Source organism: Nicotiana tabacum, chromosome 11 (assembly GCF_000715075.1).
Source record: "Nicotiana tabacum cultivar K326 chromosome 11, ASM71507v2, whole genome shotgun sequence".
In the NCBI taxonomy this organism is placed as follows: domain Eukaryota; kingdom Viridiplantae; phylum Streptophyta; class Magnoliopsida; order Solanales; family Solanaceae; genus Nicotiana; species Nicotiana tabacum.
This window is the reverse complement of record NC_134090.1, coordinates 21,667,930-21,740,018: the sequence shown is the minus strand read 5'-3', so window position 1 is coordinate 21,740,018 and position 72,089 is coordinate 21,667,930. Positions and strand designations below refer to the sequence as shown.

The 72,089-nt window shown below is 42.0% G+C and overlaps 2 protein-coding genes across 4 annotated transcripts; both read right to left on the bottom strand.

Moving 5' to 3' along the window:
* Positions 1 to 32,460: 32,460 nt before the first annotated feature.
* LOC107773957 (uncharacterized) lies at positions 32,461 to 36,986 on the bottom strand. Of its 3 annotated transcripts, none has more exons than XM_075224897.1 (5): positions 36,791 to 36,986; positions 35,108 to 35,369; positions 34,801 to 35,012; positions 33,977 to 34,250; positions 32,461 to 33,107 (listed from the first exon to the last, which is right to left on the bottom strand). In XM_075224897.1, the coding sequence occupies exons 2-5, from the start codon at positions 35,357 to 35,359 to the stop codon at positions 32,793 to 32,795; spliced, it is 1,053 nt and encodes a 350-aa protein (XP_075080998.1). In that variant the 5' UTR covers positions 35,360 to 35,369; positions 36,791 to 36,986; the 3' UTR covers positions 32,461 to 32,792. The 3 variants fall into 3 exon arrangements, with proteins under 3 accessions (XP_075080998.1, XP_075081000.1, XP_075080999.1); XM_075224899.1 differs by having other exon boundaries at positions 35,165 to 35,369; positions 36,791 to 36,942; XM_075224898.1 differs by having other exon boundaries at positions 35,108 to 35,361; positions 36,791 to 36,924.
* Positions 36,987 to 55,051: 18,065 nt separating this feature from the next.
* LOC107794314 (uncharacterized) lies at positions 55,052 to 56,233 on the bottom strand. The gene has a single exon (XM_016616800.2). It carries the CDS (start codon positions 56,024 to 56,026, stop codon positions 55,289 to 55,291), a length of 738 nt encoding a protein of 245 aa, XP_016472286.1. The 5' UTR covers positions 56,027 to 56,233; the 3' UTR covers positions 55,052 to 55,288.
* Between the last annotated feature and the right edge of the window lie 15,856 nt (positions 56,234 to 72,089).

Genomic DNA, 72,089 nt, shown 5'->3' with positions numbered 1-72,089 from the left:
CATAGTAATCCACAAAGGATCCGATCTCGTGCCCCGCACAATTATCGATCAGGATATGAATGTTGGGTAACGGAAAATTGTCCTTGGGACTTGCTTTGTTGAGGTTGCAGTAGTCGATGCACACCCTGATTTTTCCATCCTTCTTTGGGACTGGTACCACATTGGCCAACCACTCGGGATATCGAGTGACCCGAATGACCTTCGTCTGCAACTGCTTAATCACCTCTTCTTTGATCTTTACACTCATTTCTGTTTTAAATTTCCTTAGTTTTTGCTTGATCGGAGGGTATGCCGGGTCAATGGGCAATTTGTGAACCACTAAATTGGTGCTTAATCCAGGCATATCGTCATATGACCATGCAAAAACATCCTTGAATTCCATGAGGGTTGTGATCAATTCTTCCCTGACCTTCGGCTCAATGTGGATGCTGATTTTGGTTTCTTGGACGTTATCAGCGTCTCCTAGATTTACAGCCTCAGTGTCATTTAGGTTAGGCTTGGGTTTTTCTTCAAATTGGCATAGATCTCGGTTTATCTCTTCGAAGGCTTCACCTTCATCACATTCAGATTCATCCTCACAAACGACCTCTTGCATTATTGAGTCAGATTCAGATTGATTTATTAGACTAGGTCGAAGATCCGCTGTGCATGCCATGTCATTAGAACCAGTAAAAAGAGAACTGTTCAGAAAGGAAAAGAACAAAACAAAATTAAAATAGGCAAAAGGAGAGAACTTTATTAAATTTGCGGGATAAAAGGGTTCACACTTTTACAAAACAAAAGTAAAATTTGGAGTACACCCTGAAATAATCCGGACAAAACAAAACACACAAAACATAAATCAAAGCCTACTACCAAGACTCCCCTCGGACAGGAAGAGGAGTAACTGTCCAATTGTTGGTCTTGGCCTCAGCCCCACAAACTGTATCTCTGTTCTGCTGGAACCTTCTCCAGCTTCTACCATACTGACATCAGCGAATAGCCTCTCAAAACTCTGATTCAGGTCCCTATCCATACCAATCAACGGTCCTAGGATCTTCGGGACTGTCAACCCCTTGGCACTTGCTTTGACAAAAGACCTTGAGAGACGTGGCACCGGCTTAGGCAGAAACCAAACCCTTTTCTTCATTTCTCGCGCTTGCTTCCTATCTGCTGCGGTTGGTTTGAACCCCAATCCGAAAGTTTCCAGATTTTTAGGCAAGGTGATAGGTTGGACAATCCCCTGAAGCTTGACTCCTAGGCCCTTTCCCGGAACGAATCCATTACCCAGCATTTCTGAGACCATCATGATTGTCGCGGCAGCTACCCTAGGGTGCGGGATGATTTCTCCTTCAGAAATTTTGTCGGCCGACCCTGTATCAAAAATCTGGTAGACCCAAGGACCTTTGTCATCAGCGGTCTCTATGAAAGGTACAATGGCTCCGCCCGTGGTGCATGTTGTATCCTCGCCGTGTACACGACTTCTTGTCTCTCCCACTCGAACTTCACCATCTGATGTAGGGTGGAGGGCACCGCTTTGGCTGCATGAATCCATGGTCGTCCCAACAGCAGGTTATAAGATACTGTGGCGTCTAACACCTGGAATTCCATGGTAAACAGGACTGGACCAATAGTCAGTTCAAGTACAACATCCCCCACAGTGGCTGTTCCATTTCCGTCAAACCCTCGGACACAGATACTGTTCTTGTGGATCCTTCCGTGGTCGATTTTTAACTGGTTCAGGGTAGATAGTGGACAAATATTGGCACTTGAGCCGTTATCCACCAATACTCGAGTTACCACCGAGTCTTCACATTTGACGGCTAGGTATAGAGCTTTATTATGCTCCGTACCTTCCATCGGCAAGTCATCATCTGAGAATGTCACCCTGTTCACCTCGAAAATCTTGTTGGCAATGGTTTCCAGGTGGTTTACAGAAATCTCATTGGGTACATGAGCTTCGTTCAATATCTTCATCAAAGCCCGTCGATGCTCCTCAGAATGGATCAGTAATGACAACAACGAGATCTGGGCCGGTGTTTTTCTCAGCTGTTCGACCACGGAGTAGTCCTGCACTTTCATCTTCCTCAGGAACTCCTCAGCCTCTTCTTCGGACACAGGTTTCTTGGTTGCAACTGGGTTGGTTCTTCTTAGCTCCACCGGAGCAAAACATCGACCTGATCGAGTCAGCCCTTGCGCTTCACAACTAACTTCTTCCACCTGTTTTCCTTTATACATCACCACCGCCTTTTCATATTTCCAAGGCACAGCCTTGCTATCAATCATCGGCAGCTGGACTACAGGCTTTATGGTGACCGGTTCTCTACATACCCCTTTCAACACGACTGCAGGTGTGGGAGGAATCCCTGATATTACCAACTTGTTTGGCTTGGGTTTGCTTGTTATGGCGGACGGGCTCTTTCCCAATATCACTACTGGCTTGACGCCTTCTCCCTGCGACTGTACCCTCGTTCCTCCACTGGTTGAGACTTCTTTCGGGGCGGCCTGGATCATCATCACTGTTTGTGAGGGTTTTCTCAACTCTCCTCCCTCATATACCAACTCAATCATGTGAGTCTCGTGGTGCGCTGGTAGTGGGTTCTGGTTGATGTTAGGAGCCTCCGGTGTCTGGACCTCGATCTTATTGGTGTCAATAAGATCCTGTATGGCATGCCTCAATTTCCAACACTTCTCGGTATCGTGCCCGAGCATCCCTGAGCAGTATTCACAACTTATCGATCGATCCAAATTCTGAGGTGGGGGATTTGGTTCTCGAGTCTGGACAGGACTAACCAAACCCAATTGCCTCAGCTTGTGGAACAAAGCGGTGTAGGTTTCTCCCAACTCCGTGAAAGTTCTCTGTTTCCGCAACCTGTCATTCCTAGCATCTGGATTTCCCCGAAAGCCTGCCCCTGAAGGGTTTCTATACGCCCTCGGTGGAGGGTAGGTGTTTTGTGGTGGTGCATATATGTTCTGGGGAGCCGGCGCGCGCCATTGCGGGCGAACCGGAGGCTGAGTGTATGCTTGGGCCTGGTGTACGGAACAATGTGGTTCTCGAGGTGGATAGAAATTTTGTGGTGGGTTGTATGGGTAGTTTGACCTGTGAGGACTGGGTTGGTTGTAGTGTGGCCGGCCAGCCCTGGACCAACTGCCTGCCTCGATCGTGGCAACCTCTTCTTTCTTTCTTCTCAGCGCACCTCCCGTGCCGCTTTGAATAGCCTGGGTTGTGGCCTTGAGTGCCGAATAGTTCAAGATTTTGTCAGACCTCAGACCTTCTTCTATCATGACCCCTATCTTGACCACCTCGTTGAAAGATTTTCCAACTGTTGTCACCAAGTGGCCAAAGTAGGTTGGATCCAATGTTTGTAAGAAATAGTCCACCATCTCTCCCTCTCTCATAGGAGGATCGACTCTAGCTGCTTGTTCTCTCCAACGGAATCCGAACTCGCGAAATCTTTCCCCGGGCTTCTTCCCAGTTCTCAATAATGTGAGACGGTCAGGGACTATCTCGAGATTGTACTGGAAATGACCTGCAAAAGCCTGCGCCAGATCATCCCACGTATACCACCTGCTAGAATCCTACCTGGTATACAATTCTAGTGCAGATCCGCTCAGACTTTGGCCGAAATAAGCTATCAGCAGCTCATCCTTGCCGCCTGCCCCTCTCATTTTGCTACAGAATCCCCGCAAATGTGCCATGGGATCACCGTGCCCTTCATATAAATCAAACTTAGGCATCTTGAACCCAGCCGGGAGTTGGACGTCTGGGCAAAGATCTTTGTATGCTATGCTGACCCGGTTGCCCAAACCGTGCAGGTTCCTGAAGGACTGCTCCAGGCTTTTGAACTTTCTCAATACCTCATCCTGTTCAGGGGCCTTGACCGGCTTCTCAATCTCTGCCGGCACTTCCAAGTGTGGACTGTAAGCCTGTGGCTCGGGAGCGTGAAACGTAGGCTCGGAGGGATAGTATTATGTATCGTGAGCCTGAAACAATGGCTCACTGGTCGTTCTTTGCAAAGGGGCTGATGTTGGTCCCACAAAAATGGGAATATTGGGTATTGGGAGAGGTTGATGGGGTGGTGGAGCTTGGGAATCATGAGGGCTTCTTTCTTGATGATAAAGGGGATTTGGGCGGCTTGTGGAAGGGCCGGAGTGAGGATATTCTGGCATGTGTCCCAGTGTTTCAGGGCTCTTTTGTGTTTTGGCTATGGCTAGCTGCATTGCATTCATCTCTAGTCCCATCCTTTCAATCTTTTCCATCGCTTCTTTTAACAACTGGCTCATCGGCCTCTCTTCCTCATTACTATTCTCTGAAGTAGTCATGCTTGTTGCTATCGGTCCTTTGGATCTGGTTTGATAGGAGTGTGTTGCCAGAGTTCTTTAACAACTAACTTGTCTGGATCAGACAACAACAAACTTTGTTAGCGTTAGAGTTTAACAGATTTGATCATAACACATAAAGGATGCCATGCTCCTAGGCAGTTAACCGTTTCTACATGCTTTGCTTCGAACAACATGCGTCATCCCGGCTTGCTCATTTGTCCTTTTACTGTTATTTTTGTTTTTTTCTTTTCTTTATTTATTAAAGTGGTCGAATCTTATGGGGATTGCCTATGTATCACGTCCCCGCGCGAATCAGACCAGGCGTAGTTCTGCCATGAGGCTAACATTTTCATTTATAAAAAGATGAACAAACATTACACTTGAAAACTTTGTAAGAAAATGTCTTGAAATACTCACATTTAAGTCGAAATAAAAAGATACAATTCTTAACATCTCACAACGTGCCCCACTTTCCACTTGTGTTGTAAATTATTAGATCTTTTGCTCAAGGCGGGGCTTGACCTGGATGACCTACCAACGTACGATACATCCTTTCTAACTCCACTGCTAGATGACGGGAAAAAGTGGGTGCATGCTCTGTAAACCTTTCATAATCCATTCCTTGGCAGTTTACATAACTTTGAGAGGTGTAGACCGCCAGGTCGTGGATCTGTGCTCTGAAATATTGGAGATGTTGGCCTTGATTCTGCAATTGCTGCTGGCGAGTGGTGGCTATATCTCTAATACGGTCTTCACGATCTAGGGCTGACTCTAGTAGAGCTCGGAGTCTGGCCTGCTCTAGTCTCGCCTGCGCTCTTTCTTTGTCAATGTCTGCTTGTTGATGCTCTCTGTACCTTCTTGCCTCTTCTAGTTGTGCACGAAGTTGGTCTTCTGATCGTATCCAATGGTCTTTTTCCTTCTTGAATTGTGCCCTGTCTTTCTCGGATTGCCTATTTTGGCGTTCCTTATCAGATCTAGCTTCTTCGTTTAATTGTTGGATCCTTTCTTTTGCTTTGCTCAACGCCCTTTCATTTGCAGCAAGAACGGAATCATAATCTTGCATTCTTTCAAAAAGATTGGCGATGGTTTTTTGATCCTTCCAATTCCTCATTGGCGTTTCAGAAGCCTTTTTCATTCTCAGAAATCGAGCATGAAGACTTTCATTCTCACAGGCTAGACTTTTCTTCTCGCCTTCAGCTTCTTGTGCTTGCAAATCTTTCTCACGACTGAGGTTCCTCAGATTTTCCTTTAGGGCATGGATAGTTGCTTTGTACCCCTTTTCTTTTTCTCCCCAGATCAACCGCTCTTGGATTTTATCATTAAAGCTTTGAATATGGGGTCTTTTGGTTGGCCTTCTTAGCTCAGGTTCTGGTACATCATCCACGCGAGATCGTTTCTCGAACCACCTTGCATATCCAGGATTTATCTCACCCTTTGATGTGTCTGGGACTTGAGTATCACTTTTTAAGTATCGACATCCATTCCACATCTGCTGGAGCAGAGCCTCAGGAATAGTGGCCTCTGGGTGCAATTCGATTTCTTGCGTACTCAAATCTTCATCATCAAGAACTACTTGATATCTCCCTAGTTGTCTTAGGACTCTCAATGGCGCATACGGCTGGATGCTTCTCAATCCCAATAGTAGAAGATAACTATTTGAGGTTGACATGTGTATCACTTCCCTCATCGGGAGCCATCCCAAAGTCCATTCAATTTGATTTGCCGTTAAAGCCCTTAGATGAGATACCCATGCTTCTGTCCCTTCTGGAACCTGATAATTTTTTACTCTTTCCTCATAACCCTCGATGCAATTATCGTTGCTTGGCCCATACTGTATGATCTTGGGCTGTTGTTGGAGATGTTCCATCACCCACATTTGCAACAAAATTTTGCATCCTTCGAAGACTTTCGCTCCTGCTTTACATAAGTTAAAGCCCGATAAATGTCTGAGAGAATGATGGGGACAAGGGTGTGGTTTTCTTTGGTGGTGAGGATTTGCACAACCTTTGTGGTGCGAATATCGATTGTTCGCTCTTTGTTTGGGAAGACCATGATTTCTAGAAAAGCCACCATGAAGGCGAAGCGACGGTGAACCTGCCATGCGTCTTTGTCTTGCTTGTTAGTAAGGCCTTTCTCATGAATTTCGAACCCATCTAACTTTCCGAACCTTGAATACAAAAAGTTGAAAGAACAACATCCATTGATGACATTGCTTTTCCTGATTCGACTGCTGATGTTCAGAAGACCGAAGAATCGATGTACCGAGGGAGCCTTTGTGAATATCAAGCTTTGATTCCTTAAACTTCCGTCAAAACCAACATATCCAGCTATCTCCTCTAATGTAGGAGTGAGCTCGAAGTCAGAGAAACGAAAGACTTTGTGAACAGGGTCCCAAAAAGTTACTAATGCCGCAATCAGATCATCACGGGGTTTAACTTTCATAATATCCGGGAGATTTTCCAAATGCTTGATGACCCACTTTTGACCATCTTCGCCTAATTCACACCACCACATTTGAAGCTGGAATAGAAACTCTTCTGTATTTGTGGATGAGGGGTTTTGTGTGGTGCTCATTTTGTATCTGAAATTTAATTTAATAAAGTCAAGACTCATTTTGAAAATATACTCTAATCATTTTCAGTTAAAACTATTTTCAAGATTTAGAACTATTTTGGGAATTTTTCAAACTATTTTCAAGATTAAATACCTTTCAAGATTAAATACCTTTATTTCAAGATTTGAAACTATATTTTATTTTATTTTTTTATTTTTATTTTTTATTTTTTTTTATTTTTTTTTAAAAAACACAACCCATTTTATTCCTCAGTTCTCACCATGATTTCATTTAAGCCGGTCAACAAGCATGTTCGAGGCAAATGAATGCACAGGTAGCAAATAGGATGCATCAGGACGGTCTTTTTATTTCGGGTTCACCTGTCCTAGACAGACTCAACCCCTGTGTTGAGTCTCCAAGGTCGGATGTACATGATGCAAATAGACGTTCCTACTAGGGATCCGGTACATGGCTGAGTTATTCTAGGTAAAAACCTGAGGCATATTGTTCTAAACCTGGCTTACCCAAACGGATAGTTTGAGCCGAAGTGGGGGCAACGTACCGGGAGCACGAAAGTCTACCCGGCCTAGTTACTTGTCCCAACTTCGTCTTATTTGGTATGACTTTAACAGAAAGGTGGGTCACGCGCACGTGTACACCATAAATTTAGAAGACTCAGAAAGAAGAAGGGTTTCGCAACAGTTTTATATACACAATTCAGATAATATTAAAGCGGTAAAAGCATCATTTAGCACACTAAGTATGTAAAAATCAGATAAAAATAAAGCCAACTATAACAGTTACTTTAAGCTCGAATTCTTGAACCCTGAACCAGTGGTTCTGGGTAACAAAACTCCCCAGCAGAGTCGCCAGAGCTGTCACACCTCCTTTTTCCGCACCCGCGAGGGCGTAGGGGGTTTTTCCAATTAAAGGACAATCGAAACGGGATTGGTTTATTTATTTCAGAGTCGCCACTTGGGAGATTTAGGGTGTCCCAAGTCACCAATTTTAATCCCGAATCGAGGAAAAGAATGACTCTATATTACAGTCTGCGTACCAGAAATCCGAATAAGGAATTCTGTTAACCCGGGAGAAGGTGTTAGGCATTCCCGAGTTCCGTGGTTCTAGCACGGTCGCTCAACTGTTATATTCGGCTTATTTATCTGATTTTAAATATAATTATGAACCATGTGAAAATTTTATCTTTTAACCTCTTTTGTCATTATCATTATTTTTACGAGAATTGCAACGTCGTGAAAACATATCTCGAACCATGTTACATCAATGTACCCGTGGTTATCGATATATCTCGACTCGGTTGAGATTTGGATTTGGGTCACATAAATGTGCACCCGAATTAAGGAAAATAAATTGTTAAAGGCGCGCCTAAAGCAACTAGCGTCTTGTTATTTTGGGGAAAGTCGTAAAAATTCGTTAAACGGCACATCCCGAATTCTAAATACTTTAATATATACATGCATCTAGAGGGCCCCGCAGCTTTGTACATTTTGTTTGTCGAGGCTCGTCTCGTTCTATTTTTAAAAGGAATTTGCGACGTCATGGACATGCATCTCGAACCACGTCACAATCAATGTACCCGTGATTAGAAACACATTTCGAATCCGTCGAGATTAGGATTTGGGTCACATAAATGCACACCCGAATTTAAGAAGGTAAAATTATTAAATACGCGCTTAAAGAGGCTATCGCGTTATTATTCCGGGAGGGTCGTGAGATTTGCTAAACGACCCACCTTAGGGACTGAATGCTTCAACATATATATATTTAACAAGGTCCCCGCAATTTGTGTGTTTTTCTTTATTTTTTGTCGAGGCTCATCTCATCCTTATTTTAAAAGGATATCCTATAGCAACTACGTTTCTTGTTGCGTTTGCCTCTACTAATTGAAAACAGTAGATAGCCCCAGTTAATCACATGCTTGCAAGTTATCTATACAGAATTCCGAGTGCTTGCACAAAATCAGAAGCACGACCACGTACGCAGCCGACCGAGCAAAAATTAAGAGCCCAAATCCAGCCCATGCGTGATGGACCAGACCTGGGCCATTGTTTGTTCGATGCAGGCCTGCTTGGTCTGTTTCGACCCGGGCTCGACCTTCGTGAGGTTGAGATTGCAGTCTCCGTGTTCTTTGTCTTAAAACATGGTTTACCAGTTATATGAAGCAGTTTATCAGAAAGGAAAGAACTTAACTAATAGAGTACGATTTTCATGCTTGGCCTACATTAAAGGACATACTACAAAGTAAAACTAAGTCTGAGATACAACCTATTTCATTGGGAATATTTTCACCTATCAGCATACATATATAAACTATCATTCAGCTAATCTATATTGATATACACTGGGCATACAGACTACTTCTATTGTCAACACAGGAATGAAAATTATTATACAGTACATGATATCTAATGTAACAATCTATGTATGAAAGTTAACTTCACGTCTTTTCTTTTTGTATTCATGCTCAATTTTCCAATTACATTTGACAGTGTATTGGTTGTGTACCTAGTATAGAGGACAAAAGAAGAAAGGAATGATCAGTTGGGCAGTATGCAACAAACAAAGCAATAGCAGATACACAGCAACAACACAGCAACAAACCAACAACCACAAGTGTTTTCCACAGTCCACAGACAACCAGCAACAGTTTCCAGAACAAAGAAAACCAACAGATGGTCGAGCACCAAACAAGTAATCCCAGAAAAGAGTAGTGAAACAACAGAAATAACAGAGTATTCGATGCAGCAACACCAGCAGTTCAACAATCACAAGCAGCTCAATCAGGGCAAACAACAGAACTTGGTCAAGACAGCTTGACCAATATGAATTCTTCTGTAGTTTTCAGACAGTGTTTGGTTACAGTGTTTCTGGAAATTTCCTTATATTTTTTCAGTTTTCTTCAACTCACAAGACCTCTCTCAAGACTAAAATTTCCAGCCACTTTTAAGTTCTGAAATGGCCTATTTATAAGCCAAACAACCAGTGTAGTCAAGCTGCCTGGATCCTGCCAATTTGCAGACTGCCCATACCTATTAAATCCCACGCCTAAGCATCTTTTTGATGCCAGCCATTTGTTCCCCACGCTTGGCCTTATTCTTTAATCAAGAATTATGGGTTCATTTGAGTATTCATTTTCAACCCCCATACTCTTGTGTCTTGTTCCCCATTTGCATTAGTTTAATCCTAAATTAGTACCCTACTTGTCAGCTCAGTTAAACTAAGCTTTTTCCTGTTTTTCTCGAACCCCAGACTACCCTTGTTAACCTTGATTATTACTACCCTAAACCCCTTACAGCATCAGGGCATTTTGAACTTCTGAAAGTTCTATTCAAGACTGCCCTAGCCTGATTCTTTTAATTTGTTTACAATGCAGTTACAAGCTAGTAGTCACAACTAATGTCAAGCATCCAATTAACAATTAACAGGTTCATTCACTTACGTGAAGTTGTACGAATTAGAATATTTGAACATTCAGTCGTAGGAAGTTAATCGACGACATTTATCAAGTCGACTATACTAATTATAACAGGTAACAATCAGTCGTTCATATAAACCACTACATACAGGGACCTGAAGGGCTTCAGACAACTTTGGTCAATCACTGGGAACCTATATAAGTTATTTATGCGACGACTATCCTAATCGGACATGTTTATCATAGGATACGTTCAAATCACACATAGAAAACAATCGACCAAATAAAAGGTCTTTGACAGAGATGGAAGAAATCCGAATGAAAAAAAATAACAAAAATAACAAACAAACACAACGAAACATGCTGACAACTTAATTAGCAGTTGAATAAAACAAAAAGGAAAAGAAAAACTTACCGAGAAATGTCAAAACAAAATTGATCCAAATCTGACTCAACTCTGACCCTTTGAGGCCGAACAAACTTTAATCAGGGTGTTCTCACATGAGAACACCTTGATTAAGGTCTATTAGACCTCAAACCCCCGTTAAGGCTAGCCGGATTCCCCAGGTTCATGTGTTCTAAGGTCTGGATTTTCAGATCTGGTTTTTTAGAAGTTGTGGTTAGATTCGGACCAAACCAAGCTTGGTTTGGTCACGAGGGGGGTCAGGGGAGTGTCTGGTATGAAGATGGTGAGGTTTGGTATAGGTCCGGGTTCGACTCGAATCTTCAAATGAAGATTCGAGATGAAGGAAGGGGATTCGAGGCTAGGGGGTAATAGATCCATGTTCAGGAGAGTGAGGGGGTCCTAGGGTGTTCAGGAGGTGGTCACCGGCGTTCATGCCGCCGGGTTCTGGTGAAGGGGAAACTAGGGCGGCTGCTAGGGTTTCGGGGGGTTTCAGGGCTTGGTGAGGAAGGAGATGAGTGAAGGGGGGTTTCGACTAGGGGGCGTGGGGTGTGATAGAAAGCTTATATATGGTCTAGGGGTTTAGATCTAAGCCGTTGGATCAGATGATCTCAACGGCTTGGATCTGATGGTGAGGGGTGAGACGAGGTCGTTTGGTATTAAAACGGGGTCGTTTGGGTTTAAGTGATGGATTGGGTTGGACCGGCTAAACAGGTCGGGTCACGGGTGCGGATGTGGACCGTTGGATCAAGAGGCTTAGACGGATCAGATCGACTTGCCTGAAACGGCGTCGTTTGAATTGGTGCTTGGGCAGGCCGGATTTGGACTGGACTTGAGTGCCGATTTTCGGCCTATTTCTTTTCATTCTTGGGCCCAAACCGATTTTCAACTCTTTTCTTTTTTTTCTTTTTTTCTAATTTTAAAACAAAAAAATGAAAAATAACAAATAAATAGTAAAACAAACGAAATTAAAACAATCAACAATGTAACACTTCAACACCATTATCACACCAAATTAAAATGTTCAAGTAAGTTAAATCACAACCTAGAACGAACAATGCACATATATTTTTGAATTTTCTTTTAACTACTGAATTACGGTTTGATTACTATGACAGACATACCTTGTGTTTTGACTGATAAGATCAAAAAATGCAAAAAAAAAAATGGGATGAACCACAAATGACTAGCAGTACATGTCATGAAAAAATTGGAATATTTGTACAACGAGGTCACTGGTCACTATTTTTGTTTTCTTTTGGAGTGCTTGTCCGTGAAGCAAAAATCACGTGCTTACAGGGATCCCACCAAAGATAACAATACATCGGCTAAGCCTCGACCCCAGGTTCAAACCGATGAAACAAAAGAGAAGGCCCCAGTCCGAGGTAAAACATGCATTCATAAAGGAGAGGTAACTAAACTTCTCAAAATAGGGTCCATTAGGGAGGTAAAATACCCCGAATGTAGCCAATGTAGTCGTAGTCCCTAAAAAGGGAATAAACTTAAAATGTGTGTGGATTACAAGGATTTGAACAAGGCATTCCCTAAAGACTCTTTTCCACTGCCTAATATCGGTCGCATGATCGATGCCACAGCTGGCCAATGAGATCCTTACCTTTCTCGATGCCTACTTCGGGTATAATCAAATTCAGATGAACCCGGAGGACCAGGAAAATACCTCGTTTATCACCAAGTATGGAACTTATTATTACAATTTAATGCCCTTCGGGATAAAAAATGCAGGAGCTACTTACCAATGCCTAGTAAATAAGATGTTCGAATAACAAATAGGTAAGTCAATGGAAGTTTACATTGATGACATATTGGTTAAGTCCCTGCGCACAGAGGACCATTTGGCTCATTTGTAGGCAACGTTCTAGATTTTTAGGAAATATAACATGAAACTCAACCTCGAGAAATGTGCTTTCGGAGTTGGCTCAGGGAAATTCCTGGGCTTCATGGTGTCAAATAAAGGGATCGAGATCAATCCCGAAAAAATCAAGGCCATCAAAAACATCACCATCGTGGACAGTGTAAAAGCCATGCAAAGGCTAACCAGACGGATAGCTGCCTTGGCCGATTCATTTCGAGGTCGTCAGATCGAATCCACAGGTTCTTCTCCTTACTTAAAAAGAAAAATAATTTCGCATGGACCCCGGAATGTCAACACGCATTGGAGGAATTGAAGCGATACTTATCGAGCCCACCTCTGCTCCACACTCCGAAGGCAGATGAGAAGCTGTACTTATACTTAGCAGTGTCTGAAGTAGCGGTAAGTGGTGTACTAGTTCGAGAAGAGCAATGTCACGACCCAAATTTCCCATCCTTGGGAGTCGTGATGGCGCCTACTAATGTGAGCTAGGCAAGCCAAACCTTTAGTCTAATTACTTCATTAACCAATTATTTCTTTTTAACAAATATAAGACGATAACGTAGTAATAGCGGAAATTCAAATTTCAAGCGGAAGACAACAATAAGATTTATGAAAACTGCATCTATTACAAATACTTAAGCCTTAACTACCCAAAACCTGGTGTCATAGTGTCACAGACTGTCTAAGATTGCTACATACATGGTCTGAAGAAATAACAGTATACAGTTTCTGAATAAAAGGAAAATGAAATAGGAAATAGGGACAGAGGGAGACGCCAGGACCTGCGGACGCCTGCAGGTGTACCTTGGGTCTCCGGATGGATTGAAGGAAGCCTCCAAGCTACTGTCCAAAAGCTGCTCCGGGATCTGCACATAGTGCAGAGTGTAGTATCAACACAACCGACCCTATGTGCTGGTAAGTGTCTAGCCTAACCTCGGCGAAGTAGTGACGAGGCTAGGACCAGACTACCAAATAAACCTGTGCAGTTATATATAATATATAGCGGAAAGTAAAGCAGAATAACCATTTAAATATGGGAGGGGGAAACATGCTTTGGGGAATAACAGGTAAAAACAAAATGTCAAAAGAATTATAAGGTACCAAAGTCCAACTACTAACAAGGATAAGGAAAACAAAGGCAGATTTCACTTTCATTTCACATCTCTTGCATGCGTGCACCCGATCCCCATTTCTCATATCTTGTGGCAGGTGTGCCACCCGCTCCTATTTCATGTATCTCGTGGCAGGCATGCCACCTGATCCCATTTCACTTATCTCGTGGTAGGCGTACCACCCGCTCCAATTTCATTTATCTTGTGGTAGGCATACCACCCGCTCCCTTTTCATTTATCTTGTGGTAGGCGTACCACCCGCTTCCATTTCATTATATCTTGTGGTAGGCGTACCACCCGCTCCCATTTCATTATATCTTGTTTCATTATATCTTGTGGTAGGCGTACCACCCGCTCCCATTTCATTATATCTTATGGTAGGCGTACCACCCGCTCCATTTCATTATATCTTGTGGTAGGCGTACCACCCGCTCCCATTTCATTACATCTTGTAGTAGGCGTACCACCCACTCCCATTTACAAGCCAACAATAATCAGAAGGATTCCCGGCAAGAGAACAAGAGCAATATAACAACTTCCTGACAAGGGAACAATGATATTTCAACAACATCCCGGCAAGGGAACAATAATATCAAACAAACATCCCGGCAAGGGATCATTAATATCAAACAAACATCCCGGCAAGGGAACAATGGAGATAATAACATATGAAGCGTAATAAACCACAACAGAGTCATAACAAATATAATACAAGACTCACGAGCATGCTTGACCCCAACTTATAGATACTCGTCACTATGCCTATACGTCGTACTCCACAACTAACATATAGCAAATAAGACACAACTCCTAATCCCTCAAGCTAAGGTTAGACCAAACACTTACCTCGATGCCACGAACATAATTCATGATTCAATTATAACTTTACCCCTTGATTTCACCACCAATTTGCTCGTATCTAGTCACAGGTTACTTAATTACATCAATAAACGCTAAATGAATCAACCCTAATGCATTAAAATGAGTTTTCTAAAGTTTTACTCAAAAAGTCAAAATCTCCCCCGGTCCCACATGGTCAAAACCCGAGGTTCGAACCAAAACCCAATTACCCATTCACCCACGAACCCAAATATATAATTTGTTTTAAAATCGGACCTCAAATCGAGGTCCAAATCCCTTATTTTTGAAAAACCTAGGTTCTACCCAAAACACGCAATTTCCCCCATGAAAATCATTGATTTTGAGTTGAAATCATGTTAAAAGATGTTAATGATTGAAGGAAATGAGTTAAAATTAACTTACAATCGATTTGGAAGAAGAGTTGTTCTTGGAAAATCGCATAAAGGAGTTTATGTTTTGAAAATATGTGAAAAATGGGTTTAAAATCGTCTAAATATAAAGTTGCAGGTCGCAGGTATGGGAAATGGGAACAGGGGTTCGCAATTGCAAACCCCGACCTCTGCTAACTTGGGAATTGCAAAACAGGGTTTGCATTTGCGAACCCTTCAGAAATGCTGGACTTTCGCATTTGCAAAAATAGTGTCGCATTTACGACTTCGCATTTGCGATACATAGGTCGCATTTGCGATCACTGGCCCATTGGCAAATCTTCGCATTTGCGAGCCAAGGCAGGCCTGGGCTGGTTTCGCATTTGCGATCCAGGCTTCGCAAATGCGAAGCCTGCAGGCCTGGGCACACCAGCTAAAATTCTGCAATTTTTCTAAGTTCCAAATGCACCCCGTGGCCTATCCAAAACTCACCCGAGCCCTCGGGACTGCAAACCAAATATACACACAACCTCAAAAACATCCCTCGGACTTATTCGTGTATTCGTATCACCAAAATAACATCAGAAACATCGAATTAAACCTCAATATCAATGAAATTTATCAAAACTTTTTAAACATCAAATTTTGCATTTAAGGTCCGAATCACGTCAAACGGATTCCGTTTCTTACCAAACTTCACTGAATCATCTTAAATCATATATAAGACCTGTACCAGGCGCCGAAACCAAAATACGGTCCCAATACCAACATGTTCTAATCAAAATTCATTTCCAAACTTTATAAACAATTTCAGAAAACAAGTTTCTTCAAAAATTCATTTCTCGGGCTTGGGACCTCAGAATTCGATTCCGGGCAAACGCCCAAGTCCCATATTTTCCTACGGACCCTCCGAGACCGTCCAATCACAGGTCCGGCTCCGTTTATCCAAAATATTGATCGTAGTCAAATTAATTCATTTTATAGTCAAAATTTATCATTTTTCACAGATTTTCACATTTAGGCTTTCCGGCTATGTGCCCGGACTACACACGCAAATCGAGGTGATGCTAAAAGAGGTGTTTAAGGCCTCAGAACGCAGAATTCATTTTAAAACAAGTGATGACCTTTTGAGTCATCACATTCTCCACCTCTAAAATAATTGTTCGTCCTCGAATGGACAGAAGAAAGAAGTACCCGAGTCGGGGAAAAGATGGGGATAATGGCTCCGCATATTGGACTCGAACTCCCAGGTCGATGCCTCAGGAGGGTGACCTCTCACTGCACACGAACAAAAGGAAAACTCTTCGATCTCAACTAACGAACCTGCCGGTCTAGAATAGCTACCTGCTCCTCCTCATAAGACAGGTCCTTGTCCAACTGGACAATGCTGAAATCTAACACGTGGGATGGATCACCGTGATATTTCCGAAGCATGGACACATGAAACACTGGATGCATGGCTGATAAGCTCGACGGCAATGCAAGTTTATGAGCCACCTCTCCCACTCGATAAAGAATCTCAAACAGGCCAATGAACCTAGGGCTAAGCTTGCCCTTCTTCCCAAATCTCATCACGTCATTCATAGGCGACACTCGAAGCAATACTCGTTCACCGACCATGAATGCTAAATCACAAACTTTGTTATCGGTATAACTCTTTTGCCTAGACTGAGTAGTACGAAGCCTATCCTGAATGATCCTGACCTTGTCCAAAGCATCCTGAACTAGATCCGTACCCAATAACCGAGCCTTTCTCGGCTCAAACCATCCAACCGGAGGCCGACACCGCCCACCATACAAAGCCTCATAAGGAGCCATCTGGATACTCGATTGGTAGTTATTGTTGTAGGAAAACTCTGTTAAAGGAAAAAACTAATCACACGAGCCTCCAAAGTCAATGACACAAGCTCGGAGCATATCCTCCAAGATCTGAATGGTCCGCTCGGACTGCCCATCCATCTGAGGATGAAATGTTTTGCTCAAATCAACCAGCGTGCCCAACTCTCGCTGAACTGCTCTCCAGAAACGTGAGGTAAACTGCGTACCTCGGTCCGAAATGATAGACTCGGGCATACTATAAAGACGAACAATCTCCCAAATATAGATCTCAGCTAACCTCTCGAAAGAATAGGAGACTGCCATAGGAATGAAATGCGCTAACTTGGTCAGCCTATTAATAATGACCCATACTGCGTCGAACTTCCTCCGAGTCTGCGGGAGTCCAACAACGAAATCTATAGTGATCCACTCCCACTTCCACTCGGGAAGCTCAATCCTCTGAAATAAACCACCAGGCCTCTGATGCTCGTACTTAACCTACTGACAATTCAAACACCCAGACACATATGCAACGATATCCTTCTTTATTCTCCGCCACCAATAATGCTGCCTCAAATCCTGACACATCTTTGTGGCGCCCGGATGAATAGAGTACCGGGAACTATGGGCCTCCTTTAAAATCAACTCTCGGAGCCCATCCACATTAGGCACACAAATTCAACCCTACAATCTCAAAACTCTATCATCACCAAAGGTAACCTACTTGGCACTTCCGTGCTGCATCGTGACTCTGAGGACACATAAATGGGGATCATCATACTGCCGATCTCGGATATGCTCTAATAAAGAAGAACGAGCAACTGTGCAAGCTAACTTACGGCTGGGCTCAAAAACATCCAACCTTATGAACTGACTGGTCAGAGCCTGAACATCCAAAGCAAGCGGTCTCTCACCGACCGAAATATAAGCAAGACTGCCCATACTGGCTAACTTCCTACTCAAAGCATCAGCCACCACATTGGCCTTTCCCGGATGATATAAGATGGTGATATCATAGTCTTTCAACAACTCCAACCACCTTCTCTGCCTCAAATTCAACTCTTTTTGCTTGAACAAATACTGTAGACTCTTGTGATCCGTGAACACCTTACATGCCACGCCGTACCGATAATGCCTCCAAATCTTCAACGCGTGAACAATGGCTGCCAACTCCAAATCATGAACCGGATAGTTCTTCTCATAAATCTTCAACTTCCGCGAAGCATAGGCAATGACCTTGCCATCCTGCATCAATACCGCACCAAGTCCAATACGAGATGCATCACAATAAACTATATAAGGCCCTGAACCCGTGGGCAAAACCAACATCGGTGCCGCAGTCAGAGCCGTCTTGAGCTTCTGAAAGCTCACCTCACACTCATCCGACCATCTGAACTGGGCACCCTTCTGGGTCAACCTAGTCATCGGGGCTGTGATAGATGAAAACCCCTCCACGAACCGACGATAGTAGCCTGCCAATCCCAAGAAACTCCGAATCTCTGTAGCTGATGCTTGTCTAGGCCAGTTCTTAAATGCCTCGATCTTCTTCGGATCAACCTGAATACCCTCTACTAATACAACATGACCCAGGAATGCAATTGAACTTAACCATAACTCACACTTCGAAAACTTGGCTTACAACTGACTATCCCTAAGAGTCTGAAGAACCAATCTAAGATGCTGCTCGTGCTCTTCCCGGCTATGGGAATAGATCAAAATATCATCAATGAAGACTATCACGAACGAATCCAAGTAAGGCCTGAACACTCGGTTTATCAAATCCATAAAAGCTGCTGGGGCATTTGTCAACCCGAATGATATCACCAAGAACTCATAATGCCCGTACCGAGTGCGAAAAGTTGTCTTAGGGACATCGGATGTCCTAATCCTCAGCTAATGGTAGCCAGATCTCAAGTCAATCTTCGAAAATACCTTGGCACCCTGAAGCTGATCAAACAAATCATCAATCCTCGGCAATGGATACTTATTCTTGATTGTAACCTTATTCAACTACCGATAATCAATACACATTCTTATCGATCCGTCCTTCTTCTTAACCAACAACACCGGCACACCCCAAGGCGAAACACTGGGTCTAATAAAACCATTCTCAAGCAAGTCTTGCAACTGCTCCTTCAACTCTTTCAACTCGGGCGGGGCCATACGATACGGTGGGATAGAAATGGGCTGAGTGCCCAGAGCCAAATCAATGCAATAATCAATATCCATATCGGGTGGCATACCCGACATGTCTGAAGGAAATACCTCAGGAAACTCATGAACAATGGGCATAGAATCAATAGAAGGAACCTCAGCACTAGAATCACAAACATATGCCAAATAGGCTAAACACCCCTTCTCGACCATACGCCGAGCCTTCACATAAGAGATAACACTACGGGTAGAATGACTAGGAGTCCCTCTCCACTCTAAAAGAGGTAAACCCGGTAAGGCTAAGCTCATAGTCTTGGCATGACAGTCCAAGATAGCGTGGTAAGGTGATAACCAGTCCATCCCTAATGTTTCAAAATCGACCACGTCAAGAAGCAACCAATCTACACGAGTCTCAAGACCCCCAATCACGACTATACAAGAGCGATGGACTCGATCTACCACAATAGAATCACCCACCGGTATAGACACATAAACAAGATCACTCAAAGAATCACTAGGCATAACCAGATACGGTGCAAAATAGGATTACACATACGAGTATGTAGACCCTGGATCAAATAAAACTGATGCATCTCTATCACAAACCAGAACCGTACCTGTGATAACTGCATCGGAAGCCTCAGCCTCAGGCCTGGCTGGAAGAGCATAACACCGGGGCTGGGCCCCACCACCCTGAACTACATCTCTGGGCTGGCGTACTGTTGGCTGGCCTCCACCTCTAGCGGCCTGAGCTCCACCTCTAATATCTCTACCTCTACCTCTAGCACCTTTACCCCCACCTCTAGCTGGTTGGGCGGGCGGGCTGTGGAACACCTGGTGCCTGAACCATGGCACGGGAACCCTGATGCTGAGAGCTACTCAATGCTCGAGGGCAATACCTAACAATGTGCCTCGTGTCACCACAAGTAAAACAAGCCCTCAGCTGCTGGGCCTGACGACCCTGGAAACTCTGAAGTGGCGGTGCACTGATAGGACCTGGGGATGCACTGTAGGACTATTAATCAAAATACTACATCTGAGAACCACGGCCACCTGAAGCACCGTGAAAAACCTGAAGTGCTGACTGAAAAGGCCTAGGAGGATGGCCCTACCATATGAATCCCTACCTCTAGATGTGGTACCACTGAATATACCTGAATGACGAGGCCTCTTGTCCGACCTATGACCACCTCCCTGTGACAGAACCATCTCAACTCTCCGGGCCATATTGGCCGCCTCCTGGAAAGATATCTCACTCCCAGTCTCCCTAGCCATCTGAAGACGAATCGGCTGAATAAGTCCATCAATGAACCTTCTCACCCTCTCTCTTTCTCGGTGGAAAGTATGATAAGAGTATGACGATCCAAGTCGATGAATCTGGTCTCATACTGGGTAACAGTCATAAAACCCTACTGGAGGCACTCACTGCCTCCGATAGGTCTCTCTCTGAGTGATGGGGAGAAACTTCTCCAGAAATAGATGCGTAAACTGCTCCCAAGTCAAAGTTGGTGATCCGGCTGGTCTAGCCAAATAGAAATCCCTCCACCAAGTATTGGCGGATCCAGACAAGCAAAAACTGGAAAAATTGACCCCATTGGTCTCAACTATCCCCATGTTCCTAAGAACCTCATGACAGCTGTCTAGATAATCCTGGGGATCCTCAGTAGATGCACCGCTGAAAGTAGTAGTGAAGAGCTTGGTGAACCTATCCAACCTCCACAAAGCATCGGTAGACATAGTTGCTCCATCGCCGGTCTAAGCTACCACACCCCGCTGAACTGCTCCAACTAGATGAATCGCTGGAGTCTGAAATTGGGGAGCTACCTGCTCCGGAGTGTGAGTAGCAGGAGTCTAGGCTCCTCCTCCATCCTGAGAGACGACTGGTGCTATAGGAAGAAATCCTGCTCGAGTGACATTCTCCATGAGGCCCACCAGATGGACCAGAGCATCTTGAAGAACTGGGGTAGCAATAAACCCCTCTGGGACCTGAGCTGGGCCCACCGGAACTACTGGGGCCGAAACTTCATCATCAAAGTCAACCTGAAACTCCACCACTGGTGCTGATGCTTGGGGCTGAGCTCTGCCCCTACCTCGGCCTCTAGCACGGCCTCGGCCTCGCCCTCTGCCCCTCGTGGGAGCTGCTGCTGGGGGCTCGGGCTGCTGGTCAGTGGATGAGGAAGCGCAGGTTCTCGCCATCTACGAAAGAACAGAGTGGAAATTCAATTAGAATTGAAAAAACCAAACTGCACGATAGGAAAGAATAAATGTGAAGTTTTTCCTAACTCTGTAGCCTCTGGGGATAAATACAGACGTCTCCGTACCGATCCCTCAGACTCTACTAAGCTTGTTTGTGAACTGTGAGACCCATGTAACCTAGAGCTCTAATACCAACTTGTCATGACCCGGATTTCCTACCCTTGGGAATCGTGATGGCGCCTACTAATGTGAGCTAGGCAAGCCAAACCTTTAGTCTAATTACTTCATTAACCAATTATTATTTTTAACAAATATAAGACGATAACGTAGTAATAGCAAAAATTCAAATTTTAAGCGGAAGACAACAATAAGATTTATGAAAACTGCATATATTACAAACACTTAAGCCTTAGCCACCCAAAACCTAGTGTCACAGACTCTCTAAGATTGCTACATACAAGGTCTGAAGAACTAACAGTACACTGTTTATGAATAAAAGGAAAATGAAATAGGAAATAGGGACAGAGGGAGACGCCAGGGCCTGCGGACGCTTGCAGGTCTACCTTGGGTCTCCGGATGGATTGAACGAAGCCTCCAAGCTACTGTGCAAAAGTTGCTCCGGGATCTGCACATAGTGAAGAGTGTAGTATCAGCACAACCGACCCCATGTGCTGGTAAGTGTCTAGCCTAACTTCGGCGAAGTAGTGACGAGGCTAGGACCAGACTACCAAATAAACCTGTGCAGTTATATATAATATACAACGAAAAGTAAAGCAGAATAACCAATTAAAAATGGGAGGGGGAAACATGCTTCGGGGAATAACAGGTAAAAACAGAATGTCAAAAGAATTATAGGGAACCAAAGTCCAACTACTAACATGGATAAGGAAACAAAGGCAGATTTCACTTTCATTTTATATCTTGTTGCAGGCGTGCACCCGATCCTATTTCTCATATCTAGTGGCAGGCATGCCACCCGCTCCCATTTCACGTATCTCATGGGAGGCGTGCCACCCGGTCCCATTTCACTTATCTCGTGGTAGGAGTACCACCCCCTCCCATTTCATTTATCTTGTGGTAGGCGTTCCAGCCGCTCCTTTTTCATTTATCTTGTGGTAGGCGTACCACCTACTCCCATTTCATTATATCTTGTGGTAGGCGTACCACCCACACCCATTTCATTATATTTTGTGGTAGGCATATCATCCGCTCCAATTTTATTATATCTTGTGGTAGGCGTACCACCCACTCCCATTTCATTATATCTTGTGGTAGGCATACCACCCGCTCCCATTTCATAATATCTTATCATAGGCGTACCACCCGCTCCCATTTCAATATATCTTGTGGTAGGCATACCCCCGCTCCCATTAACAAGCCAACAATAATCACAAGGATTCCGGCAATGGAACAAGAGCAATATAACAACTTCCCGGCAAGGGAACAATGATATTTCGACAACATCCCGGCAAGGGAACAATAATATCAAACAAACATCCCGGCAAGGGATCATTAATATCAAACAAACATCCCGGCAAGGGAACAATGGTGATAATAACATATGAAGCGCAATAAACAACAACGGAGTCATAACAATTATAATACAAGACTCACGGGCATGCTTGATACCAACGTATAGATACTCGTCACCATGCCTATACATCGTACTCCACAACTAACATATAGCAAATAAGACACAACTCCTAATCCCTCAAGCTAAGGTAGGACCAAACACTTACCTCGATGCCACGAACACAATTCACAATTCAATTATAGCTTTAGCCCTTGATTCCACCACCAATTCACTCGTATCTAGTCACAAGTTACTTAATTACATCAATAAACGCTAAATGAATCAACCCAATGCATGAAAATGAGTTTTCTAAAGTTTTACCCAAAAAGTCAAAAATCGCCCCCGGGTCCACATGGTCAAAACCCGAGGTTCGAACCAAAACCCAATTACCCATTCCCCACAAACCCAAATATATAATTTGTTTTGAAATCGAACCTCAAATCGAGGTCCAAATCCCTAATTTTTGAAAAACCTTGGTTCTACCCAAAACACCCAATTTTCCCCTTGAAAATCATTGATTTTGAGTTGAAATCATGTTAAACGATGTTAATGATCGAAGGAAATGAGTTAAAAATTAACTTACAATCGATTTGGAAGAAGAGTTGTTCTTGGAAAATCGCCCAAAGGAGTTTGTATTTTGAAAAGATGTGAAAAATGGGTTTAAAATCGTCTAAGTATAAAGTTGCAGGTCACATGTATGGGAAATGCGAACAGGTGTTCGCAATTGCGAACCCCGACCTCTGCTAACTTGGGAATTGCAAAACAGGGTTCACATTTGCGAACCCTTCAGAAATGATGAACTTTCGCATTTGTGAAAATAGTGTCGCATTTGCGATACATAGGCCACATTTGTGATCACTGGCCCATTGGCAAATCTTCGCATTTGCGAAGAAAATCTCGCATTTGCGAGCCAAGGAAGGCCTAGGCTGGTTTCGCATTTGCGATCCAGCCTTCGCATTTGCGAGCTCGCATTTGCGAGCCAGGCTTCGCATTGCAAGCCTGGGCACACCAACTAAAATTCTGCAATTTTTCTAAGTTCCAAATGCAACGCGTGGCCTATCCAAAACTTACCCGAGCCCTCGGGGCTCCAAACCAAATATATACACAACCTCAAAAATATCCCACGGACTTATTCGTGTACTCGTATCACCAAAATAACATCAGAAACATCGAATTAAACCTCACTATCAATAAAATTTATCAAAACTTCTTAAACATCAAATTTTGCATTTAAGGCCCGAATCACGTCAAACGGATTCCATTTCTTACCAAACTTCACAGAATCATCTTAAATTATATATAAGACCTGTACCGAGAGTCGGAACTAAAATACGGGCCCGATACCAACATGTTCTAATCAAAATTAATTTCCAAACTTTATAAACAATTTCAGAAAATAATTTTCTTCAAAAATTCATTTCTCGGGCTTGGGACCTCCGAATTCGATTCTGGGCATACGCCCAAGTCCTATATTTTCCTACGGACCCTCCGGGATCGTCCAATCATGGGTCCGGATCCATTTACCCAAAACGTTGACAGTAGTCAAATTAATTCATTTTATAGTCAAAATTTATCATTTTTCACAGATTTTCACATTTAGGCTTTCCGTCTATGCGCACGGACTGTGCACGCAAATCAAGGTGATGCTAAAGTCGTACCCAAGTCCCTGTTTATTACGTAAGTCGGACCTTAGTAGGTGCTAAAACTAGATATCCACACTTAGAGAAATTGGCACTTGCATTAATAAGTGCGTCTAGAAAATTGAAGCCATATTTCCAATGTCACCCAATATGTGTGTTAACCACTTATCCACTCTGAAATGTTTTGTACAAGCCCAAGTTGTCGGGCCGATTCGCCAAATGGGCCGTTGAACTTGGCGGGTACGATATCGAATATCAACCCCAAACAGCTATCAAGTCTCAAATTTTAACAGACTTCGTGGCTGATTTTACGCCAACCCTCGTACCCGAAGTGGAAAAGGAACTTCTACTAAAATTGGGTACATCATCGGAGGTATGGACCCTCTTCACAGATGGTGCCTCGAATGTGAAAGGGTCCGAGCTTGACATTGTTTTGAAGCCACCCATAGGTAGTACAATCAGACAATCTATCAAAACTTCTAGGTTGACTAACAATGAGGCCGAGTACGAGGCCATGATTGCAGGTCTCGAGCTAGCCAAAAGTTTGGGGGCAGAAGTCATCGAAGCCAAGTGTGACTCTTTATTGGTGGTGAACCAAGTAAACAAGAGCTTCGAAGTTCGAGAGGGTAGAATGCAAAGGTATTTGGACAAGCTACAGGTAACATTGCATCGCTTCAAGGAGTGGACTCTAGACCATGTGCCTCGAGAACAAAATAGTGAGGCCGATGCACTTGCAAATTTGGGGTCATCAGTCAAAGAAGATGATATTATCCCGAGAACTGTCGTCCAGCTATCGAGATCTGTGATCGAGGAGGGTCACACTGAGATAAACTCCACAAGCTTGACTTGGGATTGGAAGAATAAATATATTGAATATCTAAAGAACGGAAAGCTCCCAACAGACCCTAAAGAGTCAAGGGCCCTGCGAGCCAAAGCCGCCCGATTCACATTAGATGAAGATGGGACGTTGTAATGAGGACTTTCGATGGACATTGGTGGTATGCTTAGGGCCGAGGGACATCGATTATGTTTTACGAGAAGTCCATGAAGGCACTTACGGGAACCACTCCGGCGCTAACTCTTTGATTCACAAAATCATCAGAGCAGGATACTACTGGATATCATGGAGAAAGACACCAAGGAGTTTGTTTGAAAATGTGATAAATGCCAATGGTTTGCATCGATTATCCATCAACCCGGAGAACAACTTCACTCAGTCCTATCCCCGTGGCCATTCATGAAATGGGGGGTGGATATCATCGGCCCTCTACCAACGGCCCTAGGTAAAGCTAAATTCATTTTGTTTATGACTAACTATTTTTCTAAATGGGTGGAAGCAAAGGCCTTCGAGAAGGTCAGAGAAAATGAAGTTATAGACTTCATCTGGGATCACATCGTGTGTCGATTCTGGATACCTGTTGAAATCGTATGCGACAACGGAAAGCAATTCATCGGCAGTAAGGTAACGAAGCTCCTCGAAGAACATAAGATAAAAAGGATCTTATCGACGCTATATCACCCAAGTGCAAACAGATAGGCTGAGTCAACGAACAAGACCATTATCCAAAACTTAAAAAAAGGGTTGAGCGACGCTAAGGGGAAATGGAGAGAAGTCCTACCCGTAGTCCTTTGGGCGTATCGAACGTCATCAAAATCCAGCACCGGGGCAACCCCGTCCTCCTTAGTATATGGCTCTGAGGCCTTTATCCCATCGAGGTCGGGGAACCTAGCGCCAGATTTTGGCATGCAATGGAGGAATCAAATCACGAGGCTATGAATACTAGCCTCGAGTTATTGGATGAAAAGCGAGAAGCTGCACTTGTTCAGATAGCTGCATAGAAACAAAGAATCGAGAGATATTACAATAGAAGGGCCAACCTTTTCCACTTCGGAATCAGGGACTTAGTTCTATGGAAAGTCACCCTAAATACTCGAGACCCAAACGAAGGGAAACTATGCCCGAATTAGAAAGGACTGTATCGAGTCATTGGTATCATCGGAAATGGATCTTACAAAGTCGGCATGATGGAAGGCGAACAATTGCCGAACAATTGGAACGTGTCACTACTCAAACGCTATTATTGCTGAGGTATGATTTTTTCCCCTTTTCGATTTGTGTTCGATACTAACTTATTGCATGTGTTCGATTGAGGCGTCGAAGAAACTATTTAACATGAAGATCTTAGGTTTTAAAGCACGCGTTGCACTCTTTTTCCCTTAGTTCGATTTTTATCCCAAATGGGGTTTTCCAGCGAGGTTTCTAACGAGGACAACAACTATGTGCTACCTAGGAAGAATTCAACAATATCCAAGGCTTCTTTTCAATCAACCTCGAATACTGGGGGGCATCACCCTCGGAGGTTATATTTTCGAGAAAAATACTTCATGTCAAAGGGTCTTGATAAGGAAACTTTGTAATGGGCCAAACGGTCGAGTGAACTGTGCCTGTATAGATTAGTCGAACCCCGATGGTAAAACATGTACGCATGTATCGATTATTCAAAGAAGCATTCTCTCTATATCAAACACTTTGTGTCTCAAAGAAATTTGCTACTATGCTCTATACTTATGATTTTGTGAGAAATGGGTCAAGGGCCAAGCACAAGTACACCTCGAACACTCGGGGACTGCATGCTCGAATTATCTAAATTCGAAGTCACAAGACCTCAGACAGGCACCCCTCGACGTAAGGTCAAGGCCATCATACTCGGGGACTTACACTTCGAACAAGTTCGAAGTGTTATCGGGAAACAAGTCCAAGATACATACCCGAAGGCTACGACCATACTAAAGGCTACGGCCAAAATAATGCGGCTCGGAGACATCCGAATTCTACAATAAACAACAGGCCTTCTAATACTTTAAAAAACTGGTTAAAATAGGCTACCCTCAGCAAGTTATAAAAGGGCTTCGATAAAATCAGCTCTCGAAAAACCTTAAGAGGTATCAAATTATCCTAACACAAACGTGCTAAGGCACGAAAGGAAAAGGGGTTCCAATCGACATCAGATCCCCGAAAAACCTAATGGGTAAAAAATACATGCTAAGGCATAAAGAAATTTTTACTAAGTCTTTTAAGCCAAAAAAAGGGAAATAATAGCCATCTTTCAAGGGCCATATCGGCTCAACCCAAAAGAACCTAAGGGCCAAAACATTTAGGGTTCGAGACCCCGTTCTCACTCAATTCGTACCTAAGGGTTCCACATCCCGAGCTCGCACATAATCGACTTAAGCACAGCTCGAGGATTCATAAAAAAACCTTAATAAGCATTCTAATATAAGTTCAAAGCTTGCCTATTGATTATTAAAAAGCCTAAGGATTTGTTGTATTCTGAGCCCGAGCCAGTGCTCACTCGATTATTGAGGTTATAACATCAAAAGTTTTCACAAAACAAAAACGACGTAGACTTTGAAACAAATCAGAGATGGAGTGGAAAGAAAAGGAATTCCTTATATACATAAAAGTTATTTACGGTGCCCACAAGGGGCCTTACACAAAAAAAAATCCTAAGGGCCTAGTCTACTTTAGGATCCACATCTTTAGGAGGCGCATCTTCGGGAACCTCCTCCTTGGGGACTTCATCCTCATCTCCTCCGCTCTCGGAACCACTAGCAGAGTCTTCATCATTGGAGAGTAAAGTGGAAGCCTCATCCTCCAAAATTTTTGCCTTTTCAATATCAGTTGAGACGTCAAAGCCACGAGCGTGCACCTCCTCAAGAGTTTCTCTTTGGGATTGTCACCTAGCGAGATCGAAAGCACACGACAATTTGACTTCAGCAGCGATGGCGATCTCATGTGCCCGAATGTTGGCAGCCTCAACATCAGCTCGATATGAGGCCACAAGTGCCTCCACCTCAGATTTGGCCTTTGCAAGCTCGGCGACTGATTTAGCTTCGAGCTCCTCAATCTTTCGGCTTCGGGCCAAGTTTTCCCCCTTTTCATTTTGAAGCTGGAATTCGACGAAGCCAACTAGGCCCGAAGCGTGTCTTTCTCTGAGGCAAGATGATCCATATGCTGCTTCCACCCCAAGGTCTCGACTTCTTTCGTCTTGACCTCCTCTCGAAGCTGCTCCACCAAATCGCCCTTCTGTTGGGCCTGCAAAGTCGAAGTGTTAATCGCTAAATCAAATGAGCACGTAACAAACTCCCAAAAGTTGCATTAACTGCTCAATGAGCTCAGTCTGTTCCTGATGAGTCCTCGCCATTTCAGCTCGGAGATACCTGATCTCCTCCTCTTTTTGAACGTAGAGGATCTTGAGGCTATACCTCTCTTCCACGAGATTCTTGAGTTCGGCCTCGCATCGGGCAAGCTTGGCTCGAGATTTGGAAAATGTTTCTCGATGGAGTGTCATGGCCTTCACACAAAAGGAAAAAGTTAGACTCGGAAAACAAGAATAAAACACAAGCATAATTTTGAGGGCAACAACTTACTTGTTTAAGAAGTCGTTGGGCCTCGTCAAAGATGAATGAAGCATCTGGGTCGGGACCATCTTCGACCCCTGCAAAGCATCCCTGAAATATATCATTCTCTTCGTGGGCCGTCCTCACATCAGGAGTCTTCATAGCCCGGGCATCTCAGAACTTCCCTTCAGAGAACACGGGGCCGGGCAGCGATTCATCTATGTTAATTATCCCAAGTGACTCACTTGGGACATTCTCTTCTCCTGGGGGGCATAGAATTATGCCCTTCGGGCTCACCCGCCAGATGTTTCTCATGACGGGGTGCGCTTTTATCACCCGATGGCTCGGGGACTCTGCTCGAGCTCCCCTCCGAGATTTCTTCGGTTCGAGATTGAACCGTATCGGCCACCATCGGTTCAGCAGCCTTTGACGTTTTAGTGCTTCCTGTCTTCCGAGTTACCAACAAGCAGTCGGCGTCCTCTCCTTCTTCCTCGTCCTCCCGAAGTTGTTGGACAGCATCAGTAGACAGGGCTTCAAGGTCAGCCCTAGGCTTTCAAGCCCTATTTCTCCTAGGCTTCGGGGTATGTGGAGGCGGGGCCCATTTCCTTTTTGGATGGATTCGAGATCTCCTCTTCACCGGGGGGAGGTAGCCTCATAACAACATAATCTCTGAGGCCTGCGTAAGGGGAAAGTAAGTATTTTATAGAGAAACATCAACATATGAACAAAGGAACTCACCATAGTTTTTAGCTTCCCACCGACCCCTGGCCAAATCACGCCAACAACGCTCATCATAAGAATAAGTGGAGGCCAGTTGTCGAACCCAACCGGCAAGGTTCGGGATCGCACCAGGAAAACAAGGAGAGGCTACACATCGAAAAGAAATTAGATTGAAGAGGAGTAAAAGAAAGCAAAATACAGAGCATCATCGATGGAGTTGCACTTACGTTTCATGTTCCATTCCTCGAGAAATGGCATTCTCTCGACAGGAATTAGGTCGGAGGTCTTGATTCGGACGAACCGGCTTATCCATCCTCGGTCTTTATCCTTGTCAATGCTCGAGAATAGAGTCTTCATGGACCGATGCTGGAGTTTTATCAACCCACCTCGATAGAGGCGAGGGTTGTATAGCCTGATCAGATGGTCGAGGGTAAATGACATCCCCTTGACCTTGCTCGAGAAATACCCAAGCAGAAGGACAATACGCTAGAAAGAGGGGTAGATCTGGCCAAGGGTCACCCGATATTGATGACAGAAATCGAGTATGATCGGATCCACGGGACCCAGTGTGAAACGATAAGTATACACGCTTAAGTATCTTTTCACATTGGTAGTGATGTCCTCCTCTGGGAATGAATCACCACTTTTTTGTTCTCCCAATTGCAGTCCTCCTTCACCTGCTTGAGATCGTCTTCAGATATTGAGCAGATGTATCGGGACATGGGTTCACATCGGCCTGGGACTGATGGAGGTTTATTGACTTTGAAATCGGAGGTTAACTCGCATGGCCCTGGAACGCACTCCTCGATACGAGGTTCCGCCAGCGTCCTACCATCGGCCGACCGCGATGATTAGGAGGCTTTTTCTTTTTGAGGGACATTTTTAGACGTTTTAGACATCGCCGTCGTAGAATTCAAGAAAGGAGTAGAAGTCGATATTGAGAGAAGCACAGGTTGAAAAGGAGAATGGACTCAAAGAAGATGGAGAACCTTGTAAAGATTTGGGAAAGGGTTTGTAAAGATTGTAAAAATTGAGGGAATGACCTATTTATAGTGGCCGCTTCAACGGTTTGGGGAAGCTAATGGTTGACCATCCACCGCCTCCAATTAATGGCCTTGGGAACTGTGTAGACGCGACTCTTCAGTCGCTTCTGTCGCTGACGTCATGAAGTTGACATCATGATCGAGGCATCGGAGGATCGAGGATCAAAACGTTTCTTATCATTTTATTCTAAGAAACGCGGGGACTATCTGTATAGGGTCAAAATCAGATATGCCCGATTTCGTGGGCTCGAAGAGTCGCCTCGAGCCCAAGTTCAAAATGGACCGAGCTCGAGCCCGATGACGGAGTACGAGACTCGAAGATCGAAGTGCACGATGAACACTGAGGCCGAATATGACCAACCCCGAGATGATGCCATTATGGTTTTCTAACAGAAAGAGCAAGATTCCCTCAACAGCCTTAAGATCAAGGCGTAAATTCCGGAACGGATTTGTACTAGGCGGTTAGACAGTTGTCCCATTAAGATTCCTTACTAAAAATGGAAATGTACCTTGTTAAGGACTCCCCTATTATATAAAGGGGAGCCCATTCATTTGTAAGATCATCAATCATTGGCAAAGGAATATATATTCTTTACTTTCTTGCTCATTACTCATCAGAATTGTCTTTTAACTGTATTATTCTTACTGGCCCACCTCGAGGCCATCTTAGCTCGAGGTCAAGATTTGCTTACACACTGATTTGATCCAACTTACTTCTTTAATTTATACGTTTGATTTCTTGATTATTAGTTAGTATTGGACTAAATCACGTATCTTTAAGACCTCAATATAAACTTAATTGTTACTCGAATTTTAGGGTAAATAAAGGGACCAAAGTAGACCTGCCCTCAAAGATAAGGAACAATATTGGTCAAAAACTCTAGGGGAGATCATGACATTCTGATTTTCCATACAGGAGTATCCTTAGTATCAATTAACATGGATGCTTCGAAATTACTCCTCTTAACACATAAATATGTCATTGACAATGACAACACTGTTAAAAAATGTTAAAATGGCACTGAATTATTATGAATTACACACTCCTAAAAAAAATGTATCCAATAGTATTAATTAACATGTGAACCAAACGACCCCTACCTTAATTGACATATGCTAACAATAATAACAAACCTAATACAATCCTACAAGGGAGGTTTGTGAGAGCCTGGTTTGCACGCAAATTGTACACCTACGTTGTGTGAGAAATTGACACGTGCTAACACTTGAATAATTAGTTGTCGACTCTCAAGATACAACTAACCACGAGTTCAAATTAATTTGTAAAATACAAGTAGCTTTATCTTATTTGAAAAACAATACTACCACGTCCTTTGATTCAAAGCCAACATAGCAAAACGTGAAAGAAAGTCCGTCGAAAGAAGATATTATACAACTAATATGGGCTTAATTTTGAAGTTAGTGTCAATTTATCGTTAAAATAGCATGGGCTAGCCAGTTTTCGGACTGGTCATTGAAAAATAGCCAGCATTTGCAAAGTCATTGAAAAATAGCCACTATTTTGCTGCAACAATGACCGGTCCAGCATAATATACTGGAGATCGGTGCACCTGTATATGAACTTCCCGCATATTATGCTGGAACTCCAATACGCGAAAAGTTTCAGCATAATATTTTGGAGATTGGAACACCTATGTATGAACTTCCAGCATATTATACTGGACCGGTATATTATACTGGAACTCCAATATATTATGCTGGAGTTCCAGTATACCCATGCTAGAACTCCATTATAATATACTGGAGTTCCAATATACCTATGCTAAAACTCCAGTATATTATGCTGGAATATTTTTGGTTTTTGAATAGTGTTTTCGTTCAAATTTATCTTTACATAAAAAGTGGCTAAAGTTCGATTACTTTTGAAGTTGTGGCTATTTTTGAATGACCATTTATAAATCTGGCTATTTTTGAATTTCTCCCAAAATTATCTTTAGCTGGTGAAATTTTTGTACTTTCCATTCAAAAAATAAAAGTGCTCACTATTTGAGAACAATTATCAAAGTTAAATCATTAGATTATGCCACAAGGCCACACCTAAAACGTTTTAAACCGAAATGCACATTCAAGTACCACAAAACCGTCTTAAAGAAGGGTAGAAGGTCAAATCCATTATCCATCGAGTTTCGAAACTTGCGTCTCCCCAGGATTTCTCAGTTAGGGTAGAGGGGCAAACCATTATCCACCGAAGTTCCAAAACTTGAGCTACTAGCTCACGAGCTTTATATATGATTAATATGTATGCAATAGGATATACCAGTAAAAGACACAGAATGTGTCTTCTTACAAAGGAACCTCTAAATCTCCTTCTTCCCATTTAAGAATGCACTATCTGCTCTTTCTCTCCGGCCAAGAATGTCTTCCAGATAACCTCCTTCACGGCTCGATCATGAATAAGCAAATGTCCAACATTGGGTACTTCATGGTATTGTATCCACGGAAGCCTTTGTGCGACGTAGCGCTGTAATATAACAGGCACAACCCAGTCTTCAACACCATGCCACATGTGGACTGAGCCTTCACCATTTGGGAAAGGGCTCTTAAGATCCATAGGATCAAAATCCCATTTCCCGAACCCCACCATCATGTCACGATGGAGGGACTCGTAAACTCCTTGTTTTACAGCATATTCCTACATACGAAAGAAGCAGCAATGTTTAAGCCAACAACGATCATCACATAAGTAACAGCTCATGAAAGTAATTCCGAATTGTGGGTTATTTGTGCTAATCAATTACATTCTAGCACTCTAGTGGCTTGCTTTTCACTTACACTCAAAACAAAAACAAAAATTTTACAAGCGGAACAAACACCTCAAGACAAAAAGTAACATAATACCACAGATCCTGGTGCAACAAGTGAACAAACGTGAAAGCTTGAAATTCGTATGGTTTTGTCGCTCCTATAGTGGTTATTCTAACGTGTCACTAAAAACAGAAGTAACATGTAATATGAGCAGGAATAAAACAACTCCAAGCTGTGACCAGAGGCGGATCCAGGATTTGAACCTTATGGGTTCCTAGCATTTGGACAAAAGTTATACTTTCAGCAAGTAAGAAAGTTTTTTAATGTTGCCTTATAATATTTTTAAAAGCAAAAGAGAAACAAAAAAGTGCTTACGGGTGTTGTTTTGTGGAAAAAACGAAAGTGAAGCTAAAAAACATACAATGGGATTCGAACCCGTGCCAGATATTCAGGGAAATAGCTTAAGTTGGTTCCTCCGTTTGCCATTGGACCAACAGCTAATTTGCTTATGGATTCCAAGCTAAAAATAATTATATATTTAAGAGATTTCTCAAAACAAATACAAGGTTCGGGTAAAAGTTACTGGGTTCCCGGGAACCCACATCCGATACTGTAGATCCGCCCCTGGCTGTGACACTTCACATTTCCACAAATTCTTCCAGAAAATTTATCACAAGGATCAAACACGATCAAGGGATCGTGAACTGACATTAATCTAACAATAAATTATCCATATTCAGGTAGGAAACTGATTACCTTAAGTTTTCGTATTTTGCTTGCATGCTCAGCAGATCTGGAAGCAACTTGTAGATCTGGAGGAGACATTTTTGGTTTTTCAGCTATTACACTATTGCACGGGAACCACTTCTGAGTGTTCCACCAGTAGACTAGCCAAGGTGCATAATGTGCAACTCGAAGCGCCCATTGGTCCTGTGGGAGCTGTAGATTGTATCCTTCTGTCGATAAATTAGCAGGAAATCCAGGCCACCAGTAATTGACAACCGGAGCAACTAGAGCTACTCCTGCCAACCTATTAGCACCAGAAAAAATGCAACTTTATATTTGAGAAAAGCAATCAAATTTCATGAGTAAATAGGAAGAACTACCACAGAGAGGTAAAGAACATAGCCCTGTAGAAAAAAAGCAGAAAATACAGGAATTACTGGAATTCTAGTTGCTGTTCGTGAGAATAGCGAGGTTCCACAAGAAAGTAGCAAAATACCACCGAGGGGAACTTTGATTCTGTCAAGTTGTGTAATAGTGAGATCTACGTTTCTTCAGTTACACCACTATACCTTTCAGGTGAAGATATGTATCATAGTGACAAGCAGTTAAGGTGAAAATCTGCTAAATTTATAGAACAGTTTGTTTCATGTTGGAAATGCTTTGCTATATAATCAATACTTCCTCCTCCTCTGTTAATTCTTAGGTCGTTCACATTTTGTGACTGATGGGTTATGATAATGATGACATGGCAGTTGAACGTTAAAGACGAGATTTCATGAAGCATGTTGCTCATGCCAAGTGGTTTTCAGGCATCAAGCTTAAAAGCAAAAGATCATCGCGTACATTATACCTACCGATTAGGGATGTACTTGAGGCAACCCCAAACTGACTGACCACCCATGGAAAACCCCATAACATAAAACTTAGGGCCAAGTCCCAGTTGATCAGCGAGCTCTTCCATATCCAAAGCTGTAGTTTGTATTGTTCGCTCTGGATCAGGATCACTTTCCCCATAACCAGGTCTATCAAAAGAGACAACATACGCCCCTAATTCTTCAAGTGTTTCCTGAAAGAAACAACACAATCCATACCAATCTCAGTTCGATTATACTCTAACAGAAGCAGAATTATAAGTTTGACAAAGAGTTGATGAAATCGTACTAAAGGTGCAACAGCGGCATCATATCTGCAAGAACCAAAGCTATGAGCATATATGACCTTATATTTGGCAGTTTCTTTGGGTACACCATGCTCCTCGTAAGCTAGATGTCTTCCATCCCGAAGTTTGATTCTCGGTCCAGTAACTAATGGACCACCAGGAGAGCCACAAACTTTGGGAGGTGGAGGTTGGAGGGTCGGGAATGCCCACGCTAGACCTGCAACCAACAAGACAACTAAAACTTTCCCAAGCATACCTGAAGCCCTGAACACAAGACATACATAGCTCTTACAATATTATTGGAAAATGTAGATCACATAGTGCAACTATACATAGTTTGAATGACAGAGGGCCAAAACCTAGGAAATACTGATGACTTGGAAAAACATCTTTTTTTTTCATAACGGATACAGATGAATTAGTTGAGGAAAAAAAACATTTTAGATTATGCTTACAAGGAAAGTTCAGCTTTTATATGACAATAAAGAAAATAAAGAATGGTGGCGAGGTGATGATGAAGAAGTGAATGTGGAATGCACAACTGAAAGGCAAACAAATTAAACGAGATGTAATAACTCATAATTAGGTATTCTATTGGAATTTTCAACTAAAACAAGTTCTTCAACAAGTAAGAAACGTAATCGCCCTCTTTTTCGTTAAGATTGAAGGGTTGCAGTCACAAAACATAGGTATGATAACCCTAGCTGATCTAAATGCCAAATTCCCTAAACTTATGAATTCATCCACTCGAGTCCTACAGCCACATTTTCCTCAATGTGGCAAGAAAAAATTGAAGTAAAAGGTTGTCTATGACTTAGCTTGGATTATACTTCCTTTAGGGCGAGAGGCACTTTTAACTTCAACGACAGATTCCTATGTCTTTCTTTAATCCTCTCGGTCTAGAGCCTATTACAATTGGTCTTGGCAGTTGAACAACTTGCACCTACTTTACTATGAACTAAATACAATAGAAATGAAGCTAGATTTGGCATATGCAAACATAAAATTACACAAGTATAACTTTTTATTTTCTTCTCTATACTTAATTCTTCTCTCATATTCCACCAAACCATTAGCTCTTTTTGTTTCCTTTTCTACTCTTCTTTTCTGGCTATTCTAATTTTCCTCTTCAATCCCTCTTTGATTCTCAATTTTTTCTCAGCAACTCCAACTTTTTCTTTTTATAACCGTGGTGTTCGTGCCAGCTTGCACGCACCTCAACTAATTCCATGGGATACGAATTGAACCTAAGACGTCATGGTTCTCAACACACTTCATTGACCATTGCGACACACCCTTGAGTGCAGCTGCTACTTTCCTACTATAATTCTCCTTCCCATAATTCTAATCCTAAGCATTTTAATCAATTAATCAACTACGCCTTAATCCTAAACTAGTTGAGTTCAGTTGCATGAATCTTCAATAACCATTCTGCTCAATCAGTTAAAATATAGAAGTCATCAATAAAATCTCTTCTATAGCAATAAAAATTAATCCTAAACTAGTTGAGTTCAGTTGCATGAATCTTCAATAACCATTCTGCTCAATTCAGTTAAAATATAGAACTCATCAATAAAATCCCTTCTATAGCAATAAAAAATCGAATCTTGATTTCACTTTTAGTTAAAGACCGTCAAATTTATAATTGTACAAGGTGGGTGTCTTTTAATTATGCAGTAACATACCTTGACTGGAATTGGAATGGAAACAAGTTGAGTCTTGAAGATGATTCAATGGCTTTGTTTGGAGAATTTTACAGGCTTGAGGTTTAACAAATGAGAAGACAGTTGGGTTAACTTATTAGAACAGTAGGGGGAACTGTATAAAGATTTTGTACAAGTCAAGAATGTTGGGTGAAGTCCCTTTTTTTGAATAAATTGAGACATTGAAAGGTGACAGCAGCAGCCAAATTTATTTGTTGAAAAAGTCGAGGTGACCATTTTATGGTGGTGGTTGGTCCTGGTCCACCAGCAGCACCTACTCTATAATACATGGTACTAGCTCCATACAAATTGAGGTAAGCAAATTCTGAAAAGCTTGTTAGTTGTCCTTGTCACACATTAGTAGGTGGGAGGAAAATTTATCGTCTTAGATAGTGGAGATTTAGGCATAAGAATATGAAATTCCGAAAAAAAAAAGTAAAAAAAACAATTTAATTAAAAACGGTATTTGAAAATTATAGTTATATTTGGACATGTATACAATTTTGAGTTGTTTTTAATTGGCCAAATGGCCTCGTGACCACTTAAACTTGTACTCCCTTCGTTCTAATTTATGTGAACTTGTTTGACTGGGCACGGAGTTTAAGAAAAAATGAAGACTTTTTGAATTTGTGATCCTAAACAAGTCAAAAAAAGGGTCCAGAATATTTGTGTGGTTATAAAAGCATCTCATTAAGGGTAGAATTGGATGTTTAAGCTAAATTGCTTCCAAATTTAGAAAGGGGTCATTCTTTTTGGAACGGATCAAAAAGAAAATATGTTCACATAAACTGGAACGGAGGGAGTATCAGTTTGTAAACCTGATACATAAACTTACACTTTTCTCATTTGAACAATCCAACTTGACGAAATGAGTATGAATAAAATATTGTGACTATTGACTATGCTTACGTGGCAGTGACATGTCAAGCAATAAACAGTCTAGCACATGACGTGTTGTACATTCAATTGATATACACACTCTGTTGGATTTGTTTATCGGTACTTATTTGGAAAAAGTATAAGTTTGTATATTGGGTTTGCAAACTGATACAAGTTTAAATGGCCACAAAGTCATTTGACCTTTTTAATTTTCGAAAAATTTCAATATTCAACTTCAAGTAACATTTAAAATTTTCATGGTCAAACACTACTATTCAAAAAAAAAAAAAAGCGAAAAAAATTCGGAAAAAAAAAATACGGTCAAACGGGCGCAATTCTCATCTTTCGATCTTTGAGTTAGACGCAAGATCTGTTTCTTTATCAAAGCTTTGGAATGATTCCTTCTCCCGAGCCCCACAAGAAAAAGAGGAGAAAGTGCTCGAGATTATAATACTAGGATGAATAATTCCATCATTATAATCCTGAAATAACTTATTCTCTAAACAAATGCCTTCTAATAATTTAATGTAAATTAAATTAATTATAAGAGTAAAAGCTCCTGAAAAAATAAGAGTAAAAAACTACCGACATACAATTGGTTTTTACACAGTCATTGAATTTAAAAAGAGATTAATATCAATTGGATATGTAGTATTAATAATCCTTCAATTATTTAGTACATTTCCTTTTGTTTACTTCGAAAAATGTGAGCAACAATTAAATATAATTTGTGATTTTAAAGATATGTGATTTATTTCAATATTAGTGAATATACAAGTAATGTTAGGTTTAAGTAAGAAGAATTGATGAACCAAACCAGTGTTGTTAGAGCAGTTGGGACCTCGAGCTCGATAATAAAGGGGGCTTCGAGATGGGTCAAGAACAATAAAGTAAAAACAATAAAGCTGAAGGAGAATTGTGAGCTCAGTAAACGAGAAAAGCAGAGTAGAATATTCTATTGCTGTCAATGAGAAGATGCTTACAAATGATTGAGGTCCCCTTTATATAGAAAGGGAAAACCCTAATATGGTACATTCCTAATTATGGCAAAGAATTCTATTGGTACAGCTGTATAGTGACCTAGTACAGACTCGTACTATTTTGTACAAATCGTATCCCATAATTTACACCTTGATCCACGTATCCTTGAGAAATACTCGCTCTTTCTTGAGTGTCACCGAGATTGGACTGACCTCGAGGCAGATTATGACGGGCCCCGATTTGCTACTCGAGGTGCGCACATCTCGGCCAAGCTCGATTCTTACTCCGAGCTTCTCGAGCTCGGGGCATGATCAAATACTCGAAATTGAGCTCTTCAATTTCGACCGTATATAGATAATCCCCACGTTTCTTAGAATGAAATGATATGAAACAATTTGAATTCCCGAAGTCCTTTACGATAATATCATTCTTATGACGTAAGCATTGAAATGACTGAAGCGTCCCGTCGGTTCTTTTCCCCAAAAGCACTAAATGCGCGTCAGAGCCGGTCGGCCATCAATATCAATGAACAGTCGTTGCATTCTTCTATATATACTTGCTTTCTCTTCTTATTAAGAACTTTTCCACCATGTAACACCTTTTTTTCCTATATACGCTTCCTTCTCATCACCAGCTCCTCCGTCGTATTAGCTCAAAGCTTCGCCGATTGATTCATTTCTCCCTTCTTTTTCTAAAGAACCGATGGCAAAAACTTCCAAATCCGTTCCTCAGAAAGAAGGAACCTCCACTTCTACTTCCTGTCCGAAAACCGCCGGCGCTTCATAAGATCATACCAAGCAATTTTTCTTTGAAAAAGGACTTTATAGTTGAGAACCCTCCCGATGTCCCTGGCCGTCGAGAGCACGCATCGAGGTATATAAGGTCAATTGAGAAAAAATACCTCGATGCGGTGAGGAGAGAGTGTAAATGGGGAGAGGAGGTCGTTTTTCAATCGTGAGGAGGATATCACAACTTACGTAGAGGGGTTCCTGAGTATATATACATACCCTTTTACGTTGGGTCCCCTTGACCCGATCGTTATTGAATTCTACCGAAGATATCAAGTAACCTTGGGCCAGATTCATCCATCATATTGGCAGATCGTGATAATGATGAGGTTCTTCATTGAAACGGTCGGGCTCGAATTCACCCTCAGCCACCTCATCCGATTATACCGACCTCAACATTTCCGAGGTTTAATCAAACTCCAACGCCGATCAACCAAGTCCTTATTTGCCAGTAACAACGAAGGCAAGGAACGAGGTTGGATGAGTCGATTCATCCGGGTGAGGACCGTCGATGTCATCCCCAAGGAGTTCCTGTCGTTTCCCGAGAAATGGAACTTTGAACGTGAGTGGAATTCTTTGCTTCAATTCTTTTCCATAAATTTTGCTAAACTTCGCATAATTATTACTTTCCCTTTTCAGCAGCGGTCCCGTGGATGCCTAATGCGGTCCTCGACCTCGAGGACTGGGTTCGCAAACTAGATGCTACTTCATCGTACGACAAACGCAAATAGAAGGACTTGTCGAGGGGCAAGTGGGAAGCGAAACACCACGGTATGTGTTATAATATTTCTTTCCTTACTAAGAATACCTTTCTTCGTATGACCTGATTCCTTTGCCGTAGGTATTGGTGAGTTCTCCGAGATAAGGCCGCCCCTTCTTGGGGAAGAAGTAGGACCTTCGGCTCCAAAGCCAAAGAATTATAACAAGAGAAAAGATCCTCGAAGAGCGAGGACATCCAAAACCAAGCAGAGCCTGCTCGGAGACGCAAGAAAAGCGTCGTCATCAACGTGGATATTGACTCAGTTCATCAGTCTATGGATGATGATGATGACGAGATGGAAGGTTCGACGTTGGTGACTCGAACCAGGATATCTTCCGAGGCTATCAAGCCTGCTGAGATCGAGGCCTCTAGCCTCGAAGAAGGAACTTTGAAAGAAAAAAGGGATGAAGGCCCTGTATCACCTGACGTGGTGACTGCTTCCTAAACTTCTGGATATACTCCGAAGGGAGCGAGCTTCAAAGCTCCCTTGCCTGAACAGAGCGCCTCGGGTGATCTCCCCGAGGCCATGAAAACGGTTCATTCTCCGTCATTTTCGGTCTTCTCCGAGAATGCCATTACGGGTGCTCGGAACCTGAAGACGTACGAGATAGGCGGATTCCTGAGTGAGAACGATCCCTTCAAGGGTTGCTTTGTTGGGGTCGATGATGCCGACCCAGCAGATGCGAGCTTAATCTTCGAGAAGGCTCAACGTCTTTGCTCACTTGTAAGTTTTTAGTGGCACTGCAATTTCTCCAATGTCATACTTTTCTTCTTATGCCTATTCGATCATTCTTTTCCTTTTTGTAGGCTTTCGACAAATTGAAGACCGAATTGCGTCATTGTGAAGCTGAGCTGTGTAGAGCTTCGAAGGAAGAGAAAACCCCTAGGCTTCTCTGTGGCAAAAAGGAGGAAGAACTGAAGCATCTTCGGTCGGAGTTGACCAAAGCTCGTAAATACGAGAATGAGTTAGAAAAGTAGGTAACCTCTATTCTGGAAATATGGGCTACCTCTCCCTTCACCCGGGGCTAATACTTCAATGTCTCAGCTGCAGCAAAAGATAGAGATGCTGGAACGTCTTAGTGGCGAGGTCGACCAACTCAACTCCGAGTGCAATAAATGGAAGGCAAAGATAGACACCCTCGTTGTGGCTAAAAATGATGCACTGGCGAAGGTTTCGGCCCTCGAAATTCAACTTCACAATGCTCAGGAGGGCAACTTGGTTCAGGCTGGCAGGATGATCGCACTCGAGGCGAGTCTTGCGAGGGCCGAGGCTGAAATTGTAAAAGTCCTGGCCGAAGCCAAAGAAATACAAACCAAGGCCAACAAGATGGTGGCCATCTATTTGAAGGATGTTGCAGATGCTTAGATGGAGTTGAGGAGGGCTGCCGACCGAGAGAAAAGAAGCAATGAATATGTCGATCTCGTAGGGAGACCCTCGAAGAGGTCCATGCTAAGGGCTTCGATCTTTCCGAGGAGATAAAGCAAGCTGAAGTTGATGCCAAGTTTGTCCTTTCCTCCGACAATGATGACGACGTCGAAGATGATGAAGAGGATGAGGTAGCCGAAGAAGCTACCCCCAGGGAAGAAGCTGGTCCCGGGGGAGTGACAGGTCTGGGGGGGATGCCCCTCTGGTGTAGGTAGAATTTTTTTCTATCTTTCTGTAATTTTTTTGCTTTGTAGGACTCCTGTGTAATATTTTTTTTGTATATATATAAAGAAGAAGGAGTTTTCTTGATCGTTTGCCTTCAATTTTTCTTCAAAGCTTGCTTGATTTTCGATGCTATAATTTTTGAGTGTTGATTCAAATTCGGGGTCGAGTAGACCCTCAAGTTTTGTGTTTTGATTGATAATAGGTTACCATTTAAGGTTCGATCTTTGAGCTAAGCCTTAGCTCGGGACATTTGAGCTGGGTAAGGTCTCGAGCATAGTGTGTTTTGGCCTTTAAGCTCCTTAAATATTGGTCTTTAGGCTCTTTAGGTTGGCCCTTAGGCTCTTTTGGGTTGGCCCTTAAGCTCTTTTAGGTTGGACCTTAGGCTCTTTTAGGTTGGGCCAGTTCGGCTGCTAAAATGGCTATAAATTTTCCCTTTTTTTGGCTAAAGACTTAGTGAAATTTTTTTTATGCCTTAGCATGTATTTTTTATATTCATATTCGTTTGATTTTTTTGAAGGTTCGATTGATTGGAACCTCATTTGTAATTTGATATGCAACGTTAATCGAATACCTCTTGAGGTTTTTTCAAAGGCTGATGTTATCGAAGCCTTCGCATTATTCGAGGGCTGGTTTTATCGAAGCCATTTATAATTTGCTTTTGCCGAGGGTAGTCTAATTTTACCCATTTTTTGAAGTATTTGAAGGCCTTTTAGTTTTATGGCGGAAGTCAGACGTCTCCGAGCCACATTATTTCGGCCGTAGCCTTTTCATAAGATCGTAGTCGTTTATATGGCCGTAGCCTTTAGTCCCTGAGCGCGATGGCCTTGGCCTTAATATCGAGGGGATGCCTCTTTGAGGTCTTGTGAACTCAAGTGTGCCTCTTTGAGGTCTTATAAGTTCGAACGTCCGATGACTCGATACGTCGATTGTCGATGACAGTCCCCGGGTATTCGGGTGCATTTAGGGTTTTGGCCCTTGAGTCGTTAAATGTGAAATAGTAAACTTCTTTGAGGCACAAAGTGTTTTGATATACAATAAGAATGCTTCTTCGAATAATTGATACATGCGTATATGTTTTGTCGTTGGGGGCTTGACTATTCTACATGGACAAGGTTCATTTGACCATTTGGCCCATTACAACATTCCCCTATCGAAGCCCTCCTTGGCATGAATTGCTTTCTTCGAGAATATGACCTCCGAGAGGGATGCACCCCAGTGTTCGAGGTTGATTGAAAATAAGCCTTGAATACTTGTGGAATATTCCTCAGGTAGCATATAGGTGTTGTGTGCAATGCATGCTTTAAAACCCAAGGTCTTCGAGATGAAAGGTACCTCGATGTTTCCAATAGAACATCTGCAAGAAGTTAGTTTTAAATACAAATGGGAAAGGGGAGAAGGTCATACCTCAGCGTAATAGCGTTTGAACAATGATATACTCGAGTTGTTCGGTAGTTGTTCGCCTTCATTGTGCTAAGTTTGTAGGATCCTTTTCCTACAACTCCAAGGACACGGTATGGTCCTTCCCAATTGGGGCCTAGTTTCCCTTTGTTTGGGTCTGGAGTATTGATAGTGACTTTCCTTATAACTAAGTCCCCGACTCTGAAATAATGAAGGTTTGTCCTTCTATTGTAATATCTCTTGATCATTTGCTTTTGTGCTGCCATTCGGACTAATGTGGCCTCGCGTTTTTCATCTAGTAACTTGAGAGAAGTGTTCATAGCTTCGTGATTTGAGTCCTCGGTGGCATGCTGAAACCTGATGCTAGGTTCCCCGACTTCGATTGGGATCAATATTTCGGACCCGTACACCAAAGAAAATGGGGTCTCCCCCGTGCTTGATTTTGATGTCGTTCTATATGCCCATAGCACCTTGGGCAATACTTCTCTCCATTTTCCCTTTGTATCCTCTAACCTTTTCTTTAAGTTTCGAATGATGGGTTTATTTGTGGACTTGGCCTGACCGTTTGCACTTGGGTGGTAAGGCACTGATAGAATCCTTTTTGATTTTATGGTCCTCGAGGACTTTTGTTACTTTGTTGCCAATGAATTATTTTCCATTGTCATATGCTATTTCGGTAAGTATCCCAAACCGCCATATGATGTGGTCCCAAATGAAGTCGATGACTTCTTTTTCTCTTATCTTCTCGAAGGCCTACGCTTCTACCCATAGTAGTCAGTCATGAACAAAATAAATTTAGCTTTACCTGGCGCTATTGGTAGGGGGCCGACGATGTCCATCCCCCATTTCATGAATGGCCACAAGAATAGGACCGAATGGAGCTGTTCACCAGGTTGATGGATCATTGGTGCGAATCTTTGGCATTTATCACACTTTCGAACAAACTCCTTGGTATCCTTTCCCATGCTATCCCAATAATACCCCGCTCTGATCACCTTGTGAACCAAAGAGTCGGCACCAGAATGGTTCCCACAAAATGATCTCATGGATTTCTCATAATACATCATCGGTGTCCCCGAGTCCCAAGCACACTACTAGTGGTCCATCGAAGGTTCTTCTATACAACGTTCCATTTTCAATTGAGAATCGAGCTGCTTTGGCTCGAAGTGCTCTCGACTCTTTTGGGTCCGCAGCGAGCTTCCCGTTATTCAAGTAGTCGATGTACTTATTCCTCCAATCCCACGTTAAACTTGTTGAATTAATTTCTGCATGGACTTCTTCGACCACCGACCTCGATAGTTGGATGACAGTCCCCAAGACGATATCATCTTCTTCAACCGATGACCCCAAGTTTGTAAGTGCATCGGCCTCGCTATTCTATTCTCGAGGTACATGGTCCAGTGTCCATTTCTTGAAGCGGTGCAATGTCACTTAAAGTTTGTCATGAGTACCTCTGCATTCGATCGTCTCGAACCTCGAAGCTCCTATTTACTTGATTTACTACCAAAAGGGAGTCACACTTTGCCTCGATGACCTCTGCTCCAAGGCCCTTAGCTAGTTCGAGACCTGCAATCATGGCCTCATATTCGGCCTCATTGTTAGTCAATTTAGAAGTTTTGATAGATTTCCTAATGATGTTGCCTATAGGCAGTGTCAAAAAGATGTCGAGCCCGGACTCGTTCACATTCAAGGCACCGTCTATGAAGAGGGTCCATACCCTCGATGATGTACCAATTTTTAGTAAGAGTTCCTTTTCTACTTCGGGTATGAGGGCGGGCGCGAAATCAGCCACGAAGTCTACCAAAATTTGAGACTTAATAGCCGTTTGAGGCTGATATTCAATATCATACCCTCCAAATTCGATGGCCCATTTGGCCAATCTGCACGATAATTCGGGCTTATGCAAGATATTTCGAAGTGGGTACGTAGTCAATACATATATAGGGTGGCATTGAAAATATGGTTTTAATTTCCTAAATGTGCTTATTAATGCGAGAGCTAACTTTTCCAAATGTGGGTACCTGGTTTCAGCATCTCCTAGGGTTCGACTCACATAATAGATAGGAAATTGCGTACCTTGCTCTTCCCAAACCAACACGCTAATTACCGCCACCTCGGACACAACTAAATACAAGTAGAGTGTTTCATCCTCCTTCGGAGTATGGAGCAGGGGCGGGCTAGAGAGATACCATTTTAATTCCTCCAAGGCTTGTTGGCACTCCGGAGTCCATGCGAAATTGTTCTTCTTCTTGAGTAGGGAAAAAAATGATAGCTCCGATCTGATGACCTCGAGATAAATCGACCTAGGGCAGTTATTCGTCTGGTCAACCGTTGTACAACTTTCACATTGTTCACTATGGTGATTTCGTCGATGGCTTTGATTTTATCGGGGTTGATCTCGATCCCCCGGTTCGACACCATGAAGCCGAAAAACTTGGCCGAGTCGACTCCGAAAGTGTATTTCTCGGGGTTGAGCTTCATGTTGTACTTTCTTAGGATATCGAACATCACCTGCAAATGGGTCAAATGGTCCTCTACGCGCAGTGACTTAACTAGCATGTCATCGATATAAACTTCCATAGATTTACCTATTTGATGTTCGAACATCTTATTAACTAGGCGTTGATATGTGGTTTCTACATTTTTTAGCCCGAAGGGCATTACATTATAATAATATGTACCATACTTTGTGATGAACGAAGTCTTTTCTTGGTCCTCCGGGTTAATTTGAATTTAGTTGTACCTGGAATAGGCATCGAGAAAAGTAAGGATCTTGTGGACGATTGTGGCATCGATCAAACGATCGATGTTGGGCAATGAGAAAGAATCTTTAGTGCATGCTTTGTTCAAATCTTTGTATTTTACACACATTCTAAGTTTATTTCCCTTTTTAGGGACTATTACTATGTTAGCTAGCCATTCAGGATATTTTACTTCCCTAATGGATCCTGTCTTGAGAAGTTTGGTTACCTCTTCTTTGATGAATGCATGCTTTACCTCGGACTGGGGTCTCCTCTTTTGCTTCACTAGTTTAAATCTGGGATCGACACTTAGTCGATGGGTAGTTATCTCCGTTGGAATCCCTGTTATATCTAAGTGGGACCAGGCAAAGCAATCAATGTTATTGATAAGAAATTGAATGAATTTTTTCCTGAGTTGGGGGGTTAACCCCGTCCCCAGGTATACCTTTCGTTCTGGAAGATGCTTGATCAATATGGCCTGCTCGAGTTCTTTGACCGTGGACTTCATCACATCCGATTCCTCAGGGACAACAAAGGCTTGGGGAATGAGGAAATCTTCTTCTTCGTCCTCGACCACCTGTTCATCGAACACCTGTCCCTCGGGCTCAACCGAGGGCACAGGCTGTGATTGCTATTTGGCCACCTGTTTGTCCTTCGACTTTTCCGATATGGATGGTGTTGATACCGGTGCCAAGTCGTGTACTGCAAACATCTCCTTAGCTGTATGCTGCTCTTCATATGCTTTTTCACGCCATTCTTCATTGGGAACTTCATCATCTGATGGAGGGTCGATGGCACCGCCCTCATGCTATGGATCCATGGCCATCCAAGCAAAGCATTATACCTCATATCACCTTCGATGACATGAAATTTGGTGTCTTGTATGGTTCCGGCCACGTTGACTGGGAGGATGGTTTCTCCCTTTGTTGTCTCACTCGCCATGTTGAAGCCATTCAAGACACGAGATGCTGGTATGATTTGATCGAGCAACTCGAGCTGCTCCACTACCCTTGACCTGATTATATTCGTTGAACTACCTGGATCCATGAGAACACGTTTAACTTGAACTTTATTTAAAAGGATAAAAATTACCAGTGCATCGTTGTGAGGCTGAGATAAGGCCTCGATGTCTTCCTTGCTGAATGTGAGGGTGTCCTCGGGCATGTAGTCCCGAGTCCGCTTCTCACTTATGATGGATACTTTGAATATGGGTCCTTACAGGGCGTCAACTCCACCGATGATCATGTGAATGATATGTTGAGGTTCTTCAGGTTCATTCTTCCTATTTGCGTCTCTTTCTCGGAAATGGTTCTTTGCTCGGTCGCTGAGAAATTCTCGAAGGTGCCCCTCGTTGAACAATCGGGCTACCTCCTCTCTAAGCTGCTTGCAGTCCTCGGTCCTATGACCATGAGTACCATGATATTTGCACATTAAGTTGGTGTTCCTTTGAGAAAGATTTGTTTGTATGGGCTTGGGCCATCTAGTATCTCTAATTTTTCTAATGGCTGAGATGATCCCTGAGGCATCGATGTTGAAGTTGTATTCTGACAATCGGGGTGCTTCCACCAGTCCCAAGTGCCTATCAAACCCGATTTTGCTCATGAGTCCCCAGGAACTTTGACCTCGATCTGCTCTTCGATCATTCCGAGGTATGTTACGCCTTGAAATGTTCCTTCGATCTTCGACGTATGGTTGATATCTTTCCCTCTTCGACCTTGACTCCTTGTCTGCATTTCTTGACTCCTTCGCTAGTAACTTGCTCGGATAAACTGAGCCCGAGGGGGCTCCCAATTGGTCATCCTCGATCTTGATTTTTGATTGGTACCTGTTATGCGCATCTGCCCAAGTCACGGCGGGATACTCGATCAAGTTCTGCTTCAGCTGCTTCGAGGCTACTGAACTTTGTTCATTTAGCCCCTGAGTGAAGGCTTGCACTGCCCAGTCATCGGAGACCAGTGGTAACTCCATTCGTTCTGACTGGAAACATGATACAAATTCCCTCAGCATCTCGTCATCCCTTTGCTTTATTTTGAACACATCGGAATTTCTTGTCACAACCTTTATGGCACCAGCATGTGCCTTTACAAATGAATCTGCCAACATGGAAAACGAGTCAATAGAGTTCGTGGGTAAGTTATGGTACCAAATCATGGCACCCTTAGACAGAGTTTCCTCAAACCTTTTTAACAAAACAGACTCAATCTCGTCATCTTTCAAATCATTTCCCTTTATGCCACAAGCATACGTGGTAATGTGCTTATTGGGATCAGTGGGCCCGTTGTATTTTGGGATGTATGGCATCCGAAACTTCTTCGGAATGGGATTCAGATCCGCATTCGGTGGGAATGGTTTTTGCACGAACTTTTTCAAGTCCAGTCCTTTCAAAATCGGAGGCGCTCCCGGTATCTAGTCCACTCTTGAGTTGTATGTTTCTACCTTTTTGTCATTGTCCTCAATCTTTTTTTCTCCCGACTCGATTCTCTTTGTGAGTTCCTCGAGCATTCTCATGACGGTGGGGTCAGTACCCGAGCCATTGTTGCTTGATCTCTCCGAGGTTGGCTCAACACGATGAGCGGTTTCTGGCCCAGCCATGCTCGGAGTTCTTTGCTGACTCTTTAACTGGGCGATAACAATTTGTTGTGCTTGCAACATTTCAAAAATCACTTGTAGACTGACTTCTCTTTCTGTTTGAGCCTGTGTCCTTTGAACGTCAGGTTGATCCCCTCCGCGTACACTCCCTTCGACATCAGTGTCCAAATCGACGTGCATGGCAACGTGCGAACCATCATCGATGGGGTTAGGTGTTGGTGCTACCCCAGGGTTTAGCGGTGGCGCACCGGTTCCTGAAGCTACTGCATTGTTTTCTCCGTGGGATCCAGACCGTTGTTTCCATGCACGGGTGCGTTTGCTGAGCTAGACATATCTTAGCCTGAAATCAAAGAATCTTTGACAGGAAAAAGTGTGAAGAATAACGTGTGTTATCAGAAAACTAGCACTAAAATAATCATTATTATCTTTAGCCTCACGGTGGATGCCAAACTGTTTACCTCGAAAAATGTGAGCAACAATTAAATATAATTTGTGGTTTTTAAAGATATGTGATTCATTCCAATACTAGTGAATATACAAGTAATGTTAGGTTTAAGCAAGAAGAATTGATGAACCAAACCAGTGTTGTTAGAGCAGTAGGGACCTCGAGCTCGATCATATCGGGGGCCTCGAGCTGGGTCAAGAACAATAAAGTAAAAACAATAAAGTTGAAGGACAATTGTGAGCTCAGTAAACGAGAAAAGTAGAGTAGAATATTCTATTGTTCTCAATGAGAAGATGCTTACAAATGATTGGGGTCCCCTTTATATAGAAGAGGGAAACCCTAATATGGTACATTCCTAATTATGGCAAAGAATTCTATTGGTACAACTGTATAGTGACCTAGTACGGACTCGTACTATTTCGTACAAATCTTATCCTATAATTTATGTCCCGATCCACGTGTTCTTGAGAAATTCCCGCTCTTTCTTGAGTGTCACCAAGATTGGACTGACCTCGAGGCAGATTATGACGAGCCCCGATTTGCTACTCGAGGTGCGCACATCCCGGCCAGGCTCGATTCTTACTCCGAGCTTCTCGAGCTCGGGGCATGATCAAATCCTCGAAATCGAGCTCTCCGATTTCGACCGTATACAACTTTATAATCCAATTATTCATAACATGTGTTTGGTACGAAGCTAGATAAACTTGAATGAATTTCTGTTTTCAATAGTAACTTGAATGTTAAAGTAATGACAATGAAAAAGGGCTTTTAAGTGGGGGTAATATTGCGTTTTGAAAACTTTATCGGTGTATAGTTAATTCGAATATTTATATCACATATCCAATATGAGATAAATAATACCAAAATTTTAGTATAAACTTGATACCAATATTACCTAATACTAATAACCAAACATTAGATCAACATAATCCTAAATTTTATTTTAGATTAAAATTCTGACTACACTAACCATTTGGTTCACATATTAGTCAGGTAATAATACTAATAACCAAATATTAGATCAACATAATCATAAATTTTATTTTAGATTAAAATTCTGACTCCACTAACCAGTTGGTTCACATATTAGTCAGGTAATAATACTAATAACCAAACATTAGATCAACATAATCATAAATTTCATTTTAGATTAAAATTCTGACTCCACTAACCAGTTGGTTCACATATTAGTCAGGTAATAATACTAATAACCAAACGTTAGATCAACATAATCCTAAATTTCATTTTAGATTAAAATTCTGACTACACTAACCATTTGGTTCACATATTGGTTCATCTATAATTACAATATTACATAATCAAAATCCTTTTCAGTTGCCGATGCAATTTGAAGTAATTCCTTAAAAAAAAAAAAAATTATTTTATTCGACAAGATAAGTTTGCTACGATGATTATAGAATTAGATAGACGAGATCTTTTTATTCTTTTTTTAAACACCATGCTGGAAAGATTACTACTGATTAAGAAACAATAAGTTATTTTTGAACTTGTGGTTTTTAAATATGCCGTGAAATTATATATCAGTAAAAGCATGTTATTACTGATAAAATGAAAAGAATAATATAATTAAATACAACAACAACGACCCAATAAAATCTCACTAGTGAAATCTGGGGAGGGTAGTGCGTACGTAGAACCTTACCCCTACCCCGAGGAAATAGAGAAGCAATAATATAATTAAATAGTACTACTACATAAATTTAAAAAAAATTGTTTTTTTTAACTGGGATTATGCAAACATTTTTAACTATATTTTATATTAATCTCTAAATATATTTTCCTAAGGACATCTCCAACCTTTACCCCATTTTTGGTCCCCAAAATGGGGATTTCCCCATTTTGGGGACAACTTACTCCAACCATTCCCCCATTTTTTTCCCCAAACTTTTTTATATTCTTCTAATTCTTCTATATTATATTATTATCTTTCATTTCAATTTCATTTTTTAATTTCCATTAAACAAATTCCATATTTTATTTTTATTAATTTGTAATTTCCATAATTAAAACAATTCCATAAAATTTTAAATAATATAATTTGTAAGCAATTATTATAGATTAACTAATAATTCAAATAAAAGTGAAATCATTGCGATACAAGATTAATTAAATACATATTACATAACGATAAAATTCATTCGAAATACTAGATAAATATTCAACTTCAACCTCTAGTATTCTCCCATAAATGATCTATTAATGCATTACGAAGTGCAAAATGAGCATCTTTGTCCTTAATTCTTCTATGTCGAAATAAAAATTCTTGAAATCGTTGATTTTCATCTACTGTCATTTCTACATAAAAATAATAAATGCACGAAAATTAATTTATCAAAATTATACACCAAAGTTAAGATATAATATTAATATTATAAAGACATTACATAAACATAATTAGGTATATATAAAGAGATAAATTAAAAGATTAAATAATAAAATAATAATAAAAAAGTGATGGAGAGATATTATTAATTTGTAGTTTTGTACGATACAACTACTTCCTTTGATTTGAAATACAATACTACCACTCCCTTGATTCGGATCGAGCCAGCAGAGTAAAACCTGAAAGGAAGCGGTCGAAAATAGATACTACTCCTTAATTTTTATGTTAGAGCCAAATTATCTTTCGCTTGTAGTGAAATTCTGGCACTTGCCATTAAAAAGTAACAGTGTGTTTTACTAGCGCCAGCTAAACTTAGAGCAATTATAAAGTTTAATCATTGGATTATACAACACGGCCACACCTAAAACAATGTAAAGGAACAGGATCTAGGTGGAAATGCCATTGCAAACTATACCAACGGTAGAAGTTTGACTAACATGCACATTTAAACATGAGAACACTGTCCCGAAGAAGGATATTTGACCGAGTCCATAACCACAAAGTTCCGTACCGCGTGCCAACTGACATAATTATACGAAGGAGCTCCAGCTCCGTATATTATGCTACAACTTTCTGTGTGCTAGAGTTCCAACATAATATGATGAAAATTTATACGCAGGAGCTCTATAATCCAGCATATTATGCTGGAACTTTCCGTTCTTCAACAAAACAATGACTATTTTTCAATGATTCGCAAATGCTGGCAATTTTTCAATTACAAGTGCAAAAACTAACTAGTCGGTGCTATTTTTATGGATGTCACGGTTATCAAAAAGAAAAGAGGGTCTTCTGCGACAAAAATGATTTCGTGAATCATTTCATTTAAGGAACAGATTTATACTGGTCCAAGTAAGACGGTAAAAAGCAAAAAGTAGACTGGATTAGATTCAACAACATGATTAAGCCAACCAGCCCAACCTGATCTATTCCTTACACATCTCTGGGATATTTTTTTGAAAAACTAGTTCAGTATAAGACATGTATAAGCAAGTCAATTATCTGTTGAAAGAACTGCAATGAAGAATTGGAAGATGCAGTGCACATTTAAAGACCAGTACAAATCAAAGAAAGATCTATCCGGTGCTAGGCATGGGATCTGCTGGAAGGTGTTTAGAAGATAACTATGAGGGCACAATAAAGTTGACATGAGTTGGTATGGTGGTTCTAGGTAGGATTTCACTTCGGAATTGCTGACATATTGTAGCAGTTCTTCATGCAATCAACTTAGCATATGAAGAAGGAACGATAACAAGAGAACCGAGAGTCACGTGTAGACAGCAAACAAGCTAAACGACATTGAGGAAAATTTCTGATACATTGGCCGTATCAGGCCACAAGATGTAAAGGAGCACTGACAAAACGACGAAAGACATTACTCATGCTAGAAGAGCCTCAAGTGCCTATGGCACCAATAACAGCACAATCTGCTGGAACCACATAGAATTGCAGAAAATTGCTACAGTTTGCTCCATACTCTTGGTTAAGGTGATGTTTTGCTCAACCTAAAACTATTGAGGCAAAAATAAAGGAAAAATATCTGGAGAAGGAGAGTGTGAAACCTGAAATTGATGATAATTCCTTTCAGCAAACTAAGGACTAACCCCAAAACAAATCAGCAAATAGGTCAGCAGATGAACATCTGTATATTATTCCACAATATTCATTCAACCTAAAACTAAGTTCTTGTCCAAAAAAAAAAAAAAAGAAAAGAAGGGAGGGGTGTGGGGTGGGGGGGAGGAAGCAGGCAAAACAAGGTCAGTGACCAATTTTTCAACCAAAAGATCCTTTACTTCATTACAAAAAGAAATTCCCACAATCAGATCCTTTACTTCAGGGCACCTCTTTCTTTGCAAACTAGGTCAAAAATAAATGAGAAATTAGGTCACTGAATCAACTGCTTCCTTGATCTTATTTTCTCCACCACATTAGGTATTATTGATAGGTAATGTAAGAATATTATTGATATAAAAAGAACATTTATCTTAATGCTGGATCCACCACAATAGTATCTATAAATGACTAAGCTAAATCTTTGCAGAATTCATTGCTCATTAGCTGAAAACAGCTTGTCCACTAGCTGCATAAATGCAAAACACTCTTTTTAATACCATAAACCTTATCATATCACATGTTCACATTACTGTAGACAAATTCATGGAGGCAAGTAGGCATTACATATACTGTACAAGAGATGGTCTCCATGCCAATGTATGTTAATGCAAGAAGACATTCTTTGTGGATCTTATTAGAATAAGAAAATATTCAATCACAAGTCCCTTGACCACCTCAACAAATCTGGGGCATTCTTTAATATAAACTACAAAGACATCTCGTCACTGATTAAAACAATCAAGTTTAATCTGAGTAAGCCTGCAACTAATCAATAAACAATTAACAGATTAACACAGTAATCAACAAAAAGTTGGCCCCAATCCTCTAAAATCTCTAACCACAAGCCTGTCCGAACATTTAGACCTAGACCTTGACAAAGAACTTACCGGTAGTTACTAAAACAAAGCATCAGGTAGATTCTGGATAAGAACTATAAGCTTCAATGCACAATAACCGACTCAAAAGGTTGGATCATAAAGTTAAATGTATAACTCACTGCCCCACACAAAATGAAATGGCTCCATGCCTCGAGAAGCTATTCATTGGTAGCCTGAGTCTAATATCTTATATTTTCTCTAGATCAGGGAACAGCACTACCATCATTAGGTTGTTCCAACTTGCTCTACCATCACTAGTTGCCATTAAACTTCTCTACTATATGCATGAAGAGGTGAATGTGCAGGAATTGAAATCACCCAACTGAGTTGTTTATGCTGATAAGAAGGCACATTAACAGATGACACATAAGAATTCAATCATCGTTAACCACCATCACACATATCATTCATGAAGTTATTGTGATTTTACTTATTTTGTTGATAAGGTAGTTTTATTGATAAAATCAGTACCCGCAAGGTACCAAAAACGGAGTACAAAAAGTTGGACTTGTTTTCAGATTACCCAAGACCAAGAGCAGAATCTAACAAGTCCAAGAAATCATCTGTGCTAATTACAGGATCTACACCATGCCAATAAGATAAATTCTGCATACATCTTTACTTTACAAAAAAAATTGACACTTTTTTCCATTCAAAGTATCTTCTATTCCTCTCAAGCCAAACTGTCTAGATTACGCATAAAGGGATTAGCTTTCCGTATCTTCTTCAGGTTTTTGTTCATTGGCCTTTTTTATTTGATATTATGAAACAAATGAAGTTTTGTGAGAGATGGATTCAATGGATCAAGGCTTGCATTTCCACAGTTAGATTCTCTGTTTCATTGTGATTTCACTCCTTTTTGCTCACACTACAATCAGACCTTTTATAATCTTCATAGCATCCAACCAAAGTGGAATGCAAAATACATAATATATCAACACCACTGAAATTTTTTCTTAATGGTAAGGTAGTTCCTAGTCCACAGGCAATAAATGAAGGATAATGTAAAAAACATCTTTAAATATATTCTAGCAAATTTGAAAGAACTCATAAATCTTTTGAATATCCTAGAAAAAGCAAGAGATTGCAAAAATAGCTCCTTTCAGACCTAGGAATAATGAAGCCAGAAAACGAAAGTACATCTTCATTTAACATTTAGAATCTCAAGAAATTTAAAACCTGCCAAAGCATAGGAAGAAACTAAACCACAAAATCTCCTCCCACTATAACAAATCGTGCATTTAATTTAAAACTAACATAATTCAGTTCTCTATGTTCAACTTTGTAGAATAGAACTAACAAACTAAAAATGGACTGAGCCATAAATAGCAATATACCAAACACATTAATCTAGTTCAAAATATCACTAGCAAAGAGAAGAGCATGTAAATTAAGAAACAGGCATACGCGATCAGGCCACGATGTTCATCCCCACAAGATGCCAGTTCAACCACGAGCCTAGTGCAAACCCGGGTGGACCATATCACGAAAACTCCAGTCACCACTTTAATCACCAATCCACCAGGCAAAAACAACGAGATCGCGGACAAAATCACAATAGGCAACATACAGTAACCGATCAGGCTAACACACCTGTATAAATCCAAATTCCCATTTCGGCCCGCGAGCATATTGAACACTACGTAAAGAAACAACGAAGCCATTATAACCCAGCCTAATATAATTCCAAAATGAAGCTTTCCTGCAAGTAATTGAAAAAGCCCAAATGCCATGAGAAATATAAAAGGCCCGGACAGATCAGCGTCTTCGTGAAGATCTGATTTGACGCGGAAGGGATTGAGAATACTGAGGGTTTTTTGGTAAATTTGTTTTGTGTTAATTCCTAGCTCTTCGAGTAACGGCGGCTCGTCTTCGAAACCCGTCGAACCGCCGCCGATTGTGGTGGAGGCGAATTGAGGAGTGGAAAATGAAGTGGAAGCAGCTGCAGATCCTACATCGAAGGACATGAAAGGTATGCTAGGGTTTGATGATTTCGGCGGCTGAAACGGCGCCGTTGGAAGTCGACGTTGTTGTGGACCGGGGTTTCCGCCCGACGGAAAAACCACCGGCGGGACGTTGAACTCTTTCGCCATTGATCGGAGATCTGGAGATTGTTAATCGCAATAAAATTTGAGAAATTGGATCGAAGTTGAGAGGGATACAAAGAAAAGGCTTCGATTTGTTGAAGAATGGGATATGGAAAACACGCGCTTCAATAGGAGTGAGATTAATTAATAGCGAGAAACCAGAAGCTTTGAAGCTAAGGCAGCAAATGCAGTGAAATAGTTTCGTAAAAATCCCATTTGAAATGTGGAAAGGGAAATTTTTATATACCGGGTGAAAAACCAAAATATTTTAACAACGGACCAAAAAATAAATAATCATATTAGAGACGTAATAGAGAATTAAATTATGTGATCTTCAAAAAAATTCTTTATTCCAACAAGATGAAAATTAGCACTCACAACAAGTAGTGCCGTTTATTTTATTTAATCAAAATAAGTCTTCTATTATTGTAAAAATGAAAACAAAGTGATTCAGATTTTTAATTGAGAAATATATACTTTTAGCCTTTTAACAATAATAGCCTATAAAATATTTAATTTTGTATATATGTGTATTAAAAACATATAATATACATTTACCCTCAAAATCGAATAACAATTAAATTTGTAAGTAATTTTAAGAATACGCGGATTAATTTGATACAAAGCAATAAATTGAGTTAGATTGAATAAACAAAGATAAAATGAGTTCAAACCACACAAGGAAGATAGTTCCAGTATATTCACCATCAATCCGGGCTCACAATGGCCAGCAATGATGAACAAGAAAAAGAGCTACAAAGAAAATAATAATATATTACTTTGGAATGCGTGTTACAATGTTTGTTATGAATTTCAGACCCCCTTTATATAGTAGGGGAGTCCTACTTTAGGTACAATTCTATAAAAGGTAAAAAATCTCCTAATTAACTGATAGCTGGTTCTTCATCGATACGTGCTAAGATCCCGGCCGTGATATCTAGTCGGTCACGGATATCACGGCCTTCTACTGGCCGTTCTTGATTGCCCGACAATATTCTTCGAAGTCGTTCAAGGCTAGGACCGATCCCGAATCATGACCCCGCTATTTTTTAGGGAGGGCGTCATGCCACCGGATTCTGACTCGATGAGACCTTTGCCTCGATTTCGGTCCCTTGTCATCATGTCTCGAGCTTGGCTTATCTTGTCGGAGATTGGGGTGTACTATGAGCCCGGTTTTACTCATATACTGATAATTCCCTCGTTTCTCGAAGAGTAAATGACGAGAAACGACATGAGCTCCCGATTCCTACTTCGATACATCGTGACATAAACGGAAAAACACCCAAAACGTCTCGTCGGTCATGTCACAATGGCATTAAATGCATGTCAGCCGCCGATCGCCTATCCCTGGATGCGAAACGTCACCGAACTCCGATAAATACCCCCTCTTTTGTCCATTTTTCACTTTACACTAAATCTTCTACCTTCGTACCTTCAGGAATTCAATACGCTCTAGCATTTTTACCTTTGTTACTCAAGGTTCTTCAGTACTTTGCAAAAACTTTTACTCATCTTTTACTCAAGCCAACAAGTCTGATCCTTCAACTTTCAATCTTTCTCCATCTTTTCCAAGCTTTTTCTTACATAACAATGGCAAAAACCTCAAAATCTGTTCCTCAAAAGGATGCTCCTTCTTCCTCACGACCGACCACTGAGGTCGAGGAGACCATACCCGATACAGTTGTTGATGAACCGGCGGAAGATCCTCCCTTGAAGATATTCATTCCCGATGGTTGTTCGGTCACGATGACTTTAAGGTTGAGAAGCCTTCTTCGGTACAGGGTCGGCGTGAGGAGGCCTAGAGATACAGTTGCTCAATTACCGAACAGGTTCTCCCCACTGTTACAACCCATATCCACATGTGTTAGTTCATGCCATATATTAGTTAACATAAATCCAAGAAGGAATTATCTTTGAGATGATAAGAAGCCAATCTTATTGGTCTTAAGTGATACAAGAGTGTATAAGTGTGATTAACAAGTATTAGAAGTTAAATGAATCAAGGATGTTGTAACTCGTATTTTCAGGTAAATCTAGCGGTGCTTAATACACTCAAGAGGTCATGTATTAAGGTATTTTAATCATATAATATCCGTATCATAAGTCTTGAAGTCAAATGAGTTATGAAACAAAAGTCGACAAAAATTGTCTCAACTTAGGTTCGTAATTTTACTTAAACATTAGGTCAAATGTTTCTAATCTTTTCTCCTAATTTACAAGGAATTACAGGGTGATCTACCAACCAAATTAAATATCTATGAGTCTAGTTTCCAACGCATTAAACCGTTCATCGATACGATCTCGGAGTAGAGAGATATTCGCATTTTCGCGAGACTGCGCCAAGCACCTCTCTATGGGGCCCACTAAGGCAGTTTAAGCTATTTGGACTTATATAGGATGCCTCCAGTCCGTTTTAAGTCATTTCTTCTTACTATTTTCAGACTTTAGAACACTAAGAATATCCTCTCAAGGTTCTCCCAAGATTCAAGACCCAAAAAAAGGGCAAACAACACAAATCAAGTGTCGGGAATTCTGTGGCGCTAGTAAGTCTCTTGTTCTTCTTGTTCTCATTTTTGTGTCATTCCAGCTCGTGTGGGAGGTTGTTTTAAAGGGTTTATGTTCTGTAAATACTCCCTCATGTTCTTAATATCAATTTTAGGTGATTTCAAGCCTTCTAAAGTGATTCTAATGCCGAAAAACACTAATTGATCGCTAGTTTCGCTTTTTTGTTGTTGTGGTAGCATTGGAGGAATATTTCATGGAAATTTAAGGTCAAATTGGAGTTGTTCTTTCTTTATAAAGGTAAGGAACCTCTTACTCTATATGTATTTAAGATTATCCAAGTTGCGGCTAAGCCATTGAAGCTAGAACTTGTGAAATATATATCGAAAGGCTTGGTAGTAATGTTATTATTTTGTGGACTGTTTTGTGTTGCTGTTGGGCTGCGTATTTTACTACTGTTTTGTGGAGTTTGGAGGAGGAAGGGTGTGGAGAAACACCATATATATGTAGGGTTGTGGGATGATAGTTATTCGTAACATTTCCGGGTCGTTTGACACGACTACGGTGGTCGTCGTATGTATAGAGTGATTAGGCTGTGCGTGGACTATTTTGGGAGGCTCAATATGTTTATTATTGATGTTGTTTGGGCTGTTTGGTGACTGTTTTGAATGGTGTGAAGTCATATATATAGGGGAGGTGTTGTCCGTTTCATCGTAAAATAGGTTGTGGTCGATACATAATAGTTATGACGCTTAAATGATAATGATAATATCGTTTCTCTTATTGTAGACTAAGGAGTTTTGACAATTGCATAGCTTGAGATTGGGGCAGTATATACAAGGTATGTGAGGCTATCCCTTTCCTTCTTTTGCACGACTCCGATTGTACATAATGTAATGAACGAGCTTCCAAGATACTCTACTCTTAGAAGCTAGCAGTACTTACATTGTTTTCCCTCTTATGGAACGATTGATGTTAATGTTACTTCTCTTATTCTTATGTTATCAATGTTGTTGGTACTTCCTGATTCTTATAAGGTTCATAGTGAAGAGTTAGTCCTAATAATGTGTACAGAGGATACCAACCTTACGTCACTCCGAAAGGTTTAGAATGTGATTCCATGAGTCGAGCATGCATTATATATATGTATCTATTTTACTCTACCGAGCCACGCTATAGTTGGTCGGGTACGACACCTATTGTGCAACCACTGATCAGTTGGGTTTTACCGAGCTCCACGTGGCCGAGTACGATTCTACCGAGCCTTATGATAGCCGGGTACGTTTTTTACTGAGCCTATTATGGCCGGGTACGATATGATGATGATGATGCCCACAGAGGCGAATGTTTTAAAGGTTTATGTATTTATACATATGTATCATGCATTTCATGTCAGTAGCCCTCAGAGGTACTAAGATGTTACAGGTTGTATATTCTCTATCCTTGCTTACATTACTGATCGTATTTATGGTTCCCTGCCTTACATACTCAGTACTTTATTTGTACTGACGTCCTTTTTATTTGTGGACGTTGCATGTCGTGTTGCAGGTCCTGATAGACAGGCAGGTGCAGCTCCCCCACCACAGTAGGTTGTCCAGTTCAGCGGTGATTGGCGAGATCCCTTCTCCGGACTTGCCTTGGTCTTGGTATGCATTTTTGTTATAGACATTATGGGTATGTCGGGGCCCTGTTCCGGCTATGTTGCAGCACTTATGTTCATTTAGAGGCTCATAGACAAGTGTCGACTCATGTATAGTTTGGTATGCCTTGTCGGCTGGTTTTTGTTATATAGTCTTTCATGGTAGCGTGGTAGCTCATACCTTATATGTAGTTTCTTGATTGTCTGGTCATCCCCTGCTATGTATGTTCATGCCGTCATATTTTATTGCTGGTTGTCCATGATCCAGGTCTACCATTTATATTGATCTCGTCAGCCCTAAAAGATAATAATGAAGGTTAGATGAAATGTACGTTGGTGCTCGGCAAGTATGGTCGGGTGCTAGTCATGGCCCTCCAGTTTGGGTCGTGACAAACTTGGTATCAGAGCAAGTCTGTCCTAGGGATTGTCTATGAGCCATGTCTAGTAGAGTCTTGATTATGGATGTGTAGCGCGCCACATTTATAATCAGGAGGCTACATGACATCTAGGGTTGTTACCTTCTTCCTGAATCTAGATCGTGCGTAGAGTTGAGTCGTAAGTGTTTGTCTCTAATATTCACCTTGTTTTCTTTCAGCGATGCCTTCGACTAGGGAAGCAAACAATTAGTAGATGGCTTGATACAGCTGCGGGAGAGGGTACCAGTCAGGTGCCCCAAGCCAGAGCAGGCCAAAGTGAGGCTCAGAGTGAGATGCCGTCTCATACCTCATCTACCCCGTCTCCTCCAGAGGATATTAGGAGGCACCCAGCACCTCCAGTTCCTCCGTCTGGCACTACAGACCAGGATATGCGGAGTGTTTTGCAGTTATTGACTAGCTTGGTAGCTGCTCAGGCTCAGAGGCAGAATACAGGTGTTGCTGAGAAACCAGTTAGTACGAGAGTTCGTGATTTTATTAATTTAGACCCTCCAGTGTTTACCGGATCAGACCCCAAGGAGGACCCGCAAACTTTTATTGACCAGGTTCATCGTACACTTCGGGTTATGCATGTTAGTGATACAGAGGCAGTAGAGTTGGCTTCTTATCGGCTACAGTATTTAGCGGTTCTCTGGTATGATAGTTGGGAGAGATCCAGGGGTCCGAACGCTCCTCCAGCTGTGTGGAAGGAATTTTCTGAGGCCTTTCTTCGTCACTACTTGCCAGTTGAGATACGACGAGCTAGAGCTGATAAGTTCTTGAACCTTAGACAAGGTAATATGAGTGTGCGAGAGTACAGTATGCAGTTTGATTCTTTGGCAAGGTATGCTCCCCATATGGTGGCCGAGATGAGTGATAGGGTGCATATGTTCGTGAATGGGTTGGGACCACATCTGATAAATGAGTGTACGACAGCCTCCTTGGTGGAGGGCATGGATATTTCCCGTATTCAAGCTTATGCCCAGACCCTAGAGGATCGTAAGCGCCAGCAGAGGGCAGTTAGGGAGCAGGATAGGGGCCAGCATAAGAGGGCGAGATTTGCAGGGTATTCTGATGACTTCAGAGGCAGCGTCAGGCCACAGTTTTCGAGGAGTTCGGCGCCACCTGTAGCTAGTGCTCCTCCACAGTTTCAGAGGCCTCGATATGATCGATCCTATTCTGGTCCAGGTCAGAGTTCGCGGGCATCTGGCTCGCAACATCACAGGGATACTAGTCAGATGAGACCCCCAACACCACATTGTGATCAGTGCGGCAAGGCCCACTTTGGACTGTGTCGTCGAGGTTCTGATGCATGCTATTCGTGCGGACAGCCTGTCCATATGATGCGGGATTGTCCTAACAGAGGAGGTGATGGTATGGCTCAGCCGACTGGATCTGTGTCTGGTTCTTCCTCATCAGTTCGACCTCCAGCACGGGGTTTTCAGCAGTCGACAGGTCGTGGTAGGGGTAGAGGTGCAGTGCCGAGTTCGAGTGGTGCTCAAAATCAAACCTATGCTCTAGTAGGTCGACAGGATCTCGAGTCGTCTCCAGATGTTGTTACAGGTATTATATCTGTGTTTTCTTATGATGTATATGCGCTGATTGATCCGGGATCTACATTATCATATGTTACACCCTTTGTGGCTAATAAGTTTGGCATTGAACCTGAATTGATAAGTAAACCCCTTGCAGTATCTACTCCGATAGGAGATTCTGTGATTGCTAGAAGGGTATATAGAGGTTGCACTGTGATGATTTGTAGTCGTCAAACCTCGGCAAATTTATTTGAGTTAGAAATGGTTGATTTTGATGTGATAATGGGAATGGACTGGTTGGCCTCATGCTATGCAAATGTTGACTGCCGTACGAAGATGGTTAGGTTCCAATTTCCGGGTGAACCCGTCATTGAATGGAAAGGGAACATTGCTACACCGAAAGGTAGGTTTATTTCCTATCTTAAGGCAAGGAAAATGATCTCAAAAGGTTACATTTATCATCTCGTTCACGTTAGGGATGCGGAGGCGAAGCCGCCTACTCTACAATCAATCCCCGTGGTCAACAAATTTCCAGATGTTTTCCCAGATGAACTCCCAGGCCTTCCTCCTGAAAGGGAGATTGAGTTTAGCATTGATGTGTTGCCTGACACTCAACCGATCTCTATCCCTCCATACAGAATGGCCCCGGCAGAGTTGCGAGAGTTGAAGGTGCAGTTGAAGGACTTGCTGGATAAGGGCTTCATTAGGCCTAGCACCTCACCTTGGGGTGCGCCAGTCCTATTCGTGCGGAAGAAAGACGGGTCGTTACGGATGTGTATCGACTATCGACAGTTGAATAAGTCTACTATAAAGAACAAGTATCCACTTCCAAGAATTGATGACCTGTTTGACCAACTCCAGGGTGCCAAGTATTTCTCCAAGATTGATTTACGTTCAGGGTATCATCAGGTGAGGGTTAAGGAGAAGGATATTCCAAAGACGGCCTTCCGGACAAGATACGGGCACTTTGAGTTCTTGGTGATGTCGTTCGGGCTAACAAATGCCCCAGCAGCTTTTATGGATCTCATGAATACTATATTTAGGCCCTATCTTGATGTGTTCGTGATTGTATTCATTGATGACATTCTAGTATATTCTCGTTCGGAGGCGGAACATGCGGGCCACTTGCGGATAGTATTACAGACGCTTCAGGATCGTAAGTTATATGCTAAGCTCTCCAAATGTGAATTTTGGCTGAACTCAGTAGCGTTCCTTGGCCATGTGATATCTGACGAGGGTATTAGTGTCGACACTCAGAAGATCGATGCAGTAAAGAATTGGCCGAGACCTACAACACCATCAGAAGTCCGCAGCTTCCTAGGGCTAGCAGGATATTATAGGCAGTTTGTGGAAGGGTTTTCCTCTATATCATCACCATTGACTAAGTTAACACAGAAAGCTACCAAGTTCCAGTGGTCTGACACTTGTGAACGTAGTTTTCAGGAGCTGAAGAATCGATTGACATCCGCACCAGTGCTCACTCTTCCTGAAGGAACAGAAGGTTATGTGGTATATTGTGATGCCTCAGGTATAGGTTTGGGGTGCGTATTGATGCAGCGTGGGAAGGTGATTGCTTATGCATCAAGACAATTGAAGAAGCATGAAAAGAATTATCCAACCCATGATTTGGAATTGGCTGCAGTAATATATGCTTTGAAGATATGGCGGCACTACTTATACGGCGTCCATGTTGACATCTACACAGATCACAAGAGTTTACAATACATCTTCAAGCAGAAAGAGTTGAATTTGAGGCAGCGTAGGTGGCTTGAATTATTGAAAGACTACGACGTCGAGATATTGTATCATCCCGGTAAAGCCAATGTTGTGGCAGACGCTCTCAGCCGTAAATCAATGGGAAGCTTAGTACATATTGAGGCAGGTAGATGGGGGTTGACTAAAGAGCTTCATCAGCTAGCCAATATGAGAATCAGATTGTTAGACTCTGATGACGGAGGTGTTACTGTACAGAATACATCAGAATCATCTTTGGTAGCTGAGGTAAAAGCACGGCAATATGAAGATCCTATCTTAGTACGATTAAGAGAGAGCATTCAGCAGTGTAAAAGTATGGCTTTTGAGATCGGAAGAGATGGGGCACTGAGATACCAGGGCCGATTATGTGTGCCTAATGTGGCAGGGTTGCGAGAGAAGATTATGAATGAGATTCATCAATCCTGATATTTCATCCATCCCGGCTCGACAAAGATGTATCATGATGTCAATGAGCAGTATTAGCGGGATAACATGAAGAAGTCTATTGCGAAATTTGTAGCTCAGTGTCCCAATTATCAACAAGTAAAAATAGAACATCAGAAACCCGGTGGATTGCTTCAGAATATAGAGATTCCGACCTGGAAATGGGAGGTGATTAATATGGACTTCATTATTGGATTACCTCGCTCTTATCATAAGTTTGACTCCATCTGGGTGATAATTGATCGACTTACAAAATGTGCCCATTTTCTGCCAGTTAAGACAACTTACACGGCTGAAGATTATGCAAAGTTGTATATCAAGGAGATTGTTAGGCTTCATGGTGTGCCGGTATCTATTATATCAAACCGAGGAGCTCAATTTACAGCTAACTTTTGGAGGTCTTTTCAGAAGGGTTTAAGCACACAAGTGAATCTCAACACTGCATTTCATCCGCAGACTGACGGACAGGCTGAACGTACCATTCAGACACTGGAAGATATGCTACGAGCATGTGTTCTAGATTTTAAGGGAAATTGGGATGACCATCTTCCACTCATAGAATTCGCCTACAATAATAGCTACCATTCCAGTATTAAAATGGCCCCATACGAGGCACTATACGGGAGAAGATGTAGATCACCAGTTGGATGGTTCGAAGTCGGTGAAACAGAATTATATGGGCCAGATTTGATTCACCAAGCTATTGAGAAGGTGAAAGTGATACAGGAGCGATTGAGGACGGCACAAAGCAGGCAAAAATCTTATTCCGATGTCCGACGTCGTGATCTGGAGTTTGAGGTTGGTGATTGGGTTTTCCTGAGGATCTCACCAATGAAGGGTATTATGCGTTTTGGGAAGAAAGGTAAGCTGAGTCCAAGGTATATCGGGCCATATAAAATTCTTCGACGGATTGGACAGGTTGCTTATGAGTTAGAATTGCCATCCGAATTGGAATTTGTCCACCCGGTATTCCATGTATCTATGTTGAGGAAATGTATTGGAGACCCTTCTCGAGTCGTCCCTATCAAAGATGTACAAGTTACAGAGGACCTATCATATGAAGAAGTGCCAGTGGCGATATTAGATCGACAAGTCCGCAAGCTGAGAACAAAAGATGTAGCTTCCGTCAAAGTATTGTGGAGGAACAAAAATATGGAAGAAATGACATGGGAAGCAGAAGAGGAAATGAAGTCTAAATACCTTTACCTATTCCAGAATGAAGATAACAAGGATGCTGGTGGAAGACAAGATACATTGGAAGGTGAAACGACTCTATGAGGTAAGCAATAATTTGAGAATACTCCTCCTTAATACAAAATGGTGATATGTAAATAATGTAAATATGCATAATGCTTTGTGTAGCATTGTGAAGCCATATGTTGGGCTTAATTGCTTGCAAGTTTTGCTAGTGACCATTTTATAGGGGAAAATTGATCGGAAATTTCCATTGGAATCCACGATGATTTAAACTCCCCATGAACCATTACATTCGAGGACGAATGTTCCTAAGAGGGAGGGTGTTACAACCCATATCCACATGTGTTAGTTCATGCCATATATTAGTTAACATAAATCCAAGAAGGAATTATCTTTGAGATGATAAGAAGTCAATCCTATTGGTCTTAAGTGATACAAGAGTGTATAAGGGTGATTAACAAGTATTAGAAGTTAAATGAATCAAGGATGTTGTAACTCGTATTTTCAGGTAAATCTAGTGGTGCTTAATACACTCAAGAGGTCATGTATTAAGGTATTTTAATCATATAATATTCGTATCATAAGTCTTGAAGTCAAACGAGTTATGAAACAAAAGTCGACAAAAGTTGTCTCAACTTAGGTTCATAATTTTACTTAAACATTAGGTCAAATGTTTCTAATCTTTTCTCCTAATTTACAAGGAATTACGGGGTGATCGACCAACCAAATTAAATATCTATGAGTCTAGTTTCCAACTCATTAAACCGTTCATCGATACGATCTCGGAGTAGAGAGATATTCGCATTTTCGCGAGACTGCGGCAAGCACCTCTCTATGGGGCCCACTAAGGCGGTTTAAGATATTTGGACTTATATAAGATGCCTCTAACCCGTTTTAAGTCATTTCTTCTCACTATTTTCAGACCTTAGAACCCTAGGAACATCCTCTCAAGGTTCTCTCAAGATTCAAGACCCAAAAAAGGGCAAACAACACAAATCAAGTGTCGGGAATTCCGTGGCGCTAGTAAGTCTCTTGTTCTTCTTGTTGTTGCTCATTTTTGTGTCGTTCCAGCTCGTGTGGGAGGTTGTTTTAAAGGGTTTATGTTCTGTAAATACTCCCTCATGTTCTTAATATCAATCCTAGGTGATTTCAAGCCTTCTAAAGTGATTCTAGTGCCGAAAAACACTAATTGATCGCTAGTTTCGCTTTTTTGTTGTTGTGGCAGCATTTGAGGGATATTTCATGGAAATTTAAGGTCAAAATTGGAGTTGTTCTTTCTGTATAAAGGTAAGGAACCTCTTACTCTATATGTATTTAAGATTATCCAAGTTGCGGCTAAGCCATTGAAGCTAGAACTTGTGAAATATATATCGAAAGGCTTGGTAGTAATGTTATTGTTTTGTGGACTATTTTGCGTTGCTGTTGGGCTGCATATTTTACTACTGTTTTGTGGAGTTTTGGAGGAGGAAGGGTGTGGAGAAACACCATATATATGTAGGGTTGTGGGATGATAGTTATTCGTAACATTTCCGGGTCGTTTGACACGACTACGGTGGTCGTCGTATGTATGGAGTGATTAGGCTGTGCGTGGACTATTTTGGGAGGCTCAATATGTTTATTATTGATGTTGTTTGGGCTGTTTGGTGACTGTTTTGAATGGTGTGAAGTCATATATATAGGGGAGGTGCTGTCCGTTTCATCGTAAAATAGGTTGTGGTCGATACATAATAGTTGTGACGCTTAAATGATAACGATAGTATCGTTTCTCTTATTGTAGACTAAGGAGTTTTGACAATTGCATAGCTTGAGATTGGGGCAGTATATACAAGGTATGTGAGGCTATCCCTTTCCTTCTTTTGCACGACTCTGATTGTACATAATGTAATGAACGAGCTTCCAAGATACTCTACTCTTAGAAGCTAGCAGTACTTACATTGTTTTCCCTCTTATGGAACGATTGATGTTAATGTTGCTTCTCTTATTCTTATGTTATCAATATTGTTGGTACTTCCTGATTCTTATAAGGTTCATAGTGAAGAGTTAGTCCTAATAACGTGTACAGAGGATACCGACCTTACGTCACTCCGAAAGGTTTAGAATGTGATTCCATGAGTCGAGCATGCATTATATATATGTATCTATTTTACTCTACCGAGCCACGCTATAGTTGGCCGGGTACGACACCTATTGTGCAACCACTGATCAGTTGGATTTTACCGAGCTCTACGTGGCCGGGTACGATTCTACCGAGCCTTATTATGGCAGGGTACATTTTTTACCGAGCCTATTATGGCCGAGTACGATATGATGATGATGATGCCCACAGAGGCGAATGTTTTAAAGGTTTATGTATTTATACATATGTATCATACATTTCATGTCAGTAGCCCTCAGAGGTACTAAGATCTTACAGGTTGTATATTCTCTATCCTTGCTTACATTACTAATCGTATTTATGGTTCCCTACCTTACATACTCAGTACTTTATTCGTACTAACATCCTTTCATTTGTGGACGCTGCATGTCATGCTGCAGGTCCTGATAGACAGGCAGGTGCAGCTCCCCCACCATAGTAGGCTGTCCAGTTTAGCGGTGATTGGCGAGATCCCTTCTCTGGACTTGCCTTGGTCTTGGTATGCATTTTTGTTATAGACATTATGGGTATGTCGGGGCCCTGTTCCAACTATGTTGCAGCACTTATGTTCATTTAGAGGCTCATAAACAAGTGCCGGCTCATGTATAGTTTGGTATGCCTTGTCGGCTGGTTTTTGTTATATAGTCTTTCATGGTAGCGTGGTAGCTCATAACTTATATGTAGTTTCTTGATTGTCTGGTCATCCCCTGCTATGTATGTTCATGCCGTCATATTTTATTGCTGGTTGTCCATGATCCAGGTCTACCATTTATATTGATCTCGTCAGCCTTAAAAGATAATAATGCAGGTTAGATGAAATGTACGTTGGTGCTCGGCAAGTATGGTCGGGTGCTAGTCATGGCCCTCCAGTTTGGGTCGTGACACCCACGGTCCAAAAAGACTACAACTGGTCCGATAAAGACATAGTGGTCCTCGACTCTGAAGAGACCATTACCACCTATATAGAGGGATATCTAAGTGTTTACACTTATTCCTTTATATTGGGCCCGGTGTACCCGGTCATCTTAGACTTATACAGGACGTATAACGTATGGTTTTGCCAAATTCATCTATCATTGTGGAGAATCGTGATCCTCCTTCGATTCTTTGTGAATAAAATCAATGGGTGCTCGTTCACCATCGATCATCTACTCCGTTTATACAGTCCCTAAATCTTCCGGGGGAGGGGGGTTGATAAAGCTAGTACATCGGGCCAGCAAAGCCCCGTTCTCGAGCATCGATGAGGACCGGGATAGGGGTTGGCAAGGACGTTTTCTTCGGGTGAGGACCACCAACCCGGTACTTGCCGTGTGGAGGCCGCTCCCCGAGAGGTGGAACATATCACGTAAGTACTCCCTTTAAAACGTCGATTCTATGCTTTATCTTCCCTTTTCTAATCGATATTTATTACGGTGTAGCCCTTACGCGAGTTCCAAATGCTATCCCTTGGCTCAAAGAGTGGGTTGAGGGCATTGTCTCACAGATGCCCTACTCCGAGCGCTCATGGCACAAACTTTCAAAAGGTCGTTGGGAGGCTCGTTCCCATGGTAAGGTTCCTCTCCCGAACAAGTTGTATTGAACTTTTTCTTCTAACATCGCGTTCTCGCCTCCTTTATTTTTGCCTAAGGTCGTCGAGTTTAGGCCTCCGGTCGGGGACAAGGACTTACCTGTTGAGTCTCCTACTCTGAGGTAGGCCAGAGAGAGGAAAAAGAGGAGGGCTTCGAGTTCCCCGAGCTTGGAGAAAAAGAAACCAATGAGAAGGCTGGTGCGAAAGCCAAAGGAAAACACCAGCTCCTGAGCACTAGCTTCGGACTTGCTCTATCGGCTTAGGGATGAGTCCGAGGGGGAAGAGCTTTTTGTGGCCTGCAAGTCATCGCCCCTCGAAGAGCGGGGGCGTTGAACAAGAGACCCACAAGGCCGATCTTCCTCAAGTTAAGGGGCCGATGAGGAGGTCGGGGCTGAGACTTCCCGGGATGCCGGTGGTGCCCCGAAGTAGGCACTTGTGTGATAGGCATTACCAAGTCACCCTTGTTCACCGAGTCTATATTTAATGAGGCTCGAACAATGAAGGAACGACTCAACGAAAGGGCCCATAGAGCAAATGATTCCCTCTGTTTATTTTTGATGGCGTGGATTCCACCACCACGGAAGACGTCACAGGGTTAGGTGACTTAGAGGTATCGAGGAAAAGTTCATCCTCATAGGCAGGTGGGCCTAACTCGATCCCGAGACTGGTCAATCGATTCCCCGCTCCGAGGCGGATCCTGGTCGGAAGCGATCAATTATCACCATTGTTCTGGAGGATTCTAGGATTCTCTCCCCCTATCGGGATAGCTAGTTACCTCCGGTGTCTGGTAAGTGAAGAAGACCGGGCAAAAATGAATGAGGTAGAAGTGCCATGCTTGTTCAACAAATTGCCACAGGCGCTGAACCGGGTAAGGTGTTTGTTAACTTCTTTTACCGTTGGACTTAGTCTCTAAGGGTTCTAATGCCTTTTTCTTTCCTTATCTTGTAGGCCTCGATGCTTTACCACGAGACCTTCCTCCGGTATCGGGACGAGATGAGCCAACTCGAGGTCGAAGCCAAAGAGCTTGCTGAGAAGAGAGACATATATAAGCTTCTCAGCGAGCAACGTGAAAGAGAAGCCAAGAACCTTCGAGCTGAGTTGGACCAGTTTCAGAAAGAACACGCTGACCTGGTGGAACAGGTAAAAATCTTTGAAGTTAATGATGACGAGCTAGACACGGTTACTAACGGTCAGAACCCCCAGGTCCAACTGAAGATTGATCGGATCGACCAACTCCGAGCCGAGATGGATGTAATCAAGGTCAAGGACGAAGAGTGGAAAGGCAATATGGATCGCTTGGCCTCGGAAAAGGAGACTGCTCGGGCGTAATTGGCCTCAGAGGAGGCTCAACTTCGAGCGATTGAGAAAGTTGAGGCCCAATCCTAAAAAATTGAGGAGCTCCAATCTCAACTAGGCTCGGTTGTTGTCAATCGGGATACCCTCGCCAAGGAGCTTAAATAGCCAAGCCACTAAATAACCAGGGCCGATGTCGATGAGATGGTGGCTCGGTACAAAGATGATGTCAAGGCAACCTAGGACTGCCTGAAAGATATTGTTGAATATGTAAAGCGGCAGTCCCGAAGGGAGGCCCTCAAGGAGGTTCATGCCCGGAGTTTTAATTTATCGGTCGAGATCAAAAATGCTAAGGGGCTCAAGGACGAGGCCAAGAATTTGGCATATCCCAAGGATGAAAAAGACTCTGAGGGTTCTTGCAGATCTGGGGGCAGAGAGGACCCCGATGGTCCTGTGATGAAGCGAGCTCTGGAGAGGACCAGGCTGCTTAGGTTCTTTGTAGGCATTTTTGTACTTGTTGTACTTTTTGTTGAGGTCGTTTGGCCTTTGTAAAGATCTTTTAATGTATATACAATGCTTTTTCCCTTCGATAAATTTAGAGCTTTTTTTGCTTTTTCCTTTACGATTGCAAAGATTTCGAATGTCTTAGCACGCAATAATTAGGACTTGTTCGGATGTTTGAACAAGGCTCGTTCTCGATATTATTTTGCTCAAGATACGTGAGGGCTTGGTATGATCGGAAGCTTTCCCTAAAGTATTTGCTTAGAATTTTTTAGGTTATAATTTTGCCGAAAGTAGCCTTTGAATCAGTTTAGAAATTTTTGAAGGCCTTATGTTTTGGTTACGGGTCTCGGACATCTCCGAGCCACTCTAGGATAGTCGTAGCCTTTTAAGTTTGGGTATTGCCAAGTAGGCTTGCTACCCCGGTCTTCGACACCCGAGCCATCCAGGCTTGCCCAGGACGACAGTCCCTGAATGGTGCAGCCATAACATCTAAGTTTGGGCACTACTTAATAGATTTTTGTGCCCCGGGGCTTCGATAGACCGAGCCATCCGAACTTGCCTTGGACAATAGTCCCTGAGCGAGGGTGATCCCTTAGATATGGATAGAGGTGGCCCTTGGGCTCAATGTCTTTTAGGGAATAAAATGTAGTAATTTTTTAGAGACAACATATTTATCTGCAAGGTAGAAACTTTTTTCATTTCTGTTCGCAATATACAAGGTTGCAAACGTGTACAAGCTTCGTGTTATGGCTTGGGTGGTCTATATGGGCATGGTTCATTTGGCCGTTTGGCCCTTACAGTAAATCCTATCCACGAGCCTAAATTGTTCGAGCATAAGGTTTCTTTCCTTACTAAAATCATTATCCGAGAGTGATGCCCCCCAGTATTCGAGGTTGATTGTAAAGAGAGCTCGAATACTGTTGATGTGATCCTCGACTCCGATTCATAACCGGTCTTCAATTCTAAGTTAGCACGATCCATCGTTGCCTCATTAAAACCTTTGCCAAAAACCCCATTTGGGACAAAACCCGTTCAAGGGGAAAAGAGTGCAACGCGTGCTTTTAGGCCTAAAAGTTGTATCATTCC

What these genes read in the sequence shown, in the direction of transcription:
- LOC107773957 (XM_075224897.1), bottom strand. Translation starts at nt 35,359, where the DNA reads ATGCTTGGGAAAGTTTTAGTTGTCTTGTTGGTTGCAGGTCTAGCGTGG. An exon ending in ATGCCGCTGTTGCACCTTTA is followed by an intron (nt 35,013 to 35,107) that starts GTACGATTTCAT and finishes TGTTTCTTTCAG; the next exon opens with GAAACACTTGAAGAATTAGG. An exon ending in CTCAAGTACATCCCTAATCG is followed by an intron (nt 34,251 to 34,800) that starts GTAGGTATAATG and finishes TGGTGCTAATAG; the next exon opens with GTTGGCAGGAGTAGCTCTAG.
- LOC107794314 (XM_016616800.2), bottom strand. Translation starts at nt 56,026, where the DNA reads ATGGCGAAAGAGTTCAACGTCCCGCCGGTGGTTTTTCCGTCGGGCGGA.